Source organism: Mytilus galloprovincialis, chromosome 8 (assembly GCF_965363235.1).
Source record: "Mytilus galloprovincialis chromosome 8, xbMytGall1.hap1.1, whole genome shotgun sequence".
In the NCBI taxonomy this organism is placed as follows: domain Eukaryota; kingdom Metazoa; phylum Mollusca; class Bivalvia; order Mytilida; family Mytilidae; genus Mytilus; species Mytilus galloprovincialis.
The window spans coordinates 56496739-56562418 of NC_134845.1; the positions used below are offsets into that span (position 1 = coordinate 56496739).

The 65680-nt window shown below is 33.0% G+C and overlaps 4 long non-coding RNA genes across 4 annotated transcripts in view; 2 read left to right on the forward strand and 2 right to left on the reverse strand.

The window, feature by feature from the left end:
• LOC143043402 (uncharacterized) overlaps positions 1-18761 on the reverse strand; it is a 19417-nt gene extending 656 nt beyond the window's left edge. Inside the window, exons 1-3 of the long non-coding RNA XR_012968368.1 lie at positions 18542-18761; positions 1146-1181; positions 1-469 (exon numbers count right to left, since the gene is read on the reverse strand). The exon at positions 1-469 is cut by the window's left edge and continues 656 nt beyond it. This is a non-coding gene — a long non-coding RNA (uncharacterized LOC143043402). The remainder of the gene's footprint in view (positions 470-1145; positions 1182-18541) is intronic.
• A 7144-nt stretch (positions 18762-25905) lies between these two features.
• Positions 25906-29296, reverse strand: LOC143043403 (uncharacterized). The gene is made up of 3 exons (XR_012968369.1): positions 29262-29296; positions 28211-28248; positions 25906-27140 (listed from the first exon to the last, which is right to left on the reverse strand). It is a non-coding gene; the product is annotated as an uncharacterized LOC143043403 (long non-coding RNA).
• A 3597-nt stretch (positions 29297-32893) lies between these two features.
• Positions 32894-53092, forward strand: LOC143042249 (uncharacterized). The gene is made up of 3 exons (XR_012967921.1): positions 32894-33063; positions 49480-49591; positions 51734-53092. It is a non-coding gene; the product is annotated as an uncharacterized LOC143042249 (long non-coding RNA).
• LOC143042248 (uncharacterized) lies at positions 36725-42189 on the forward strand. The gene is made up of 3 exons (XR_012967920.1): positions 36725-36814; positions 38990-39101; positions 40833-42189. It is a non-coding gene; the product is annotated as an uncharacterized LOC143042248 (long non-coding RNA).
• Positions 53093-65680: the final 12588 nt, after the last annotated feature.

The following is a 65680-nucleotide window of genomic DNA, read 5'->3' on the forward strand; positions in this document are numbered from 1 at the left end:
TCTCCATATTGACTAAGACATTTGACATAATCCTTTATAAAAAGGGTAACCCTCTTCCATGGACTATTGTCTCCAATGGCAATCAACTGTCTTTCTTGTTCTAGTCGTCTCGACAGTTCTTCGAGATAGAGGTCCCCGCACATCAAAAAAACATTCTCAGGAATATTGTTATTGCTCAAATGTACCTTTGTTAGAAACTTCATTAATTTTTTTTTCCCCGGTTCAGTGGAAACTCTTTCAAGCTTTGTCAAAAGATAACCGCAGACCGTCTTCGCATAGTGTTGTCCTTCTAAAACTACCTGTCTTGGATTTAAAGGATTGTTGCTGTGTGCAAGTAAGGCTGAGGAAATATTCGCCTGTGGACACATATCTATCACCACAATCGTTTTCTCAGGGTTTAGTTCTGCATACCCAGCTGATAGTTGGAATGTAAGAGTTGTTTTGCCTGTTCCTCCCTTGTTGTTCCATACTAAAATAAAAATTGATTTAACTTTTATGTTAGTAATTTAACTGCTAAGACTTTTTAGCCTCCAATCATCGTTAAATTGTTGTTATCCGTTCGTTTGATGTGTTTAAGTTTTTAATTTGAAACTCTTCGTTTTGAATTTTCCTCTTGAGTTCGGTACTGTTTTGTTTACTTTTAAGCATTGCATGTGTGTAATTGTCATATATCAAATATTTTCCTTCTGAAAATGTACAGGCAAATATAACATAATTCCAAATGGATATTTTCCTTTTTCTTTAAAGATTTTGTTAAACCATAGGTAGGGTCTTATATAAAGGATAATAAGTTTCCTGGTACATTATGGAATTTATCGAGTGAACGTAGTGCAGCAATGTTAAAATCATTGCTTTGTGATGTTTCCAGAAATATATGACCGGATTCTTACTGCTTATCAAGACGACCAATAAAGAGGTTGTGCTGGACTCACACCCTTTCAAAGCATCGTTTATCTATAATGATATGTGTTTAGATTATATGTATGCGTGTCTAGTTTTTGATTTTCTCTTGACGCTTCCCTTTTCTAGCTTTTTTCAAATTAATGATCCAGGAAAAATTAGCACATCTCACTGAAATCAATGAAAATCGTATCACAACCTTGCACAACTTTGCATAGTGTACAGGCGAATTGAAATGTACTTACCAACATAACTTGCATACGGCATTGTTGTTCTTCTTACTAAAAATTAAAAAAAAAGATATTATTAGTTACATAGTATGCTAGTGACCTAATACGGTATATATGGGGTCAGTAAATTCCATATGGGGTGAGAGCGAAGCTCGAATCCCCATATGGAATTTACTGACCCCATATATACCGTATTACGTCACTAGCACACTATGTACCGACTATCTGAACGTGTGAAATTAAGACTAGTGATTCTCAAAATGAGCAAGTCTTCAATACTGTTAGCATTAAGAAAAAACTTCCATTGATCCAACAAAAACAGATGCCAACAATAACGACTTGTAAGGTTTAAATGTGTTTTATGAATTTATTTCAATCTTAATCATCAATTTCTTTGTCTCACTCTGTTGGAACTTTTAAGATTTTTTCTCAGTACCGTTTTGTTTTCATAAAGGGACATAACACCATTACTAACCGTGTATGAAATAAGCCCCGCCCCCTTCTTACCTTATATGGAATATAAAGGGACGTAACTCCACTACTAACCGTGTATGAGATAAGCCCCGCCACCCTACTAACCTAATATCAAATATACACGGTTTGCATGCGGACGCTTTTAACCAATCATATTCCTGGAAATGTATAGGAGGTAAGATAAATGCATATATATGGCTTTTCAAAATAGATATAAAAACCAATGTAAGGGTTCGTTCTGTAACTATTTCCTTTCAATTTGTTTTTATGTTACCAGTATTAACTTGATGCGGAATTTCTAAAGTGTCTACAAACATTTTACGGAACAGACTTTTAATCTTTGGTGAGAACATTTGAAAAAAAAATTAGGTAACTTTTAATGATAATCTTTGGGCTCGTTTGATTAAGTTAATTGTTTATGTTTTTTGCACTAATCATTTTCGAATGACACATTCAACGAATTATTGAAGAAAACGGTGTGTACAGAAATAGCCAAATTCCAACTTTGGATAACTTAATATCTTTAAAATTCCCTTGTGTCATATAAAATGTGCCTTCCGAAATATCTGACCTATCAATCAACAATCTAAACCACTTCAGAAAAAAAAGAAACAGGATAGCGTGAACGATTATGTTGACGAAAACAATATTGTTACTGTTGCACTTTGTAGATGGAATGTCTATTTTCCAGCTAGACAAAAAACAATGGCAGCAATGTTCAATATCACTAGGAGAGTCATGTGGCGTGGAAAGTGTCCAGAATAAGGTGTCAGATTGGAAATGCGCGTATGCAATGAATGTTTTGAAAATTGACGTCCGCACACAGAACGTGCAGAAAATAAATGGTTTCAATTTTCCTTGTTCGCATTGTAGAAGATTTTCGTAACAACATTCTGCAATTGATGCGACAATAACCACATAACCAACAACACATATTTATAATTGTTTAGTATTTAATGTTATGTATGGTCAGTTTTAACCGCATAAAAGCAAAGTCAACCATTTCTCAGGATGGCCGGTAGAACAGACATGGTGTTGCGATGTTTGCAGCTAGTCAGAAGAATAGAAACTGCCTGAATATATCAAGTGAAGTTTAATTAATAAAAAAGATAATTTCCTACTTTAGAACTCCCACGCTCTTTTCTTGATGTACCTTTATCGCATACGCACAAAAACAAACATTTTGAAAGCTAGGAATGCACAAATAGTTTTAGTTGATTAAAATAGACAAAAAGGCTGCATGTATCTATGAACACTCCTGCTACACCAAGCTTAAAAGACCCATATGATGCTAAGTTCTTTTCCTTTCTCCGTAACAAATACGATGTTGTTCAACAGATAAATTCGGTAAACAATGTTTGTGTGTGTAAATCACATCACATTAGCTGCTTGATTACGGAACTGAATTAGACAATGACAATTTACTTCAGAATACCAATCACTTACTCGAACGACAGTAATAAAGAGAACATCCAGAACAATCGAAAATTGGATTTAAATTCCTTTGGAAGATCAACCAAAAACGAAAAGTTGGATCTCCCGTTTCTGTACCGGATACAAAAATGAAACACGCATTCTTACTGGCAAGGTTCTATTACTGGGTAGTTCAAGTTTTCCACGAAAGCATTTTAAATTATTGACATCAATTTTATCAGCAATCAACAAAACCAATAATCAAAGCCAGGTTTCGGAGTAACTGTGAAACAACATATTGTAAGGGTGTGTGAATGAAATACGGGTTCTACATATTTTGTAACTTTCAATGTTGTAATATTCAGATTGATTTATTTAATTGATTGTTGTTTTCTTTATGCTGCCTTAGCGCAAAAAGGCTATATCACAGCGACGGCTGATTAGAATATTTCTACAATTTATGCAATATTCAGACAGCCCCTGCATGAACAGTATAGATGTTCAGAGCTTGCGTTTCCTATAATGATTTTGGTGATGCTGACGAGAAGGCCATCGAACCAAGGGTTCTAAGAATTAAGTTAAACATCCAATCGGAAGTAACACGGACCTCAGCACAACCCGGTCAACTGGTCAACTGGTAAAGAATAGCTTTACTACGAATTCTTTTTCTTAATTGGGAAATCACTGAATAATATATACTTATCACTGAATGTATACTAATAAGACTGCAGCTAGCGTTGTGGATAATATTTTCGATATCAAAAGAGTTGCTAGTCCACAGTTTGGTATCTGTATCATTCCGAAATTAAAGGGTAATTCCGTGTCAAGTTTTATACTAGCTTTTTCTTTTATATGTTGTCAATGTGGATAGAAGACGTTATTCTATGCCAATAGGAAATATTATAACAACACTTTTTTTATTGTGTCTTTATCATGTTTATTTCAATGTTTATATATAAAAGGCCACCAATGATACAGAAGATTACCACTCTTTTTTCTTTGGATAGGGTTCGTGTTGCTCAGTCTTTCGTTTTCATTCAGCAGTTTTGTATAAAATAGAATAAGGAAATAAAATTGTTAAATTCTATCAATAAATAAAGGTTTAAAATCTAATAAGATTAGTTATAAAAATCTCTCAGATAAAACATTCTATTATTGCTAATATAGTGGAGCGACGAAATATGGGAAGACGCCTAAAAATGAAGTTTAATACACCATAAAAACACACCCACGGACATATTTTGAAATTAAAGCATAAATATTTAACATAGAAAGAAACTGGAATGATCTATTTTACGCAAAAACGACCCTTTTTGAGCGTTATTCAGATTAAAAAACACTCAAATACTTAAATTAATAGGGTTTTTTTCTTCTCTATACGAATTATGAAATCCCTACTATATTTGAACATGCACATGTACGTATTATATATAAGTAATAAAAAGTTACCTCGATTTGGTTTTCAGATCTTAGTAATGAAAGATTACGAATCCGTTCAGGCAGCTAGTACTATACCTTCTAGCAGGAGTCTAGAAATTAATTTGCCAGGAAAAAAGAATATCCGGATTGCTCACTATTAAAGAGTTCGTATGCGCATTTGACAAATATAAGCGCGTCAACTAGTAACAAATCCCGTTATCGAAAATTCTACTATCAATGTTAACTAATAACGTGATTATTTGCAAACACATCCGGATACAATTTTGTTAATTGACTTTGTAGTTGGATAAACGAGAAGTTTGACACTATGATTAAATGTACTGATATACCGACACTTGAATGTAAGAACTTTTCAGCTCGCTCTCAACCTTTATCCGTGCGAGAGCTTATTGACAAAGAATGTGAAAAAGGTTTCTTGTTAGGTCCGAATAAAATTCTACCGTTTAACTATTATCGCGTGAGCCCTTTTGGACTTGCTGTGGGGAAGTACCCCGGGAAAAAAAGCGGCTTATATTGAATTTATCAGCCCCAGATGACGATGATGATAATTGTGGTATTAATGACTTGATCAGTAAAGAAGATTGTTCAATGGCATATGTCAGAATAGACGATGCGATCAAAGTTAGAAATTTAGGTCGTTATACATTGTGCTCAAAATTCGATATTGAGTCAACTTTCAAGCAATTAGGTATAAGTAAAGACCAGTGTCATTTATTTTGCATTAAATGGTGTAAAGACTATCGTTTGGTTGTAGGAGCTCGCCAATTATTTTGGTAACTTATCCAGAGCAATTTGTTGGATTGCTACTAATAGTTATCAAAATTACCAGGATTATAATTTTATACGCCAGACGCGCGTTTCGTCTACATAAGACTCATCAGTGACGCTCAGATCAAAATAGTTAAAAAGCCAAATAAATACAAAGTTGAAGAGCATTGAGGATCCAAAATTCCAAAAAGTTGTGCCAAATACGGCTAAGGTAATCTACTCCTGGGGTAAGAAAATCCTTAGTTTTCGAAAAATTCAAAGTTTAGTTTACTAATATCTACAAAATTGAAAATATATTTAAACTATAGATAAACCCGATTTTTGCGCAGAGAGAACTATGGCATTAATAACTACTCTTGGTAAAAGACTTAATATTCCACTGGCTAAACAGAAGGTTGTTGGCCCTTGTACAGTTATTGAATATTTGGGTATTATACTTGATACGGAAAAGATGGAGACTCGCTTGCCTTTAGATAAACAAGTCGCATCAGTGAATTTATCAAGAAGTTTTTAAACAGACAATCTTGTACTAAACGTGTCTCTAAATTTTGCCATGCGGGTTATAATTCCGGGTCGTTCATTTGTCTCATACTAATATCTTTATCAACAACTGTCAAGGATTTGCGCTTGTGGTACTCGTTTTTGGTATGGCATTAACCTGTTTTAAGATTCTGACTATACTAGTATTTGGGATATCGAATTATATACAGATACAGATTATATACAATATGGTAATTAATATGCGCCGTCAAACGTATATAAGGAAAGCATAATCCAAAACCACGTTTTCCTATTACTTTTGAGGTACTTGGGAGAATTTGCAATTCTCTTAGAGCAGGTGTTTTCTCTACCTTTACTGATTGTATGTTAGAAACGGCCTGTACAGTAGCCTTTTTTGGATTTCTTAGATGTGGTGAATTTATAGTTTCAAAACATTTTGATTCTACTGTAAAATCTAAGTGTAACGGATGTTGAGATTCTCGATTCTTCAGCTATTCTACACCTTTAAAAACCTCAAAAGTAGATCCTTTTCGTAAGAGTGTCGGTATACAGCTTCACAAATCTGATCATATCATTTGTCCTATCTCGGCTGTCCAAAAGTATTTCGCAATCAGGAATGGTAGAGAAGCATTTTTTTTTGTTTTTCAGATCCATTGTTTGTCAAAGAAAACGGTAGCGCTTTAGACAGGGACTTTTTCATCAAAAGCCTTAGACAAGTACTAGTTATTGGTGGGTACAACTCAAGCTTATACAATGGTCATTCCTTTAGAATTGGTGCCTGTACATCTGCAGGATCTGTTAATATTCAAGATCATCTTATCAAACACTTAGTCGGTGGATATCATACAGTTATTGTCGTTATATTCGTATTTCCAGGAACACGATTTGAAAAGCACAGAAGTCTTTGGCATTGTCTAAAAATATCTGAGTCATTTTTGAAATGTGGACATTATCGAACTTGAATGGATGTTATTTTACCAAAGAACAAATATTCTTTACTGTGAACTTGTTGACCATAGTTGAACTTTTATGTAAATTAACTTTACTTGTTATGAAGTATTAAGTCATTCGAAAAGTTGCTGTTTTTTCTCGATACCCTAGGACATATCTTTTTTAAAATATCGTTTAGCAGAAGAAACAATGTATTTTAACTTTAAGCCTTATCTTTAGTTACAATTATTTAAGGTTGAATTTACCGAATTCAACCGTTCGAAGAGTTGCCATTTTTCACTGATACATGTGGACTTATATTTTACTTTAATTTTCGGAACTTGTCATTGAATTTTTGCCGAAAAACGCGTACTTCAATTTATAGCCTTCTTGAAACGTGTGCACCTTATAATTTTCTGAATATTCAGCCATGTGACGAGTTCCTGTTTTATTTTTCTAGATACATTTAAACTTTACAGTTATGTTTTGTGCATCATATTTGTATATATTCATTTTGTTTTTCTCTCTGTCTCTAATACTCACCACATGCGACTTGAAGGCTCTCTTTATACCCCCTTTTGAATTCCACCTCACTTAATATCTTACAACTTGGGGGTTTATCAGCTCATACATATATTTTTTTTCATATATAATCTGAGCTAGTTCTATCATCTTACAACTCACATTTCATTAGTTATACTACAGTTGATAGGACAGGTCACGTCAAATTTCCTGTCAGCCACTGTTTCGCAAGCATCAATAGTTCGCGCAAACTACGGTTTAACTACGTCTAAGTCCTTCATGGCTTCTATGAACATTCCATTGAACAACAAATCGGAGGACTTACCTTGTTTGTATTGGATACCTAAACTTCACAAAATTCCGTACAAACAACGGTACATTGCTGGCTCATCTGCTTGTTCTACTAAAGAATTGTCCATTAGATTGACTAAAATTCTGTCCGCAGTTAAAGAGGGTCTTCAGATATACTGTGAAATTGTTTACTCACGTAGTGGTTTTAATCATATGTGTATTCTTAAAAACTCTAAAGAACTTCTGGATAATTTCAAATCTCGATCTTTTTCTGAAATTAGTTCTATTAAAACTTTTGATTTTTCAACCTTGTATACAACCATTCCCCATGTGAAATTGAAAACCCGTCTAAAAGAAATAATCCACAATGCTTTTCATCATAAAAATGGTAGCATACGCTATAAATTTATCACGTTGGGATACTATAAGGCATATTTTGTTAATAAGGAACAAAAGGGTAAAACATACTATACAGAGGAACAAGCGATCAGTATGCTAGAGTTTCTGATTGACAATATATTTGTTGAATTTGGAGGTAGACTTTTTCAACAAATTGTCGGCATTCCTATGGGAACGAACTGTGCGCCTCTCCTTGCCGACCTCTTCTTATTTTCATATGAATCGGAGTTCCGTCAGACACTTGTTAAAAACAAGAAGACCAAAGAAGCCAGGTTATTTAATTTCACTTTCAGATACATTGATGATGTTCTTTCCATTAACAATCCGAACTTTTCTGATTGGGTTCCATTAATATACCCACCAGAACTAGAAATTAAAGAGAACACAGACACAGCTTCCTCCGCCTCATTTTTAGACTCATACCTCGAATTTGACATACACAGTCATCTCAGTACCAGAATCTATGACAAACGAGACGACTTTAATTTTGAAATTATCAATTTCCCCCACCTTAGTAGTAATATACCAACTTCACCTGCATATGGAATATACATTTCCCAACTTATTAGGTATTCAAGAGCTTGCAGCTCCTATTCAGACTTTGTAAAACGTCACCAGTGTCTGAGCAGAAAGTTGATGAACCAGGGGTATGTCAAAGAACGTCTCGTCCTTTTTCTAAAAAAGTTCATCGGAAGATACCCAGAACTCGTTGATAAATATTCCGTATCAACTTCACAAATAATACAAGATGGTCTTGAAGTATAGATTTTGCGTACTGACGTTGGTTATCATCTTAATAACATGTTATAGTATTCTTTTATTAGTCTTTATTAATATTACTTGTACTGTAAAGTCAATTTTTGTTATATAAAAACATCATACTTTGAACGACAAAATTAATTCATTTACTACAATTACTCTTACTTATGGATCTTGACATACTATGAATGACAAAATTATTTTATTCAATAATAATACTTTTTCTGTTAAGTCTGTTTTTTATGTTATACATTTGACGTGAAACTGTACGTATGTATCCCGTCATAACTTGAACCATACGATCTTATTTATTTTTAAGTCCATGAAACAAAACAGAAATATCCAGATAACATTAAGACTGGTCATAGTAATCAGCTGGTAATTAAATTGAGGGTAATGAAATCATTTTTAGAAAATGTTAAACGAAACAAGGTTTTCCCGATGTACTCCGGGTTTTACATCAGAGTTGTTTGCAACGCCGTATCCTTCAATTTCATTAAAGACATCAAGTTGAACATAAACTTGAACGGTGCATTGCAAAAATGAGAAAACAAAGCACATAAACGCCAACGTGTATATATAGAGGTCATAGAGATTTTCATTAAAAAGTTTTACTCCGGAAGGATTCCGCTTTTGGTTCCCTTTTATATATTTTTATTTGAGCTCTCTACGTTTGAGGTAGCAAAGGTACATACATGAATACAAAAACGAAAAAAAGTTCCTTTTTGTCTCTCTTTTGAAATAGTATTATACGCTGTTAAAATAAACAGGCAGATATTTAGTACCTATTGCAAGATTGTAATATTTAAAAAAAATGTTACATAAAAGTGTAAGCAAATTCAGTTCTTGAATTAATAAATTGAATTAAACTACAGTGACTTCGGCTTGTCAAACTAAAATCACCACCGACCTGCTAGAGCACTAGATTTTTCATTACAGAAAACCTGTAAGAACTGTATCGGTTCTCTATAGAGCTAAGTATTTAATGGCAATCTATTTCCGTCTTGGATTATGTATCTGGTCCACAGGCACTTGTTATACAGGTCAGAAATAACCACCAATTGGTGGATTATACCTCAATGTACGTATAATCCACCAATTGAGGTATATTGGTATAGACCAATTGACGTATAATGCAATTTTTTGTAATAAAATGTTAGTGTGAGATAGGAGCATGATTTTGCAACTTGCAACCTATTTTATGACCCTTATTGAGTCCCCCTGTGGAGTTGTAATCATGATCACATGACTGCAGACAGTAATGATATCCATGGTGACAGGTAATTACAGGTAAATTTTTCAATGAAGAATTGACAAGATAACAATAAAAGAAACTGCAAATACAATTATGTATTAAATGCAATATGTCATGTCACTATACTAAACTAGGAATGTTTGACAAGTTTTCATTCCATAATATGTTTTTTAGAAAACAATGCTCCATTTTGGTAGAATAATTTGTTTTGAAAAACAAAGAATTATACACCAATTGGTCTATACCATTATATGTCAATTTGTGGATTATATGTCAATTGAGGTATAATCCACCAATTGGTGGTTATTCCTGACCTGTTATATATCCATGGGAAGATCCACTATCAACGTATATTTACGTAAACATACGTTGATAGTAGGTCTTCCCATGCTAGAAACAAGTGCTGTGATCTGGTCTATAAAATAATATTTTGCCACAATTTTACATTTAGTGACAATCTATTCATGTATTAGATAATGTGTCTGGTGTGAACTTTTTTTACCATTTTTGGAATTTGAAAAAAATAATATCTGGAACCGGAAACAAAAGACAGAATGAATAGATAAATATAATTATATCTTTTTTATACACAGCAGGAACATATATATTGGCGGGACTAGACACTACCTAATTGTAGCTGATAATCAGTGATTTTATTGTCGTACCATAGGTAATAAAGATACAATACGGTACCAGACATGTGTTAAAAAAACATACTCTCTATTATCCTAATAATTTCCAATAATATCAATAAAATGTCATTCAAACTAATGATGCCAGCGTATCAAACTTATATTTTGTCACTTTAAATTTGTTTTAATCACATTCAATTCACCACAGAATGCAAAAAGGGTGATTAAAAAAAAAGCGCTGATTGCAGTCCAAATTCAAAAACATTATAAAACACTTTTATAAATCACACTTATTTTGGACATTTTATATGACAAAATATATAGATCTACTTTATGATAAAACTTTAGAATTATGTGGTCAATGTATAGCCTCAGCAGTTCCAACATTTTTTTTTCTGTAAGACGCCACCAAAATCCATTTATCTCTTGGAAGTCTAGTGAGGTCCAAGATTTTGTCAATATTATACTGAAGAGCCTATTAGATTCATTTCCTGTATACATGTATTGTTCCCAGACCACTGCTAGTAAAAGTGGTCATTAACTTTTACTGTTGTCACATGAACATGCAATTTTTTCACCCAATTTAAAGTTTAACCAGGGCCATGAATACAACATATTTTGCATTTTGCACATTTTTTTTGTGATAATCTACTTTTCTCTAGATTAAGAGTTCACTAATGGGTAATAGAATTTGAATGGAGCCCAGAAACACAAATATCAAAACATGAAAGCTGTCAGATAGAAAGTCAGCATGCCTCTTACACAAAAACATGGAAACTGCTTTAAAATGCTTATTTAGCTGTAAAATGACAGAATTTCTATCAAACAAAGATTTAAATCCTTTACTTTTATTGAGTTTGACAAATTGAAACCAGTAAATCATTCAGGGAAGTTGCCATAGTACAGAATCTACATTTACTGATTTCATCTCTTAGGCCCTAGAAGAGTTATTTCGTAGTGCATTTCTTTTAGACAAAACATTCAAATTAAAAAAAAATTGCACAATTCTGTGTTAAGGGTGGTGTCTAAAATTCAGTTTGACAGCTTCAGACATACTTATTTTTGACCTTTTTTATCAACGTATTTTTACGTAAATATACGTTGATAGTGGATCTTCCCATGGATATATAACAGGCTAGGAATAACCACCAATTGGTGGATTATACCTCAATTAGTTTAAAGTTTAAACATATTTATTTAGAGTGGATTCGGAAACAAGTTTTGCAACTTATATAAATCGGGTGCGAGTGCTGCCTTGTAGCGGCATTAGCCTACTCTTTTTCGAAATCTACAAGGGTGTCTTTAACGTGCAAGAGATGTGGCTCTCTCTTAACACGGGTCAGCCATTTATCGTCCCCTTCCGACGGACTATCATCGTTTACTTAAGACCATACTCGCAAATGGTGTCAAGAGAGAGCCGAAAATTGAGTTCCTGAAATTTTCATCCCAACGGGAATCGAACCAGGAACCTTTGTGTTAGCAGTCCTCAATTGACGTATAATCCACAAATTGACATATAATGTAGCATTCGAATCTGTTGCAATAAAAAATCATAATATCTAATAAAATTTGTAGATTTAGCTAACGAAGTCCTTATATTTGAATAAAGTAACATTCGTTTATGGCGGAAAATTGTTTTAACGCTGAAAAAGCTACAATTAAATATTCCTCGCCGGTTCCTCTCTGTGATTACCATTAGATAACGCTGGTTCATTTCCCAATCAATCTATCATCAAGAGAAGATAAATTTATCGATTTCCGTTCATAGTTTTTTTCAGAAATGATGAACGGTTCTTTATATAGGTATGTAATCATTTTAAACGTTTCAAATTTATGAAATTATATTCGTATATCAATATTTTTGATATACCAATAACAAAAACTGAAATATATTGAATTGATACATTCTATATCAGAAACGTAAACTTTATTATAAACTAATGAACCTGTTAAGGGGAGAGAATACTCGCATAACTTTTTCGAATTGTCACATAATACAACGGAATGTCACTCTCGCATACAAATGGCACACCAATAGAATTAATTAACTGTGCAATCGTGCTCCACCTTCAATGATGATTCTAAATTATAATATATAACAAAAAGTTGTTAATCTATAGAGAGTGAAGACTAATGAAAGCTAACCCACTGTAAAAATATTTCTTTGCAATTTTTTAAAACTTACTCAGAAAAATGCTCGAGCCACTTGACTTTCAAAGCTCAAAATCAACGTTTTTACACAATATTTGAATAAAGTAGTTAAAGATTATTCGCCTTTCAAAGTGTAAGACGCAATAAAAATCGTATGCTTGCACCATCCTACCGACATACGGATTTAATTAAGTCCTGAACATTTCGACATTTCTTCGTATATTTAGAACAAAACCGGTTTTACAAAATCACAAGTACGTGTTAATATCCGACTAAATACCTATTTCCCGATATGGTCAGGTAAAGTTGCTATATAATGGTATAGACCAATTGGTGTATAATTCTTTGTTTTTCAAAACAAATCATTCTACCAAAATGGAGCATTGTTTTCTTAAAACCATGTTATGGAATGAAAACTTGTCAAACATTCCTAGTTTAGTATAGTGACATAACATAATGCATTTCATAAATAATTGTATTTGCAGTTTCTTTTATTGTTATCTTGTCAATTCTTCGTTGAAAAATTTACCTGTAATTACCTGTCAATGGATATCATTACTGTCTGCAGTCATGTGATCATGATTACAACTCCACAGAGGGACTCAATAAGGGTCATAAAATAGGTTGCAAGTTGCAAAATCATGCTCCTATCTCACACTAACATTTTATTACAAAAAATTGCATTATACGTCAATTGGTCTATACCAATATACCTCAATTGGTGGATTATACGTACATTGAGGTATAATCCACCAATTGGTGGTTATTTCTGACCTGTATAACAAGTGCCTGTGGACCAGATACATAATCCAAGACGGAAATAGATTGCCACTAAATACTTAGCTCTATAGAGAACCGATACAGTTCTTACAGGTCTTCTGTAATGAAAAATCTAGTGCTCTAGCAGGTCCGTGGTGATTTTAGTTTGACAAGCCGAAGTCCCTGTAGTTTAATTTAATTCATTAATTCAAGAACTGAATTTGCTTACACTTTTATGTAACATTTTTTTTAAATATTACAATCTTGCAATAGGTACTAAATATCTGCCTGTTTATTTTAACAGCGTATAATACTATTTCAAAAGAGAGACAAAAATAAACTTTTTTTCGTTTTTGTATTCATGTATGTACCTTTGCTACCTCAAACGTAGAGAGCTCAAATAAAAATATAAAATGGAACCAAAGGCGGAATCCTTCCGGAGTAAACCTTTTCAATGAAAATCTCTATGACCTCTATATATACACGTTGGCGTTTATGTACTTTGTTTTCTCATTTTTGCACATCATACACCGTTCAAGTTTATGTTCAACTTGTTGTCTTTAATGAAATTGAAGGATACGGCGTTGCAAACAACTCTGATGTAAAACCCGGAGACCATCGGGAAAACCTTGTGTCGTTTAACATTTTCTAAAAATGATTTCATTACCCTCAATATAATTACCAGCTGATTACTATGACCAGTCTGAAAGTCATCTGGATATTTCTGTTTTGTTTCATGGACTTATAAAAATAAATAAGATCTTTGAAAGTAACTTTCTGTAACAAAAATGGCGAAGATAGAAATGATGTCAGGAGGATCAATATCAGCGATTGGTTTATTTTTTTAATTTTTTTATCAGTACTAAAAGATTTTGTTATACCGTATTTGCTAGACTTCAAAGCACTATGGAAGTATATGTTAACGTTAGCGATTGGTTGATCGCACTGTTAAGTTTTTGTTAACGTTATTATCAGAAATTTGTTAGACCGCACGGTCTCACGGTCTTACTTTGTTAGTTATATAAGACTAAAAAACCTAATATATTTCTTATTTAAAAAGATAAAAAGTATAGGATGGGGTGGCCACAGAGATTTGACTTTTGTTTTTGGCTAGTAACCGATCGAATAAATAGGCGAACATTTCTTAGTGCAAAATAACAATCCGTATCTTTTCGATATTTATACATTTAGACCATTCAGTGCTGTTTATTTGGTAATTTTATTGACCTAATCGTTCTCGTACCATCATAACAGGCGTTCCTGTTAAAGCCTTAGAAATGACTTCACAAAGGAAGAATATGAAACAACGCTACCCATTTAGACCGTTATAAATGTGGTCATTTTAATTTAATTTGTTAAAAGACCCATAGAATTTATTAAAAAAAAATGATGATAATAAAAAATTCATTTAAACTTTGAATCGAAGAATTATATTATCACAATTTGTTCAATTGTTCTTTTCTGTCAACTTTATATTTCATTTTGATTTTTCATACTTGTATATTGATTTCAGAAACAGACTATAAGGCCGTACGGTGAAATATAGTTGTTAATTTCTGTGTCATTTTGGTCTCTAGTGGACGGTTGTCTCATTGACAATCATTCCACATCTTCTTTTTTATATATAGTTTATTTCAATCAAATTTTTTTACAGTAAGTAATAAAAAAAATTAGAGTCATCTCTCTTTATAATTGTTTTGGGAAATAAATATCATTCAATAACATCCTTAAAATAGCATCCAATCAAAATGTGTAATATTTACAATTTTAAGTGAAAGTCTCCGGCAAGTGATGAATCTATGAAGAAAAGCAGACTTTAGTGAAATTGATTTTATTCCCCCTGAATTAAGTAAGTAGAAATGTTAGTTTATGTTATTATATATTTAAAATTGCATGTTAGTAACGTAAGCCGGCAACTTTTTTTGATATCCTGTTGTATTTGTCGTTGACGTTATATGTTCGTTGATCTTCTGTGGTTTGTATGTTATGTTGACTATTATAATATTTGTTTGTGTGCTTCACAGTTTTGAATGTTTTAAGGTGTGTTTGTGCTATATTATGTCACGTAGTTTTTAGTGATATTTTAAACATTAGCATAATGCAGGCGTTTGGCATACCATGAAACCAGGTCCAACCCCGAATTCTTTCTTAAAATTTCTATACCAAGTCATGAATGTGGTAGTTGTTATCAAGTGCTTTATCATATGATCGGTGTTCCTGTTGTTCATTTGATTTCATGTTGTAGTTGATATGCTTCCCTCGGTTTTAATTTGTAACTCGGATTTGATTAATGAATTTTTAACACCGGTCTACTACTGTCTCCTTTATTCGTTAGTAAGATTATGTCCTTATATGTCGAATTTAACACTTCATGGAAATCAATATAACTGGACATCTTTTGCATCACCTACACATAGGATGGAAGCGAATAGAATCGAATATGAAAAACAAATGTTGGCTGCTCATATTTCTTATTCGTTTTTTCATATTTTACACCATCTTACATTAAACTTTACCCATTTTCCTATCTGACTTGACATCTTTCTTTATCTTACCTCCTATACATTTCTAGAATGTGATTGGTTAAAAGCGTTCTCGTGGAAACCGTGTATATTTGATATTAGGTTAGACTTTTGGTAGGGAAGCGGGGCTTATTTCATACACGGTAAGTGGTGGAGTTACGTCCCTTTAAATTCTATATAAGGTAGTAGGGAGGCGGGGCTGATTTCATACACGGTTAGTAGTGGTCTTACGTCCCTTTAGAAAATCAAAACAGTACTGAGAAAAAAAATCTTAAAAGTTTCAACAGACGAAGAAATTGATGATTAAGATTGAAATAAATTCGTAAAACACATTTAAATCTAACAAGTTGACATTGTTGTCATCTGTTTTTCAATGGAGTAGTTTCTTAACCATGTTAATGCTGACTGTATTGAAGACTTGCTCATTTTGATATGTCACTGGTCTAAATGTTTCACGTTAAGAAAGTCGGTAAGATAAATTCGTTACATAGTGTGCTTATGACGTAATACGGTATATATGGGGTCAGTAAATATCATATGGGGATTCCAGCTTCGCTCTCACCCCATATATATGGAATTTACTGACCCCATATATACCGTATTAGGTCACTAGCACACTATGTAACTAATAATATCCTTATATAATAAGATATCACAATTTGAAATTCATGTTAATTTCATACAGTTTAACAATGCTTAACTTAATTTATTCGTAAAAACTATGATTATGTTTAAAATTGCCGATGCATTTGGTTCAAAATTAATAATCAGAACTCCTGTAATTTGGTAATATTTTTTATAATTTAACTTCTGATTGGTTTTAATCGAATTCAACGTAGTTAGCTGTTATTAGAAAATAAAGTGTTATAAGCTAAGCCAAACACAAGAATAAAGAACAGTTCAGAATGTAATAGTATAATATCCTTCCAGTTGTCGATGCATTTATGCATTTACACAATGAATGCACGATGCAATTGAAACAACCAAGATGATTTCTTTTTTAAAAGAATGGAATTGCTTTTATTATAATATTATGCAATAATTATATACTTTGTATGAGGCTTAAACGAGGCTATATCGACCTCAGAGAAGCATCGTATTGACTTTAAACAAAGGCTAAAAATGTTATATTATTAATTAACAACTATAGCATGACCAATGTGAAATCGAGTAAATCTAGAATGTATACCCTTGGCAATATTACATTGTTAAATGCTAAACACATCAGTATTGGCGTGAAAACTGAGTAAATAATATAAATGAACATACATGTATGACCACGTTTTAACGAATCACACATCAATATTGGATCAATGATATTATAAGTGACCATGTTTTAAATGTCAACGAAACTATAGATTGAATCAAGGGCTGTATGCAACATTAGTTTTGTTATTATTATATGAATGTTTAAGATCAATTGTGGTGTTTTCATATTAAATTTCATATAAGTTATTAGATTTACTCAATTAAATTGTAAACAAAAAAGAGAAGTGAAACAATATCCTTTGAATAATAAAATCGGGAATATTTTTTTTTAAAAATGCACTGATAAAACTACGTATTTGATGTAAATTAAATCTGTACACTCTGTTTAATCAATTCGTATGTAGAAAAAACTAATTTTTTAAATAAGGCATCAGTTTTGAAAATCGAATAAACTAAACTTTAAACTAAAATGAGTAAGACCAGGGTTTTCGACAGGGTTATATAGCCTTGTATGCATGCATCCCCCGTCTTAAGAATCCACATTCAGTCAAAATGTCACAATCAGGAGGTACATTCCGACGAAGTAAGCATGAAGATTGTGTAACCCAGAAAGTACAATAAAGATGTTCATAAGTTTTATACGAGGTCTCTTCTCAAGTATCTCAACACTCAGAAATACCAGTATTGACTGACACGACTATTTGTTAACCTATAGAACGATGTACACAGTTCAAAAATATTTAGACGTTTATAACATGAAAACAAGATGAATGTTCCATTATATGTATAAGACAATAACAACCAAAATTTAGAAGTAAACAAAGACTCACAAAACCAAGGGAGATTTACATTAACAGTTATAAATAATAAATAAGAAACAACACGAACTCCATTAAAAACCGGGAGTGAAATCAGGTGCTCCGGAAGGGTAAGCATTTCCTGCCCCGTATACGGCACCCGTCGTGTTATTTCTTGTCCAGTTGGGTAATGATGGAAGGTTATTATGACTGAGGAAGAATATCATGTATGATTTCCACCACACTTTTGTCATAATGGCCAATCAGCTCATGATGGCGATCGTAAAATTTCTTGAGTAATGAACTTAATTCGATTGATACCTAACTTTTGAGAAAGCAGTATTCCTCGTTCAACAAAACCAATGTACTTTGAGCTAGCTCTAGAGTAACGTATCAATGGAGACACATATACCCCATATGCTAGTGCCACTGGGATGTTTATATTATGTTAACTTATGAATTGAAAGAAGTCTTAAAAGTTTGATTTACCGGTAAACAGAGGGATCTTAATGTAATGGTCGTAAATCAGCGGAACAGCTATAACGGATTTTATATTTATACTTGTTAAAAGAAATAGAAATATACATACCTTAAATATTAGATAGAAACTTTCTGTAACTTAGTTCAATGTCGCCGAAATCGCTGTCGAGTTCAGTAGATATTAGCACTCATATGTCTGCTCCAAGAATAAAGCACAAGTATGTGTTACAAACTCCTGCTGAAATGTCTACATTGAAAAGAACCGATATTATTATTGAATGTGCAATGTAGCTTGCAAAAGCTCCAATATAACATCATTTTTACCTGCAATCTATTAAATCAGTCATGCATATTTTCTATAGAACTACATTCTGATCGATAGTTTAATTTAATTGTATTTGAATCAATATTATCGCCATGGTTTCTTTGTCAACAAGATATTTATGTTACAGTGGAAAACTGTTCACCTAATAACGTTTTTATGTTTCAATATACATTGTAAATGAAATCATGTGAACTATTTTATCAGAGTATCTATACTTTCATGGCTATCTTTTTCTATCATTTGAGCTTTCTCGATGACGATAAAAGCCGTCAGGAAGCTTGAAAGTACATAAGATGTTTGATGCCAGATACGATTCTAAAAGAAAGGCAGAAGATACCAAAGCGATATCATATAATAATTACATTAGATGTATGTTTCATTATATTACGTTATTCTGATTGGCTAATTGCAAATCACATGTTATTCCGTAAGCAGTTGCATGAGACAATAACATTTCATTCATGATGACACGAGGTCCCACAATAAAGTGCACAGGTGAATTTAAAAACTTAACTTCATGAAAATCGTGTTTTTATAATCCTAGCTAAAAAAATGTAATTATAAGTATTGAATGCTTCTTTTTGGAACTTTATAGGGTTGTAAAAGCGTTGACCGTGCGTACATTTTTAGAATGAAGCGCTTCCGCGCTTCATACAAAATGTACTTCGGTCAACGCTTTTACACCCCAATAAATTTACAAAAAGAAGCATTCAATTCTTAAAATGATAGAATATTAAATTTACAAGAGAATAGCAAACTTCAACTTTAAAAAAATTAAAAAAATTAAAAAAGCTATAGCTTTGAACCATACCTACTTTCTCAAAACTTTGAACATAGACAACTAATTTGTAAACTTCGTATAAGTGACCACTGTTTATTTTAAAATAGAAACTGGTAGATACAGGAAAATTCCCAGAGATTATAGACTATGTACACATTGTGATGAACTAGATGAAGAGTTTCATTTATTTTTTAAATGTAAAATAAATGAACAATTAAGAAAAGAATTTTTAAATGAAAATAAATATAATTAAAAAACAGATGTTCAGATAACAATTGAAGGTCTTTCCACCTCGATAATAATAGTACGGTGACCAGACCCACTATTTTTTTATATTTGATCGTCAAACATACTATATGGCTATATTATATATCATTGGATTCGGAAAAATGAGTACTTTTATATTATCGATGTCGTCAAAAAGAAATGTGGTAACAGTTTTGCATGAAATAAGGTCAAAGATAAAATTTTGTGTTTTCCTTTTTTTCTTCCATACTTTTAAAATTTGAAGATATATACACCAATTTAGGTTAAATTTCAGAAACAGACATGTTTTCAAATTAATTAACAATGAATTTTCTCGAAAATGTAAAAAAAAAATGAATTAGGAAATCGATTTATTCTTATAATTGGCGTTTTTCAAACACTTGATCTATTCTACACAATTTCTGTTAAAGTTACAGTTGTTACCTTGCAGACTGACATTCAACCTCAACAATAAAAGATAAATATTATTATTTTACCGGAAGAAGCCTTTTATAATAAAGGCATATTTTGTCTAAGCTCATTCATATAATTCATTAAAACCAAAAAGCACTCAATACCTCGAAAACAGTTACAATTCAAAAATCTAATCAAAGAGATCCACACAACAGAATTATACCAGGAGTATCTTCTGGTTCATCTGTCAAGGAACATGATTTAAAATTTCTACATAATGCTGACCCTTTACAGTAGCAAAGCTCCGGACTTGTAGGGTTTGTTGTGAACAAACACATGACTTTTTTACATAGATATTTTCCCTTTAATGAAAACACAAGATCCTGCAGGAATTCTGCTGACATATGTTCTTTAAAATACACGGAGTGTAATGAATCATATAACTTTCACCAACCGTATTGTAAAAATGACGGAATAGAGATTTAGCAATGTGTAATGCGGTCCAAATTTTTAGTTTAGAACGTAGTACGTGAAACAAGCTGTTTCACTGCCGCCTAACAGGGAGATGATCCGAATAAACTTACATCTTTACTAGTGGCAAGTTTTAAAGAGATTTTTCTGATCATAAAACTTTGAAATTAACGTTCGTGCCCAAGCAGGGGGTTTATCTTTGTCAATATTACCGAAACTCTAAAAACCACTGAAAAAGTCGTGCGTGTCCATCAAAATCTTGTAAACAGTTTGTTTACCTACTCCAAACAGAGACAAAGTTGTGTCTCATCCGGTAACTGCATGTGCAGCAGCTCATAGTTATCAAATTGTTGGGAAAAACAGACATAGTTAGTGAATAGGTGAAAATCTCCGCCCATCCTTCACACAGCTAATATTCCCCATCTGCAATCACAACGCAATCACAACTCGCTTGAATGTGTCATTTACTTAAAGTTGTGAACACACAGACCAATCACATTTGTATTAGAGGTATTATGATTGTTCTTCCGCTCTTTCGCATTTCTATAATCGTCGTGTCAAAGTTTAAGGCAGTGAGTATCGACCTAGATCTATTGAGTGTTAAGCAAGTTACGCCAGCCATTAACAGTGTTTATATATATGCCTTTGACAATTTCACATCAGGATGACTCATAGGGGATATTTCAAAGTTTTGCAGTCAGGAATACTTCTCCCCTCAATAATCTGATACACTTTGGTGGATTCTTAATATCAATACATTGAACCAATGTCATACCATCTATAATTTAAGTTGAGAGAGATGGTACAAAGGAAGGTAACATGGTATGGACCGTGCACAAGAGACTTCAGATTCAAATTGCTTCACCAAATAAGACTTGCATGATTTTTTATGGTGCCGTCATCTTGAGAAAAAAAAGGAAATTTGAATGGGACCTAAAGGGTGCGACAGAACATGTTCTATGGTAACATCATCTCAACATTTTTCCAAAATCAGTGCATGTCCAAATACAAGTTATGGATTTACGTGACCTAAAAGTATTTCCCCCGATTTATATTTAAGGTATGTTTTAGTGGTCATGTGTTCAAACGTTTTTAGTTTTGACTTTGATATCGGACTATAAAAACTCCTTGACTGGATTTAAAGAAAAAGCACTAACGATACAATGTTTAGACATGTTCAAGCTTTCATCTACAGATGTGAGCAAAGGAATCGAATATCTCTTGTAGCATGCATTCTAGAAGAGATATTAATAAGACATGGAGAAGATATCAAACGGATCATTCATGGATTATTCAACTAGTTCATAATGGTAATAACATGTTCTTCATCTCTTTTCGTTGCTATTGGTTTTGTTTCCTCTTGTGAATTCGCATTATTTGCAACAATTCCAGCCTTTTTTTTTAGCGTTACACGACTAGGGATTCTTAGAAATCTCTAGTAAGGGTCAATCTAATAAGCGCGGACTTTTGATTTGTTATACCTACAGTGCCACCTGATCACCTTGGGCTTTTATAACGGCCCATGTACCGTTAAAATGTCAAGGAGTCTGTCTTAAAGCAAAGTAGCCATCTATAAAATTCTCAGAAAGTTGAAGGATATTGAGTATGTAAACTGGCATCCACCTTCATTAATTGGTACGTTTGGTTACACAAATAATAAGGATACATTTGGGATGACGATCTGAAGGAATTGATCATTTCCTTCTCATTCTGCACTAACATTTGAAAGCAAAATGTATACTGCTTCAAGGAAAACATCCTAGTATTTGAATGTAAGTGATACATCACATCCCCATTGCTTTAAATATCTATAAGAGGCTGCATATGAGCTTCAAATAGCTCTGTCATATGAGCATTAGGACATGTGTCTGGCTTAAGTTGCTGAAATAATGCTTCTCGGATAAATGAATGTAATATTATTGATTAATAAAGGTATGAAATATCATATAAATGTTAATTATTTTACATTTTGCGTTAGAAAAAAAAATAAAAAAATAAATAGAAACATACTCTATTAGATGCAAAATATTCGCGTTGGTTATCTTTTACATAAACTCTTTAATAACGGATTAATTTTGCTAAACTTATTTGAAATCGTTAAAATAAGGTGTAACAACAATGTATATAACAACAGAAATCATAACACGGATGTTCTTTTACAATGTAGACCTCAAAACTTTTCTAAGTCGAATTTTTGTTTAAGTAAACTAACGTACTTCAAAGTCCATTTTACGAAAATTGCACCGTACGATTTTTTGACGACAAGTCAAAATGTTAACTTTAACCTTTGATCTACCAATACTGTGATTTATAGCCGTATAGTCCGAATGACAATTAAACTCCTTAAATAAGCGACTTTTCCTTACTCGGTCACCGTACTATAAGAATCGATTGAAAAAATGGGTTTGGAAAATGTCACTCCTGGTTCATGTAATTTATTACTTTAAACTGATATAAAAAAAAAACAATTTAAATAGGCACTTCTTCATAGGAATAGTCTGAAATAGGCTACTTCCAGTAAAAATACGGTCGTTTCCGGTTGAAGTGGTACTTGATAAAATGTCTACAACCAAATACAGAAACCGAATTATTTTATAATAAACCAGTAAGAATTTTTAGCAAAGGTCAAAATCTAGAACGTCAAATTGACCTTTGGCCTTGACCTCAATATCAAGGTCAAAGATCTCAAATCAAAAGACCCCAGGACAATCACTAGTTTAGTTTTGGAGTAATACTTATTTCAAATACATAATGAGAGAAAACTCCTATAAGGGTTGACCAAAACACTTCGACTTAAACTTATGTTGTTAACAAAAGAGGATCTCAGACGGCAGAAGAAGAAAAAATAATCAGAAGAAAAACAACGGTTTCTTAACGCATTATACACCATTATCATAGGTTAAGGATAGAGTTCTAAAACATGCGCCCCATTGTGTATGTGTCTGTACATTGTCGTGAGTCTGTGGTAATCGATGTTATCAATCTGCCATATCAATATTTGTCTTGTCATAAGCACAGATCAGACTATAACCTTTCTTGTTTGAATTATTTTTACTCTTTTTCATCGGGGGCCTTTCATAGATTTAAGTTATGGTTTGTCCTCATTGTTAAAGTCCTTACATCGACGTAAAGTTGCTTGCATTTTCGCCATTAGGATAGGTTTATAATTATTGGTAGTAATACCAAATCTCCGTATGTTAAAGTCATATGGAGCCTCAAATTAAAATAAATAATTATGCATCCATTTTTTTTTTTAACTAAATGATAGTTTTCATTATGAAACTTTACATATACTTTTTTCTGAAGAAAACTCTTTAATTTGTCAACATTTGGAAGAATTTTTTTTTTTTTAATTGCTTGCTTCGAAGAAGCAATTCGTCGGCATATTTTCGGTATGCATGTGACCTCAGCGTGACCCTTCTCGTAAAAATTCGATCGCAATACTTGACTGAGGATGAACTCCATTTTTTTTTATTAGAATGTCCTCTATATGTTACTTCAAAAACAATTTTACTTGATGATTTATTTATTAAATATCCCAAACTAAAAATGCTTAATTCACAAAACTTTTTTATATGGATTATGAGAAATGATAGGGATAATTTTATTAAAAACTTATGTAAATAGTTGATTTCAATCTTAGAGACGAGAAATAATACAAGTAAAAAATAATACAGGTTTTAATAATAACATTTGGTGAAGAGCTCCAATTGGAACCAATTGTGCCCCTCTTCTTGCCGACTTGTTTCTTTGTTTTTATGAAGCTTACTTCATACAGGATCTTCTTATGAAAAAGGATAAGAAGTTAGCAATATCCTTTAACTCTACTTTCCGCTATATAGATGATGGTCTTTCAATTAATAATTCAAAATTTGGTGACTATGTTGAACGCATCTATCCCATCGAACTAGAGATAAAGGATACAACAGATACAGTTAAGTCGGCCTTATATCTTGACTTACATCTAGAAATTGACAATGAGGTTCCTTTGAAAACAAAACTTTACGACAAAAGAGATGATTTCAACTTTCCAATTGTGAATTTCTATTTCTAAGTAGCAACATTCCAGCAGCACCTGCGTACGGGGTATATATCTCCAAAATGATACGATATTCCCGGGCTTGCATTTCCTAACATGGTTGTCTTGATAGAGAGTTGCTGCTCACAAGGAAGCTATTAAACCCAAATTTCCAAATGGAAGAGTTGAAATCATTCATTCGTAAATTTTACTGACGCCATCACGGGTTGGTTGACCGTTATGGAATATCCGTTTCACAAATGATATCGGATATGTTCCTTATAATGTCGTAACTACAATTCCCTTCCCTTTTATGAATGTGACCTACCGAGTTAGACAATTTACCTGATTTGTTATAACATGAGCAACACGACGTGTGCCACATGTGGAGCAGGATCTGCTTAACCGTCCGAAGCATCTGCGATCACCCCTAGTTTTTGGTGTATTTCGTGCGGCTTATTCTTTAGTTTTCTGTGTTGTGTCATGTGTACTATTGTTTTTCTGTTTGTCGTTTTCAGTTTTAGTCATTGTGTTGTAAGTTAATTTTTGATTTATGAGTTTGACTGTCACTCAGGTGTCTTTCGTCCCTCTTCTATCTTTCTTTTGTCGAACTGACGATGTCTTATTTATAAACTATCATATTATAATGTTTAATTTCATATTATTTCTAAACATGTTTTAATGATATGTTTTGTCTATGATTTATTTGTTTTTAATTGATATGCCTATATGGGCTCTTTGATAAGGAAATAAACATATTTAATTTGATGATTTGATTTGAATACGCATTGATATGTCATTTTTTTTTATCTGATTGCACAAGTTATACACTTGCTTAATAGCCATGCTTCTTTGTTGATTGTTATACGGTTAACTACGATTTTAAAACACGACAATTGAGTAGCTGCCATATTTGCATACAATAACAGAGAGAGACAGAGAGAGAAAATTACAATTAAACGAAATGCTTGCCAAAAAATTTATAAAATCTTGCACAGAAGACTAAGTTTATAATATATACATGCATTGGTGCAAGAATTGGATAAACATTATTTTTCACCAGTCACACGTTTCATATGACTTTGCATAATTATTATCAATTCAATTTTTTAAATGTATTTTTAAAAGTGTTCCATGACGAAAAAAATAAGATATCAGAATCATTAGAATAACATTCTTTAAAAACAGGTAACTTCTTCCCCAAAAAAATCGAAAATGTAATTTTAAAACATTTTATTGTGTCATTTTTTCCTAATTACAGAGAGCAGATATAATACAGCTTACAAAATGTATCGTTAAAAATAGTAACATATATTAAAACTGGAAATTGTTACATGTACCACTGTGTTGTTTTGGTATACGTTAATTGAATAAAAACTACTCATTATTATAGATGTTTTACAATAATTTGAGGATCGATGACTTCATTACTCTTTTCTATACATGACAAGAGCTACAGAAAATAATAGAGGTGCTATTTTCCAAACTCCTTTAAAGACTTTTACATATGTTGCAGATATCACTGCTGTATAACAAACTTGATTTGTCAGAAATTGTAACTGTAAAACCAAACCCCATATTATAAGTACCTACAACTTTTGTAATAGGACACCCACGATTACAAGAGATAATTCCCGTTGAGTGAAAGTCGTGTACATTGAAAATGGCAAATCCTATCATTGGGTCAGAGAAATAATCTTTCAACTTGTTTATGATCACTTGTCTAATGACTTCAAATGCAGCGACAGGACTTTCTTTATAAAACATAACTTTATTGAAAACAAACAAAGGGTATGGTACAACCTTTGCACACTTATAGGTCATACCTAGCGAACTAATAACAGCAGATACACAAAATTTGTCAGCCGTGAAAGGTACAATCAGACGGTCTGCAGCTGCTAATGCCATTTCTGTGAAAATTGACATGGAGGATTCCGTATCGATGAAAAACACATAATTCTTGGAAGGATTAGTCTCGCTCAAAACTTCAATGAAATCTTTTATGAAATTAGTAACTCTTGTCTTTGGATCTTTGTCGTAGGGAGTGCCAAGTAATTGTCGTTCCTGGTGAAGTCTTTTTGAAAGTTCTTCCAGACAGACACCACCACGAAAAAGATGAAGATTTGTCGGTATATGTGGGTTGGGTTCATGTACCTGTGTTAAAAATCGCTCGACTCCAAAACTCTTCACATCATGTCTATCAAGCCTTGCCATAAGATACCCAGATACCGTCTTGTTGTATATATATCCATTCACTGTAATTAAATTACGTGAAGCTTTAGAATTCCCATATATAAGTTTAGGTAGATCAAGTAAAGTATCAGAAACATCAGCTCGTGGGCACATATCTATCACAACTACATGTGTATTGTTCTCCTGGTGTTTGTCTGCATACGCAGCTGATAGTTGAAATGTCAGAGTTGTTTTGCCTGTGCCTCCTTTGTTGATCCAGACTGATGAAAAGAAGTAAATGATTGAGATTAAGAGAAAAGCCATAACGAAAGACACATTACAGTGAGTTTATCAATCGAAAACGTATCTTGTATTTCATGTTTTCTAAATAAGAATGCAGAATGCTTTTAAATTAACATTTTGCTAAAATAATGATAACATTTTCAAGTTTGTTACATACTCCATTTGTTGACATTAACAACTAAAGAGTTACTTATAAAACTAGGTTTACATGATCAATGTGTATAAAATTATTATTATTTGACTTTGTTTACTAAAAACTTTAAGAAACACTTTTTTTTATTTTATAAAGGGGCATTAGGTGTCAAATTCATGTTCATCGATTTGACTCAAATTCGTGTATTTAATTTATAACATACTGAAACAGTTCTCTGAATAATAAAATTTCTAAAATAAACAATTTATGGTGCATAGACTCGATGTACTTTTGCGTCATACAACATACATGTGCGTTATAACATACACCTTAATTCTAATAATTTGTGAAATAACGCAAACTTTTCGGAAATAACGCAAACCTTAGCGTTATAAAATTAATACTTTTTTCATCTTGTTTCTTATCTAAGTCACAAGAGAATCAGCTGTTATAGATTGAGAAGGCTCAGGTGCGGATCCAGAGGGGGGGGGTGTTCCAGGGGTTAGAACCCCTTTTTGAACGACCAATGCATTTGAATGGGGACGTGTAATTGGAACCCCCCTCCCCATTTTGTCCTGGGTTAGGACCCCCCCTTTAAAATGGCTGGATCCGCCCCTAAGGCTGCACGTATTAAAAAATGTACCATTCGTTGAACTCAATATTGCAAAGAATAATGCATTTCAAAGACGAAAGATCGTTTTCTTTATTTGACTTTTTATTTTTTCCCTTCTTTCTACCAAGCAAATTTCCCTAAATCAAATTGCCATATTCCATATCAATTTTTATGTTAAAATTAGATGATTGACTGTTACATTTTTTTTCATTAATTTGCGTATACGTACATGTATAACTGCAGTAAAAGAGTTCTATTATTCCAATGTATATCTATTAAAATAATGACAGGAGTGTACTTACCAACATATTAACTTTGAGAAGGCATCTTGTGCTAATTACTGAAAAATAAAATAATATTCATGTATAAATGTATATAAAAGAAAAATGAAAATCATGTAACATTTATAGCTTGATTGGTTACTTTCTGAGTGTTTGACAATTTTTTAACTGTTTGTAATGATGGGGATGTTTGATGTAATTAGCGGTACCAATTTTCTTGCACCAGATGCGCATTTCGACAATACATCATGTCTCTTCAGTGATGCTCGTGGCCAAAATATTTGAAATCCAAAGCTTATATAAAAGATGAAGAGCTATAATTCAAAAGGTTCAAAAAGTATAGCCAAATTCGTGAAAGAAATCAGAGCTTTGCACGAGGGAGATACATTCCTTAATTTATAATAATTTCTAATATTTTGTAACAGCAAATTTTAATAACACATAAAAATCCGTATTTTCCTGCTAGTACCGAAATACTGGCTACCCTCGGGGACTAATAGTTCACCAGCAGAGGCATCGACCCAGTGGTAGTAATAAAATTAACGGTACTAATGTTCTTGCACCAGATGCGCATTTCGACAATACATGTCTCTTCAGTGATGCTCGTGGCCAAAATATTTGAAATCCAAAGCTAATATAAAAGATGAAGAGCTATAATCCAAAAGGTCCAAAAAGTATAGCCAAATCCGTGAAAATAATAAGAGCTTTGCACGAGGGAGATACATGTACCTTCACGAAATAAAACGCTAATGCTCAGTGGAAATTGTTTTCATGTAGACTTTTGATTTGACCCTTAAAATAGCTGTGTAGTCAACCAATACAATAACAAAACCCTGTTGATCTCATGGGGGGTCCAAGATTTAAGAAAATGGGGAGCGCAAAGTCGACTTCTCGTTAAACAAAGCGAGGCGAAAATATTTTTGAAGTAAAGTTATCGAAAAATTGTTTATGAAGCTGATGAGAACCATTTAGGACGTGCATATCCGCCACGACCCCGCCTCAGACGGCCATTGGAATATGATATAATATTTTACATTTAAGACAATTAATGCATGAAGAATAGAATACTTACAGATACACCATTCATATAAAATATTTAATAATGCGTATCAATATCAAAAGTATTTTTATAGTTAATAATCATAGATAACTTAATTATCAGTGTCAGAGTCCGTTGTTTTCGTGTCTATCACATTTATAATGACCGAACAATTATTATCGCGTTAAACAAAATTATCTATTGTTTAAACTAACTTTCACTTAATTATAAAACTTTTAAGTACATTCGTATCAATGCACTATTTTAAAATATATTTTATTCACTCAGATCGCGAATGTTCATTTTATTACGTAATCTCTGACTCACATTTCCCGCCAAAAAAGGGGTGTCGTATGAAGAAGTACTAGAAAAAGGAGAGACAACAATCGTGTTACTCTGTTCTGGTTAGTCATGATCATTTAAACTCGTGCGGGAAAACATAAATAAAATTTATTTTATCATGTTCGCAAAAACCGACACATTCAAAAGCTTAAGAATAAATCAAACCCGAACACATTAAAAACTCTATAGCATTGGCACATAAACTAGGCATGCAACAACCGCTAGGGGAAAATACCGAGAGATAATAAATATGGCCAATATTCTTGGTCATATTAAATTTGTCTTGAGTCCGATCGCCATAACAGGGCATAGACAAGGCTTTGTTCTGGAAGGTAAGATTGTATTCCAATTAACACAGGCCCTATCAAAGTAAAATAATTGGTGCAAGAGGAAAACGAAATTGGATAGAAAGATAAAATCTTTGGCATTTCTAATTCAAAATATTGAAGACAAAAACAGGAAAACTCCATAAAAAGAATAGTCGTAAAGTATTTTTAGTTTTCTCAGAGACGCAAAAAGGAAATATAGCAACTATATTGCTAAACACAGCTTCAATTTCTGCATATGAAAAACATAAATATATGAAAAACACAAAGTGGGAATGTTGATTTGAACAGTTTATGTTGTGTGGAGATCTATTAATGAAAAGATTATCATGTCATTGAACTTTAATGACTTAAAACATAAGAAAGTACACAAAGGAGCTCTTCCATAAACCAAATTCCCCTCAAATGGACGAGTCTAAATTGATTTCAATGTATTATGATAGTTAAACAGGTCGAGAACTCTGGATTTCCTGACGTCAGAATATATTTGCATAGTAATTTCCCAAACACAAGGCCTTGAAAAACTGACCAATCGACTCAATGAGCTACAATGCAGTGTGGGCTACTACGAGTTTACTATCACTTGAAAACACGTGGAAGTAGTAAAAAAAGTGAAAACTAATATAGACTAAGTGTCTGGGATTCTCAAAAGAAATGTTTTTGTTCTACGAATATGTTTATTAAAATATATTTAACATAACCTTAAATTTGCATGCTCAGATTAAAAATGTATTCTTTACGGGCTTCACAATTCGACTTTCTTTTTCGCCTTGAATTAATTTCAATCTAATTCAGTTCCTTCAAACGGTTGAAATTACATATTTCAAGGGGGGGAATCTACGTCATCACGCAGGGTGTCGGCGATTGAAATTGGACCACCATCTTGTCGCTTCAAGGTAAGAATTTTACCTATTATGCCAGTTATATGAGGGTTATGATTATACAAAATAGTCCACCAAAGACTATATAAAGTAGGAAAATAAATGAGCCATCGCTCAATATTATTGGTTATCTCAATTTTGCAAACACTTCGATACCAGTTTTAGGAATTAGGTCAAACATGCAGGATATCGGCAAAATTTTTCATAACAACATCTTGATTATCAAGAACCGCGTACTTTATCAACAAATGAACACGTCCAAATTCTTTATTGTACTCGGGAAAATACTTGTTATTCACAAATATCCGTCGTTATGGCCGAGAAACGTCTTATTTTAAAAAAAATGGAAAAAGGATGTCGGCAACACATCGAATTTCGAAGGATGTCGGGAACACACTAATAAATTATTGATGTAATTGTCCTTTGATTTTATCAACCATTATGAGGATACAATAAAAAATAATAGGATTAGTGTTCCTTGCTTGCTTCAATTTCATGCACTCAATTTCAGGATCAATTTTTGTAAATTTTCGAGAAAAAAAAATAGTTTTAGAAGGTGAAAATCTGATTTCGTTTCAGTTAAGCCAGGGGTTTCACAGGGGTCATTTATTGGACCAAGTCTTTTTGATACTATATGTGACATTTCATCTGGCCCTACATCTACCGGGTGTTTAATAAAGGCAACAGTAGTATACCGCTGTTCGAAATTCATAAATCGAGAAATAAAAACAAATCCGGGTTACAAACTAAGACTGAGGGAAAAGCATCAAATATAAGAGGAAAACTACGACACAACAGAAATACAACATTAAAATGTAACAAACACAGAAACGAACTATTATATAACAATGACAATTTTCCTGACTTGGTACAGGACACATTAAGAACAAAAATGGTGGATTGAACAATCGTATACATGGCCATGTTGGTCCTTTATCGTGACTTTTGCTCAAGTCTACTGGTGGTTTTGTTGAAATTTCTTCAGTAATTGACAATGGGTGAAACTTAATGTTTTTGGCAGGCGTTTTTATTTTGATGACAAATGAGGATTTGCATGGTTTTGATTTTTTTACGGATGGCGGTTTAGTGGGAGATCTGGTCGGCTGGTCAACATCAGGTTGTATTCGCGATCGTTTCCGCCTGCACAAGTTTAAGTTTGATTTGCGTCTTGTCATGGACATTAGTTTTATCTGAAAAAAGCAGAAGTTAGATCTAGTCACTTGTTGAATAACATATATGTTAAAAATAGTATATGATGTGTCCCCGACATCCTTCGATATTCGATGTGTTGCCGACATCCTTTTTCCATTTTTTAAAAATAAGACGTTTTTCGGCCGTAATGACGGATATTTGTGAGTAACAAGTATTTTCCCGAGTACAATAAAGAATTCGGACGTGTTCATTTGTTGATAAAGTAGGCGGTTCTTGATAATCAAGATGTTGTTATGAACAATTTTGCCGATATCCTGCATGTTTGACCTAATTCCTAAAACTGGTATCGAAGTGTTTGCAAAATTGAGATAACCAATAATATTGAGCGATAGCTCATTTATTTTCCTACTGTATATAGTCTTTGGTGGACTATTTTGTATAATCATAACCCTCATATAACTGACTTAATAAGTGAAATTCTTACCTTGAAGCGACAAGACGGTGGTCCAATTTCAATCGCCGACACCCTGCGTGATGACGTAGATCCCCCCCCCCCCCCCCTTGTATTTAGTGGATTGGTCAAAAACCCAGGTAAAAATAAATTGCGTCACACGTAAATAAACAATTACATGTGCGAGAACATAAATATGCTTATTTATGCATTGCCATATAAGGCAGTGTTCCCGACCTGTTTAACTGTTAAACAATACTCAGAGTGAGTGATATATATTCTCAAATTGCATCGAAAACCTACCTATTAAAGTTAAATGACAGTAAAAAAAATATTATACATTTTGTATCTGTAATTTAACACCATATGATAATTTTATAAATAAAGAGGGTAAATTTATATTTTTGAATTTCAAATTTTCAAAATGATTTTTAATTTTATTAAAAAGAGTCATTTGGAACCCAATATAGACCTCATTTACAACTGACCAATGATCATGAATGTCCTTAACAATAGCTTGTTGATGTTTTTAAAGTCTGTTCGGAATCCTGAAATATATTGGTATGGACTAGGCATTTATAAATAAGAAAACTGCAAGTATTTTTCGTTAACAATGCGTTATTTCAACAGCTTCATACAAAACTTGTAATCGAACAGATGCATGTGGTCCTTCTGAAATTCAGGTAAATGTTCATTTTGGTTTAAGTACATTGCAGTGGCGGATTCAAGGGGTGTATAAACTGATAAATGGCGAACTAAGACCCCAAACCCTCCCCCCACCCCTCAACTTATCAAGCAAGCATTTACTTTTTCATAATGACCGAGTACTAGTGCTATAAACGAAAATTATACTTGTAATCATTGTACAAGATCTTGTCTTTGTGTACTGTTGAGGTAGAACAATTTATAAAATCGATTGATTATTGTTTGCTTATCGTTCAGTGGCAAATAGTACATGCATGTTTATGACCAGAACACAATAGAAGGTCGACTGTGAGGTTGGAGGATGGTAACTTGGAATGCCAATGGAAAATGAAGATATGTTGTATGCGGACATAAATTCTGCCTCGGGCAAGCTGGACAAAATAGGGACAACTACACTAATTGTTGCTAACGTTTTTAAAGCGCAGAGGGTGTTGATACCAGACTTCTACTCTGAAGTCGGTTGTCGATATAGAAGTGTTGTTTCCAATGGTAAAATTAGTTTGATACTTTTAGCTCGCTTTAGAAGCTGTGAGAATTATATGCATGCGAAAGTGTTTACAATTGGTATTTTCTGTTTCAACGCAACGTACGTGGCATTAAGGAGCGAGAGCGCGAAGACTGGTCGGCTTTGAGTAGGGAAAGTCTGTCCGAGTACGGTGACATATTTTCTTGCAGACTGCCAAGTTAATGTATGATAAAAAAAAATTTACTGTATGTTGATTATAAATGTTTTGATTTGTCTGTGTTGTTGGGTTGTTTTCCATTTAATGCAATTTAAAACATATATCTCCTTTTATTGAGTTCCACAGATTTGGCTTTATTATATTGTTATCTCCTGGCTTATCCTGACGTATTGTAAACCCTTGCTCAGAGATGTTGTAAATCTGATGACTCGTATTTATATATATAACGAAAGATTTACGCCCTCTACAAGTTAAAGATCTATTTAGATATCACTTTGAGGTGGAACTCAGACACATGAACTTTCGACCTTTTGAAATGAAGATTTTACGCTTCCGAGTTATATGCTTTGATTTATCAAAAAAAGGGGGGCTTCCAGTTTTCGAACAATAACTCAAAAACTGATACAGGAGTTTTAATGAAACTTTTGTGACTGGTTTATATCTTTTGAGATAAGCTCTCGATAATATTTTTTTATAAAAAGATTTATTGCTCCAATGAGTTTTGGAAGTTTTTTCGTTGAAAAAGCGACGGGCGTTCAAAGCGCAACTCTTTGATATAGATACATTTGTAAGATCAAAGTTAAGATTAGATCTCAACATTGACCTCAAACTACGTGCATTGATTTGGATGTTTTAGATAGACTACGGTGTATAATCCAGGGTGGTCGTAGAGAGCGTACGCCCCTCCTCATTGATCCCTCACAAATTATTTTAAATATCGATTTTTCTCAAACGAATGTTCTAAATGTATATCATTTTTAAGTATAAAATTGTTTTAAAAAATGACCTGCTCCACTTGGCACTGTATATTCAAATATCGGGAATTGCATACCTGCTTTCAAAAATCATGAAGGGGGCTAGGATGAAAAATGGCAGGATGGGACATTTCATTTTTTCGTATTTATTTTACTGATTAAAGGTCTTAGCTATTATACAGTTACAATGTAAATAGTAGATATAGTCTGGGGTTAACGATTATTATTACAAATCTATCAATTCTTTTGTCAAACCTTCATAGAGTTTTTTTCTTTACTTTTTGTAGAAAATTTCAATCGGAAGACCAAGATTTTCAAAAAATTGGTTTACGGAAAATGGCAAAGAAGGCGAAAAAAAAAAAACAACGCTTAGAAAGTCAAATGGTCAAAATGATCAGTCGGCTTTAAAAATGAATCATTAAAAAAAACGAAAAGAATTTTGATGTAAGAAATCGTTTTTTGAAACCTAAGAAGATGATAAAGATGCCGGTTTTGTTAAAAAAAATATTTGGAGTTTTAAATTTCCGTAAGGAATTGTGGATTTATTTTTTCTAAAATTCTTTAATTTATGGGTTAATCTAATATGTTTTTATAATTAATATATACATTGAATTGATCAAATTAAATTTTGTTTGATTAAAATCTTATTTTACATGACCTGATCGGATCGATTACGCCATTAAGCTTAATCTTTTTTACAAATAGTAATACGTTAAGTTGATTTTAGCTATATACAGAAGCGAATGTCTAATTGACCTTACTTCTTCAACTTTCAATTGAACAAAAAATCGCCAGGTCGGCATGTCAACATTACAAGATCAATGTGTATTGCAATAAATATTTAAATTTCTCTATTGGCAACCTATTAGACAGGTTACGAAATGGAATTTACTCGTCCTGGGGTTAATTAGTAGGACTTTAAACGTATTAGGTATCGTATCAAAACATAAAAGTGATTCAAAAATTTAAAAATCCTTTGTAATTGATTCTATTCATGTTTAAAGTCCATACAACTATTTTTTTTTATGAATTTTGCTCCTTTTCTCAATTAATATTTTGGCACTCTGTTATTATTTATTTTTAATTAAGTTAGCCTCTTTTTCTATATCCTTAAATATTTTTTTTGGGTAATTTTTCATTCTAAAAAATCTACGCACGGTCAACGCTTTTACAACCCTATAAAATTACTATAAAAAGCATTCAAAATAGCGTATCATAATGAAACATACATCTAATGTAATGATATGAGATTGTTTTTCAATTTTAGCAGCCGTTCAAACATGCAGAGAGTTCCCGTTTGAATGGTTTTACATTACTAATTTTAGGGGTCCTTTATAGCTTGCTGTTCGGTATAAGCGAAGGCTCCGTGTTGAAGGCCGTACCTTAACCTATGATGGTTTACTTTTAAAAATTGTTATTTGGATGGAGAGTTGTCTCATTGGCACTCATACCACACATTCCTATATCTAAAGAACTTGTCCTGTACATGCTTGAAATATTCACCACTGGACATTACGCAATCAACTATCAAACAATCAGACTCAAAATGTTTACCTTTAATTTTATATACAATCCAAAGCATGCATTTGTATTGTTTATTTACTCGAAACTTCACCTCATCTTCAAATTCCCTTATACGAGTTGTAGGCAAAGTGTGCCTCGTTTTTAATTGCTTTGACATTAAATTTATAAATTTTCTTGCAAAGTTAATAAAAATCAAGTTCATTGTTGTTTCGATGAATGAAATATACCCATATGGTTCATTAAATACGGACCAAGAGGGCCCATACTCCCTAATGTAGTTTTATATATGATAATTGCATGAACCTTAGTTAAGCTTTTTACAAGAAACGCTAAAAATGTTAGCAACCCAGACTCCCCTCCCCCTATTTTTTTAGCGCCACATTGAATATTTTCAACCATGTTGTAATACACTATCACTCCCTTTTTTTACCCATGGAAACGTATTTCACACATTGTCAGTACCATAATGAAGAGCAATGCAAACATTTTTTTAAATAAATAACTAATTGATTTATTTTAAATGAAAGATCTGTGTATGATTAATATCTAAAATATGATTTAAATTTATCGGTTTAATTTGAGAATCAGTGTTTTGACACTTTCCCCGCATTCAAACTCTAATACGTAAATCACAGCATTGAGAATATTTTTTCACCTTAACACGCCCACTATAATATGTCACGGTCTATGGTCAAATGATTCGGACATTATACCGGTCTTTTAAATCATAATGTTATAGTGGATCAAACGTGGAAAATTGTCTAAAAGTAAGTTAGCCAAATATTGTGTTTTATATAAAAAAAAAAATGTTTATGAGGGTTTAATTTCTCTGTTCTTAAAATTTTACTGTTATTTTTCATTATCTGTAAAAAAAAAAAAAAAAAAATGCTAATTCTGTAAAATTCTATTGAATATTATTCTACTATATTTTTATCCAAAAATTGAGTTTCCATAATAAAGTATGATCGTTTGTTTCTGTAAGCAGGTTTTTCTAATAGTTTTTTTTTAATAGCTTTTTTTTTCACAGTTATTCTTTAAATCTTTCAACACATTATTGTCATTTCTTTATTTTGTGGGCTTATTTTTCTCTATAATTATTTTTTTTGTCAATCCGTGTGCTCTATTAAAAAAAAAACTCATCCTCTTTAATACGTTCATATGAAAACATATTTAAAACAAGTTTACCGGTTTTGTTATCTAATTAATAAGAAGGTGACCATTTGATATACCGTAAAAGGGGGGAGGGGTGTTGTCGACGGATTATGATGCTTTTTTTACTTGTTACAATGTCGGCGTATTTATTCCATGGAACAGTTGCAAATGACATTCATTGGGCTGATTACTCGTCTTGTCTTGCGCAAGGTTTTTTATTGTCAGTTACTAGTAGTACCAGATTAGAATATCAGTTTATTTGCCAAATGGGGCCGCCATAAAGAGCTGCAAAATTGATTAAAACTGTTAGGTTAGGTGTTGTGTTATGAAGTTTCATGTTCCATCTTATCAGTTAGTTGGTTTTTTTAGACGAGGAAATACTCTTTTTTAACATCATAGATGTATACAGGCACTAATCCATTTATTTTTTTATAAAAAAAAGAGGGATTACAGTATGCAGGTCATTTAAAACATGGATCAGGGTTAACCAAACAAAAGCAGTGTGGTTAAGAAAGGAGGAGGTTCTAACCCCTAATACCGTGAATCCGCCACTTATTTATAAGGCAGCAACCATTTGATTTTCCGGGGGGGGGGGGGGCTATGTTTTTTTTTTTGGAAAAAAAAGTTTGTTTCCAGTTTTTGGAGAAAAAAATAATTTGTTTTGAATTCTGAAAAAAATAAATTGTTTGTTACACCCTCAGCTGCCACTATATGTAATGCTAAAATTGAAAGAAAATAATTGTTTTCGACTTGTCGCGAAAAAAAATAGTTTGTTTTTCGCCTCAGGCGAAAAAAAAAAGTTTGTACAGAAAAAAAAAACATAGCCCCCCCCGGGCCCCCCCCCCAGAAAATCAAATGGTTGCTGCCTAAGAAAGAGCGAACACGGGGTAATGTGTATCTCTTCTATATATATATATTTTAGCACCCATTACTCTCTTTTCTTCATGTATTGTCTCATTTTGTCTATTTTTGTTGTTGTCTATTTGCTATATTTTTCTAATATTGTTTTGCCCATTTTTTCTGCAGTATCTGTGGACTTTCGAATATTTTGGATGCGAGCATCACTGAAAAGACAAGTAATTGTCAAAAGCGCATTTGGTGCAATGAAATTGATATTGATATTGAGCACCTGAGATAACCGGAAGTTTTTGGTGGGGTTCCTGTTGTTTATTCTTTAGTTTTCTATGTTGTGTCATGTGTACTATTGTTTGTCTGTTTGTCCTTTTCATTTCTAGCTATGGTGTTGTCAGTTTACTTTCTATTTATGAGTTTGACTGTCCCTCTGGTATCTTTCGTCTCTCTTTTATAATAACGTGTTTTCATTGCAAAATCCAGCCAACAAACCAACAATTTCGCATAATATGATGTTCGGAGTGTTTTTAGTCATTGACGTGTTCTTGTCTCTGTATATTTCGGCCTCGGTGACCGAGTGTTCTAAGTAGTCGAACTAATGCACCACTGGCATGTCAACCCTGAAGTTGTGAGTTCGAATCCAGCAGATGGCAGGTGCGTTCCACTCTTAATCTTAAATAACTAGGATTTTCTTCCCGAAAATCGGTGGTTTTCTCTAGGCAATCCGGTTTCCTTCACCCATGTAAACTGACTGCCACGTAATATCACAATAATACTGGAAATTGCGTTAAACACCAACCAATCAAACTCGGACCGGTCACTAGTTGAATGAGAGAAACCAAAGTGGTAATATACCGTTGCTAAGTGTTACTAAGAAGAAATTTTGACATTGTTTCTAGTCAATATCAATAATAAGAATATATTTATTATTTTTCCAGGACCAAAGATACAAGTGTGATTACAGCATGGGCTCCCTAATGAAACGGACCCTTCTCCGTCTGGTGACTGGTTCCCGATCGAGGTATCAATCAACCGCTACTGTTATGAAAGGTAATAACGTTAAACATATATCTTATTATTGTATAGCAATATAATATTTCCCACAGAAAGTAACCAAAAGTAAGCATGCAATAAATTCCAATATTGCACTAATGCAATAAATCTTCAAAATTAATGACGTCATCAACGTCAAAATCTTAGTTTAAACCAATTTTTACTTTCAAATATTATATTGCTATACAATAAAAGGGTTATTGCATGCATATTGGGCAATATTGTCCCCCGTAGAACATATTGCTCGTGCAATATAAAATTCTACTCGGGACAATATTCCCAAATATTCATGCAATAACCCTATAATATTATCCCCTCTATGTTCAAAAAAAAGAAGTCGCGATATGATTGTCGATGAGACAAATATCTACCAAAGTTCGAATGAAGTAGATGTAAGGAATAACAGGCAACACTACGCCTTCAACAATGAGAAAATCATACCGTATAGTTGGCTTTATAAGAATTCCAATATAACATACGTGAAACAATTAAATTGACAAAAAGACGGCCTGATTTAAATAACAAAACTATTTACGAAAAACAAATATAACATATGAACAAACGGCAATCACTGAATTACAGGCTCCTGACTCGGGACATATTCATAAAGAATTTGTCGGGACCGTTTACCCATCAAATTGAGACAGGAAATGGGGAATGTGTCAAAGCGAGAACAACCCAAAAACAGATCAGACAACACCATGTTTAATTATGTTTGTCTATTCATAAAAAAAACAATAGACTATTAATCTTCAATCTTTTAAAAGTCTCTAATATTGAAAAATAAAATAGCAAATAAAGGGGGGGGGGGCTAAAATATAAAGAATAACTACAAAATTTAAAGAATTTGGTAAACATATCATGTTGATTACAGAAAAGAACAATATCCAGAATACATCTATCAAGTATACAGTATTTACAGAATAGCAATTACCTTTAAAGATAAAAGATTAATGAGCGAAACAAATAAAGAATACATAAATTATAGACCCGCCTTACATACCCGATCTCGCGACGTGATCCGATACGTTATTACGTATCTGTTTAGAACAGTATTCGGGACCCGTTACTTACCCGATCTCGACTTGATTCGATACGTTATTACGTGTCTGTTTATAATGTTCAGTAATCGAGACCCGTTACTTTCTATGCAGTATTAATGTTTCATTTTTTCTCAATTCTTTATTTAACCTAGTCAAGACGCTCTTTAATATTTGTATTCATTGTAAAAGGGTTAGTTTGCACTAAGGATTAAATACACCTCGGACTTTTGAAGTGGTCAGGATAATCTTTGGGGTAAACAAGTAAAATGTGTATACTGCTAACAGATGCTCGGACTGACGATCGGACAAATCGATAACTTTATGGTCCCAAGATTTTTTTTCGGGGAGCATAAGCATTTTACTTATGAGCTGCATCAGATAGTAATCGACCTTATAATGCTAATGAATGTCAATACATCTGTAAGCTTATTCGGGTTGAAAAAATCTCTACGGAACGTCATTTCGGGGCCTTTTATAGCTAACTATGCGGTATGGGCGTTGCTCATTGTTGAAGGCCGTACCGGTGACATATAGATGTTAATTTCTGTGTCATTTTGGTTTCTTGTGGACGGTTGTCTCATTGGCAATCATACCACATCTTCTTTTTTATATTTAACTATTTTTTTGTAGAAATTGGTTGTGATATTACGTGTACATGTATCTCTCATTTATGAATATATTTTAGAAATGAATGAAGAGTATCAACGCCAAGTGTTAACACAAGAGGAAGTAATGTCGTTTAACAATGATGGATACTTAGTGCTGAGAAATTTCTTGACCGAAGAAGAAAAGCAAAACGTCAAAAAGTGGGGAGACGAAATTCAAGCATGGCCAGAAACTGCAAACAAGTGGTTTTCTTATTTTGAAACTGTAAATGGAGAGAAAACATTGTGTCGCACAGAAAATTTTATTCCATACCATGAAGGTATGAGAAACCTTATTGAAAATAAAATCACATCCTGTATATCGGATTGTTTTGATGAACCTTCATGCTTGTTTAAAGAAAAAGTAAATTACAAATTACCGAACGGTGGAGCGTTTCCGCCACACCAAGACGCGCCTGCGTATGTCACATTTGACCAAAAACTACACATTACCGCTATGGTTGCCATTGATGAAATGACAGTAGAAAATGGTTGTCTCGAACTAGTTTCCGGTCGTCATAAAGAAGGTGTACTTCGTCAGGAGGAAAGTGGTAATATACACCCTGACGTCGTAGAGACAATGGACTGGAAGTCGGCTCCTTGCGAAGCAGGATCTATAATGATTTTTAATGCTTTTGTACCACACAGGTCTGCAAAAAATATGACGAATAAATCTCGCCGGGTATTTTATTTAACTTTTAATGCCGTCAGCGATGGAGGCTACCTTAGAAATGCGTATTACGGTCATAAAAGGAAAATGTTTCCACCGGAAGCGGAAAGAATAAGTGGTGTTGACTATAGTGAAGGTGCTAAAATTTATAATCTTGCAACGCCAATAACAAACAAGAAAGATTAATCTTACAACTGAGATAACAACCTAGAAAGACTAAGGTTGCAATGCAAAAATTGAGTTGTGAGGAATTCGGACGACTAACATTCTTGATGATTTTATTAATAGTTGAAAGAAGTCTTTATTGAAGAATGAAAGAAAAAGATGACGTTGTTTCTTCCCTGACGCGGCTACCGACAAAACAGGTAAACGGGTGGACTCGCTGAATATCTGCTTTGTATGGGACAGCTGCTTGAAGCATTCAGACAGGAAGCTCCAGAAACCTGTTGGATGTAATCTGGTCAGGTACTGCTGACACCTGTTTGGTGCAATCGAACTTGGAGCTGTTCACACTTTCATAATAACCTTCTTACTGATGTCTATTATGTTATGCTCTTATCAGTAATCGAATGACGCTAGTTGTTCGACAAAATAAAAGATGGCATGCTGAAAAAAAAGTATTAAATACGCCCTTCTGAAGGTAGTATTGCTCAAATGTGTGTTTAGCTTATATCTGTAAAATGAATGCATTTAGAGCAAAACTGATGGAATAAACGTGTTAATCAGGCCATCTTTGCTTTGTAATTGTTGTGTTGCTGTTTCTGATTTGTTCAATATAAAGGAAATTATGAGTTCTTTGTTATTATCTTAAAAGTTGTCATAGAAAGAAGTTACTTGTTAACAACAACAACTGATTTTCAAGATTTGATCCGGCGGCCCAGGCGTTAGATCACTTCTTAAAAGCTTTTTTTATTTAGAAGTGGAAAACCTGGATGCTTCATACTTTGTATATAGATGCCTTATGTTACGAAATGTACATTGTCCTTGGCCTCATTTTCATAATTCAGTGACCACTTCAATAGGTCAACTATATTTGGTGTATGGAAATATTTCATGATGTTCATGTCAGTCTCGCAGGTATTATTTGACCTTGACCTCATTTTCTCAGTTCATCGCTCAGAGATAGGTTTTTGTGATTTTGACTGTTTCACTTAAACTATAAGCAATGGGTGACCTATGTTTAGTGTATGGGATGATTGTAAGGTGTATGTCTGTCTGGAAGGTATCATCTGACCTTGTCCCCATTCTCATGCTTCATTGGTCAATGTTGAGTATTCATTAGTATATTGTTTCTTAGATACATGTACCATCATCAAAAGGTCAACTATATTTGGTGTATTGTATGATTGTAAGGTTACATGTCTCCATTTGTGAAAGAAAATATATAGAGCAGAGCATTTTGGGTTTTTTTGTAGCTCTATTTTAGAACATGTGATTTAAACTTGTTGAAATGAAGTAAGTTTAAAATTTGCCAAAGTAAGCTTTAAGATTCCCTCTTTTATTTGAGATTTATTATGCATGACTCTATACATAGTATGCGACGCGTAACAGTTTAGAACTAAGTGTTTTGATATATGAATATGATACGGTGCATTTGTGATGGATATATTTCAGAATCCATTTATGAATTAAAATCTATAGAGCAGAGAATTTAGATTTCTTTTGTGTATCAATTTAAAATGTAGATTCAAATATTTTTCCCTTCAAACGATAAAGTAAAACTTCTTCAAAACTTATATATGATGTATAGTTCGGCGTCCGCGAAAAAGAAGCCTTACGCATTTCATTGAATCTCGATATTTATTATGTTTATATTTTTTCTAACAATGACGTTCTACCTCCATAAGCCTGGAAATGTCATGGCGGGTCACAATTTTAATATATAAATATAGGTACTATATATAAGTTAATATTATATAAAAATGGGTACATTGTTTTAGACAAACATAGCACACCCCTACCAAAAAAAATCGAAGTTAACCCCTCCATCCAGATTATAATTGATAATTCCAAGATTAAAGTTGGAAATCGCAAGATTAAAGTTGATAATTCCAAGATTAAAGTCGACAATTTGAAAAAAATAAATAAAAAAGGATGTCTTTTTTTACCCTAATACGCTTTCGTAATAAATGGAATTACATAAGTAAATGCCAAGAAAAATCGTCAAAAACTTAACATGAACTTTGTTGATATAACAACATAAGTTGTTGGCCCTAAATATTCAGCTTTGAGCGTTCCCTAAGACGGTCGATCAAGAAAAGCGCTTCGGTCGTAACTTTTAACGTTATGTTTTCATTTTTATCGGTTGTATGACGATCATAATTATATTGACTTGTATCAATGATTTTAGTTAATATTTTTTTTTGGTACGGTAGGAATACTGTATGCATGGTGTCCCAATTAAGGTTGTGCTAGTCTACAATGTGGGATGTTTTTAATATATATATTATCTTATTTACGCTGAAATTATGAGTACTAAGATCAAATATTAGTAGAATGGAGCCAAGATATTGTTACAAGGTATCTACGAAAACTCATCACGTATACCATAAACATTATTTTCGTGAGCATTTATATTTATGTAATAGTTGCCGCTGTACTACATTAAGCGCCCATCTAGCATTCATATTTTTGTAATAGTTGCCGCTGAACTACATTAAGCGCCCATCTAATCATTTTTAGGTGTCCCATTGTCCCGTTGAAAATTGAAAATTCTTTTCAAAAGTTTATATCGGTGATAAATGGTAATTTTTTGGGGAATCCAATATATAAATAGTCACCTTTTTTTTACTTTGATACTACCACGAGGGGCTTCGATAATGGTACATTAAAATATTCTGATCTCTAATTTGATTAAAAAATAATATTCTGTGCCAGCAGAGGACAAAATAAAAATTCTGAATCCAAATTTTCTCCATGCCTTATAGTCCGAGACCACAATTGTCGTCCCTTGATTTTCGTTGTTCCTTGATTTTCGTTGTTCACAAATATAGTCCCCAGTGTTGACAGTGGGTTACTTGTCATTAATTTTTATACCTCTTCCAAATTTATTTCTCCATGTTTAATGAATGCCTCATATTGCAAGAAGGGGGGTGAAATTACACTGTAAAAAATTTGGGTTCAGAAAAGGAAAGTAGTGATTTGGTCCAGCTGAAAAGGTTCAAAATTAGCACTTCGGAGGCTGTCAAAAGATTCCAAGACGCCCTAAACATAAAATTGTCCATATTTTGAGTTAGAGACGATAAAGTTTTCTATAATTTTGATATAATTTGTCCCAAAAGTAGTACAACACACTGTAAACATTTCATTGAGAAAGCGCAGGTGGGATTTTTTTAATTTTCATTTATCTTCTAAAAGAAATGCACTACGAAATAATTGTGGTCTCGGATATCGTGAGCCTAAATCCATCAATTGGAAATACAACTTTAAAATTTTGATGGATTCAGTCGAGGATTATGCCAGGCAATGGGCTAAGCGCGAGAAGGAAGACGTAGACACTCTTTCCGAATGGATTAAGGCAGTGAGGTCGTTGATACAAATCAGAATTAAGAAACTGAATGGGTCCATCAATGCCCATGCTACGTCAATCTTTAAAGACCCAAATGTTGCAAAACACCTATCCGACCTCCATGACAAATATGTTGTTGTCCCCGCAGATAAAGCCCCAAATAACATCGTTTTTGTGTGTAAAAGTCACTACATCAACTGCTTGATAAACGAATTAGGTATTGACAATTCACTTGGAAACTCAACATATACCCTCACGACACTTACCAAAGAGGAAATCCTGGATAATCATAGGTCTGTTCTATGTTCCTTTGGAATTTCAACCAAAGATGAAGAACTGGATCTTCCATCACTGTATTGGATACCTAAACTACATAAGTGTCCTTACAAACAACGGTATATTGCTGGGTCTTCCAAGTGCTCCACGAAACCTCTTTCTAAATTATTAACATCTATTTTATCAGCAATCAAAGACGGGCTTCAAAGTTATTGTGAAACTGCCTATTCTAGAGGTGGCGTGAATCAGATGTGGATACTTAAAAATTCAAAAGATCTTTTAGAGTACATACAATCAAACTCTCTTTCATCTTGTAACAGTATTAAAACATTTGACTTTTCTACTCTGTACACAAGTATTCCACATTCCAAACTAAAAGACAAATTGAAAGAGTTGGTATTACTTTGCTTCATAAAAAAGAATGGCCAACGTAGATACAAGTATCTTGTCTTAGGAAGGGATAAATCCTACTTTGTAAAGAATCACTCTGATTCAAACAAAAAATTCTCTGAAACTGATATTATCAAGATGCTTGATTTCTTGATTGACAACATATTTGTTACGTTCGGAGGACGTGTTTTTCAACAGACTCGGCATTCCAATGGGAACAAACTGTGCCCCTCTACTCGCCGACTTGTTTCTTTATTATTATGAGGCTGACTTCATGCAGGAACTTCTTAGGAAGAAAGACAAGAAGTTAGCAATATCCTTTAACTCTACTTTCCGCTATATAGATGATGTTCTTTCACTGAACAATTCAAAATTTGGTGACTATGTGGAACGCATCTATCCAATCGAACTAGAGATAAAGGATACTACAGATACAATTAAGTCGGCTTCATATCTTGACTTACATCTAGAAATTGACAATGAGGGTCGGTTGAAAACAAAACTTTACGACAAAAGAGATGATTTCAGCTTTCCAATTGTGAACTTTCCATTTCTAAGTAGCAACATTCCAGCAGCACCTGCATACGGGGTATATATCTCCCAATTGATACGATATTCCCGTGCTTGCATTTCCTATCATGATTTTCTTGATAGAGGTTTGCTGCTCACAAGGAAGCTATTAAACCAAGAGTTCCAAATAGTGAAGTTGAAATCATCCCTTCGTAAATTTTACGGACGCCATCACGAGTTGGTTGACCGTTATGGAATAACCGTTTCACAAATGATATCGGATATGTTCCTTACGTCGTAACTACAATCCCCTTCCCTTTCATGAATATGACCTACCGAATTAGACTATTTACCGGATTTGTAATCACATAAGCAACACGACGGGTGCCACATGTGGAGCAGGATCTGCTTACCCTTCCGGAGCACCTGAGATCACCCCTAGTTTTTGGTGGGGTTCGTGTTGTTTATTCTTTAGTTTTCTATGTTGTGTCGTGTGTACTATTGTTTTTCTGTTTGTCTTTTTCATTTTTAGCCATGGAGTTGTCAGTTTGTTTTAGATTTATGAGTTTGACTGTCCCTTTGGTATCTTTCGTCCCTCTTTTATAGTGTTAAATTTTGAACCAGACAAGTTGATTGATAGCGATGAAAAACTTAATATTAAAATTGTTAGCGTTTCAACAAAACAACCACACCCCACTTTTAAAGTTAAATGGTTGCTCCCCTATAGACAACGTTTGGACTGGTTATCATATACGTAACTCCATTAAGGGTCTTAAATCAACCACTGTTTTTAAATAGTAAATAAAAGGAAAGGGATTTTTTTGTATTAAGGGATATTATTGTACCGTATTTGCATTTTGTTATTTGAGCATTTTTAAGTTATCGTACGACAATCGACTCTGAACAAACTAAAAGAACACATGTACATCCAGTCATAATGGGGCGTGTCCAGAGAAGCCACACTGTCAGCTGCATGATAGATTTTTCCATTTTTTGGCCGCACATCAATGTTGCTCTCGAAAAAACAGTACAATGTAAAACGCTGAATTTTAAGTACTAAAGAACTCACCTACGGAACTCTGAAACTGAAATTTGAAAGTCAAGAAAAATAAGAACCGAAACAATTGAAGAGGTGTTTGGCCAAAGTAAAGTTAAAACACATCAAAATCCATCTATAAGGGCTACTTTGTCCGAGGGAGTTGAATCCTACGTTTCTTCGTAATTTATACGTAAACAACCTATTTTAAATTATTGATTTTTTGTTGCCAGTGACAAATTTTTGATATTTTCTTCAAAAATTAAAAAAATCAAACTTTCAAAAACTGAAATAATCAAAATTGCTCGTTAGGTTTAGTGTTTTAAAAGTTTGATCAAATTCCTATACTATCAATTTTATAAACGATATTTAGAATTTTAATATTTTAATAATTTGGTTAAAATTTCAAAATTTCAAAACTTTTACACAATTTGAAATTTTGATATTTAAAACTTTGATCAAAATTCCAAAAATCTAAAATTTCAAACTTTTTGAAACTTTGAATTGATAAGTGTTACACGGACCTTATCCCCCTGTAGTGTTATATACCACATTAAAAGAATTATGAATAATCAAATACTACATGCAGTGCAGACAAATTAACTTCCTTTTCAAAATGAACCAGTCGTCCATTATCTATCAGCTTATGCATTGTATGACATATATGAAAAAAATGATACAGAGAACGATCCAGATGAAACCCAATGAAAGACAATTATAAAAAAGTAAGTTAGCCAAATACTGTGTTTTATAAAAAAAAAAAAAATTAAAAAAAATGTTTTTGAGGGTTTAATTTCTCTGTTCTTTAAATTTTACGGTATTTTTTTCTTTATCTGTAAACATAACGCGCATTCTGTAAAATTCTATTGAAAATGATTCTACTATATTTTTTTTAATGAAAGGTTCCTTAATAAAGTATCGTTTGTTTCTGTAAGCAGTATTTTCAACAGTTTTATTTTTTGTTTTTTTTCACATTTAATCTTTAAATTTTACAACTCATTATTGTCATTTCTTTATTTTGTGGGCTTAATTTTCTCTATAATTTTTTTTTTGTCAGTACGTATGCTCTATTTGAAAAAAAAGATCCACACCCTCTTTAATTTATTCATATAAAAACATATTTAAAACAATTTTACCGCTTTTGTTATCTAATAATAAGAGGGCGACCATGTAATATACTATAAAGGGGAGGGGGGGGGGGGCTTTGACGACGGATTGTGATGCTTTTTTACTTGTAACTATGTCGGCGTATTTATTTCATAGAACAGTTGCAAATGCATTTCATTGGGCTGATTTCTCGTGCTCGTCTTTTCTTGCGCAAGGTTTTTTATTGTCAGTTACTAGTATAACTAGATTAGGATATCAGTTTGTTTGCCAAATGGGGCCGCCATAAAGAGCAAACAAAAGCATTTTGGTTAAAAAAAGGAGAAGGTCATAACCCCTAATACCGTGAATCCGCCACTTATTTATAAGAAAGAACGAACACGGGGTAATGTGTATCTCTTCTTTATATATTTTACCACCCATTACTCTCATTTTCTTCATGTATTGTCCTATTTTTGTCTATTTTTGTCTATTTTTGTTGTTGTCTATTTGCCTTTTTTTCTAATATTGTTTTTCCCATTAGTCTGCAGTATTGGCCTATTATCCTCTATTATGTAAACGCCATCCAGAACCTCTTTGTTTTTGTTCAGATAATGTTTAACTTTTGAATCATTTGTATTGAATCAACGAATATTTTGGATGCGGGCATCACTGAAAAGACAAGTTATTGTCAAAAGGCGCATTTGGTGCATTGAAATTGATATTGTTAATGTTATAATTACGTCTTTTCATTGCAAAATCCAGCCAACAAATCAACAATTTCGCATATGATGTTCGGAGTGTTTTTAGTCATTGACGTGTAATTGTTTCTGTATATTTCGGCCTCGGTGACCGAGTGCTCCTAGTAGTCGAACTAATGCATCACTGGCAAGTCAACCCTGAAGTTGTCAGTTCGAATCCACCAGTTGTCAGGTGCGTGCCACTCTTATCTTAATTGACTTGGATTTTCTTCCCGAAAATTGGTGGTTTCTCCAGGCAATCCGGTTATCTTTACCCATGTAAACTGACTGCCACGTAATATCACAATAATGCTGAAAATTGCGTTAAACACCAACCAATCAAACTCGGACCGGTCACTAGTTGAATGAGAGAAACCAAAGTGGTGATATACCGTTGCTAAGTGTTACTAAGAAGAAATTTTGACATTATTTCTAGACAATATCAATAATAAGAATATATTTATTATTTTTCCAGGACCAAAGACACAAGTGTGATTACAGAATGGGCTCCCTAATGAAACGGACCCTTCTCCGTTTGGTGACTGGTTTCCGATCGAGGTATCAATCAACCGCTACTGTTATGAAAGGTAATAACGTTAAAAATAAATCTTAATGTCCCCATATGTTCAAAAAAAGAGAAGACGCGATATGATTGCCGATGAGACAAATATCTACCAAAGTTCGAATGAAGTAGATGTAAGCAATAATAGGCAGTCATACGCTTTCAACAATGAGAAAATCATATCGTATAGTTGGCTTTATAAGAACTCCAATATGACATACGTGAAACAATTAAATTGACAAAAAGACGACCTGATTTATTATAACAAAACAATTTATGAAAAACAAATATAACAGATATAACAAAAATGGCAATCACTGAATTCCAGGCTCCTGACTCGGGACATATTCCTAAGGAATTTGTCAGGACCGTTTACCCATCAAATTGAGAAACGAAATGGGGAATGTGTCAAAGCGACAACAACCCGAACACAGAGCAGACAACAGCATGTTTATTTATTTTTGTCTAGTATTCATAAAAAAAAACCCCAGTAGACTGTTAATCTCTAATCTTAAGACCCCGTTTACACTGGCAACGAAATTGACTCGATCTTTATTTGAATCGATCTTAAAAAGACCAGTTCGCATTTATATTGCACAAGCAAGATCGATCGAGATCGATCTTATTTAATCCAGTGCGTTTACACTACAACATAAAAAGAACCGGTCTGACATGTATTTTCCTATCTAAATATAACAAACACCCGAACAAAGATCGATCGCGATCGATATAAGCGTTTACACAAAAAAAAGGTCGATTCAAATAAGATCGATCTTTTTAAAACCACCTCTAGAGGTAGACTTTTTAAGTCCGATTAAAGATCGATCTTATTCGTTTACACTGGACCAAAGATCGCTCTTTTTTTTGTCACTGTAAACGGGGTCTTATTAGTCTCTAACGGGTCTGTGAATTATTTTTCACAAATGCGATAACCGAGAATAAGAATAGAGACGGAGATTAAAATGTAAACAAATAAGAATATCGAAAAATGGACAAAAAAAAAAACAAATAGAAAATAAAGGGGGGGGGGCGCTAAACTATAAAGAATAACTACAAAAATTAAAGAATTGGGTAAACATAACATGTTGATTACAGAAGAAAACAATATTCAGAATACATCTATCAAGTATATAGTATTAGGGAGCTACCATTTGATTTGTATTGGGGGGGGTCTAGGATGAAATTTGAAAAAATAGGCAGGACAGGAGTTTTGAGTAAAAAAAAAAAGGCAGGATGAGACACTTGCAAAAAAAAAAGTCAGGATGACAATTTATGTAAAAAAAAAGTCAGGATAAACTAAAAAAATAAAAGCAGGACCGAATAGAGTGAAAAATAAAAAGGCAGGACAGAGATTTCAACTAAAAAAAATGCAGGACAAAATTTTTCATCCTAGCCCCCCCCCCCCCCCCCCCCCCCTAAAAATCTAATGGTAGCTCCCTTACAGAATAGCAATTACTTTTAAAGATAAAGAATAATGAGCGAAACAAATAAAGAATACACAAATGATAGACCCGCCTTACATACCCGATCAGAACTTGATTCCATACGTTATTACGTATCTGTTTAGAAAAGTATTCGGGACCCGTTACTTTCTATTCAGTATTATGTTTCATTTTTTCTCAATTCTCTATTTAACCTAGTCAAGACGCTCTTTGATATGTGTATTCATTGTAAAGGGGTTAGTTTGCACTAAGGATTAAATACACCTCGGACTTTTGAAGTGGTCAGGATAATCTTTGGGGTAAACAAGTAAAATGTGTATACTGCTAACAGATGCTCGGACTGACGATCGGACAAATCGATAACTTTATGGTCCCAAGATTTTTTTCGGGGAGCATAAGCATTTTACTTATGAGCTGCGTCGGATAGTAATCGACCTTATAATGCAAATGAATGTCAATAAATCTGTAAGCTTATTCGGGTTGAAAAAATCTCTACGGAACGTAATTTCGGGGCCTTTTTTAGCAGACTATGCCGTATGGGCGTTGCTCATTGTTGAAGGCCGTACGGTGACCTATAGATGTTAATTTCTGTGTCATTTTGGTCTCTTGTGGACGGTTGTCTCATTGGCAATCATACCACATCTTATTTTTTATATTTAACTATTTTTTGTAGAAATTGGTTGTTGTGATATTACGTGTATCTCTCATTTATGAACATATTTTAGAAATGAATGAAGAGTATCAACGCCAAGTGTTAACACAAGAGGAAGTAATGTCGTTTAACAATGATGGATACTTAGTGCTGAAAAATTTCTTGACCGAAGAAGAAAAACAAAACGTCAAAAAGTGGGGAGACGAAATTCAAGCATGGCCAGAAACTGCAAACAAGTGGTTTTCTTATTTTGAAACTGTAAATGGAGAGAAAACATTGTGTCGCACAGAAAATTTTATTCCATACCATGAAGGTATGAGAAACCTTATCGAAAATAAAATCACATCCTGTATATCGGATTGTTTTGATGAACCGTCATGCTTGTTTAAAGAAAAAGTTAATTACAAATTACCGAACGGTGGAGCGTTTCCGCCGCACCAAGACGCGCCTGCGTATGTAACATTCGAGCAAAAGCTACATATTACCGCTATGGTTGCCATTGATGAAATGACAGTAGAAAATGGTTGTCTCGAACTAGTTTCCGGTCGTCATAAAGAAGGTGTACTTCGTCAGGAGGAAAGTGGTAATATACACCCTGACGTCGTAGAGACAATGGACTGGAAGTCAGCTCCTTGCGAAGCAGGATCTATAATGATTTTTAATGCTTTTGTACCACATAGGTCTGCAAAAAATATGACGAATAAATCTCGCCGGGTATTTTATTTAACTTTTAATGCCGTCAGCGATGGAGGCTACCTAAGAAATGCGTATTATGGTCACAAAAGGAAAATGTTCCCACCGGAAGCGGAAAGAATAAGTGGTGTTGACTATAGTGAAGGTGCTAAAATTTATAATCTTGCAACGCCAATAACAAACAAGAAAGATTAATCTTACAACTGAGATAACAACCTAGAAAGAGTAAGTTTGCAATGCAAAAAATTGAGTTGTGAGGAATTCGGACGACTAACATTCTTGATGATTTTATTAATATTTAAAAGAAGTCTTTATTGAAAAATGAAAGAAAAAGATGACGTTGTTTCTTCCCTGACGCGGCTACCGACAAAACAGGGAAACGGATGGACTCGCTGAATATCTGCTTTGTATGGAACAGCTGTTTGAAGCATTCAGACAGGAAGCTCCAGAAACCTGTTGGATGTAATCTGGTCAGGTACTGCTGACACCTGTTTGGTGCAATCGAACTTGGAGCTGTTCACACTTTCATAATAACCTTCATACTGATGTCTATTCTGTTATGCTCTTATCAGTAATCGAATGACGTTAGTTTTTCGACAAAATAAAAGATGGCATGCTGAAAAAAAAAGTATTAAATACGCCCTTCTGAAGGTACTATTGCTCAAATGTGTGTTTAGCTTATATCTGTAAAATGAATGCATTTAGAGCAAAACTGAAAGAATAAACGTGTTAAACAGGCCATCTTTGCTTTCTTAATTGTTGTGTTGCTGTTTCTGAATTGTTCAATATAAGGGAGATTATGAGTTCTTTGTTATTATCTTAAAAGTTGTCATAGAAAGAAGTTACAACAACTGCTTTTCAAGATTTGATCCGGCGGCCCAGGCGTTAGATCACTTTTTAAAAGCTTTTTTATTTAGAAGTGGAAAACCTGGATGCTTCATACTCTTCATACTTTGTATATAGATGCCTTATGTTACGAAATACCCATTGTCCTTGGCCTCATTTTCATAATTCAGTGACCACTTGCAATAGGTCAACTATATTTGGTGTATGGAAATATTTCATGATGTTCATGTCAATCTCGCAGGTATTATTTGACCTTGACCTCATTTTCTCAGTTCATTGCTCAGAGATAGGTTTTTGTGATTTTGACTGTTTCACTTAAACTATAAGCAATGGGTGACCTATGTTTATTGTATGGGATGATTGTAAGGTGTATGTCTGTCTGGAAGGTATCATCTGACCTTGTCCCCATTCTCATGCTTCATTGGTCAATGTTGAGTATTCATTAGTATATTGTTTCTTAGATACATGTACCATCATCAAAAGGTCAACTATATTTGGTGTATTGTATGATTGTAAGGTTACATGTCTACATTTGTGAAAGAAAATATATAGAGCAGAGCATTTTGGTTTTTTTTGTAGCTCTATTTTAGAACATGTGATTTAAACTTGTTGAAATGAAGTAAGTTTAAAATTTGCCAAAGTAAGCTTTAAGATTCCCTCTTTTATTTGAGATTTATTATGCATGACTCTATACATAGTATGCGACGCGTAACAGTTTAGAACTAAGTGTTTTGATATATGAATTTGATACGGTGCATTTGTGATTGATATATTTCAGACTCCATTTATGAATTAAAATCTATAGAGCAGAGAATTTAGATTTCTTTTGTGTATCAATTTAAGATGTAGATTCAAATATTTTTCCCTTCAAACGATAAAGTAAAACTTCTTCAAAACTTATATATGATGTATAGTTCGGCGTCCGCGAAAAAGAAGCCTTACGTATTTCATTGAATCTCGATATTTATTATGTTTATATATTTTCTAACAATGACGTTCTACCTCCATAAGCCTGGAAATGTCATGGCGGGTCACAATTTTAATATATAAATATAGGGTACTACAGTACTATATATTAGTTAATATTATATAAAAATTGGTACATTGTTTTAGACAAACATAGCACACCCCTACCAAAAAAAAAATCGAAGTTAACCCCTCCATCCAGATTAAAATTGATAATTCCAAGATTAAAGTTGGAAATTGCAAGATTAAAGTTGATAATTCCAAGATTAAAGTCGACAATTTGAAAAAAATAAATAAAAAAGGATGACTCTAATACACTTTCATAATAAATGGAATTACATAAGTAAATGCCAAGAAAAATCGTCAAAAACTTAACATGAACTTTGTTGATATAACAACATTAAATTATCAGAATTTGATAAACGATGCACAAAATCTGTCTTTTGTATATACATATTTTAATAACTAGATTCTTCCGTTGGAAAACTAGGTTATTGTAAGAGACTTGTTGTTGTTTGCTTAACCTCCAGTGGTAAATATTTCATGCATATTTAAACTTTACGAAAAAGCGATGATTTCAATTTTTCTATTGTGAACGTTCCATTTCAGTGAAGCGACTTACCAGCTGTAGTAGTATAGGGCTAGGGTTTTCTTTCCTATTTTCTTGATAGAGGGTTGCTACTTGCAAGGATGCTGTGTTACCAAGGGTTTCAAATGGTAAAGTTGGATGTATTCCTATGCAGGTGTAACGGACTCTTTGCCTTGTTTCAATGGGTTCGTGTTCTTAACAAACTTTCTAACATAACTTTCAGTAGTATATTAAAGTCTAAAGTGCGATCTTTTTTTGACTTTCGGAAGCGCGGGGAATCATGATAGATTAATGTAGGATTTTTGAGTTTTGAATTTTGAGTTTTGAATTTTGAATTTTGTGAATTTTGAATTTTGAATTTTGAATTTTGAATTTTGAATTTTGACTTTTGAATGATCCTTCTCGGCTTTCGTACAAAACTACGAAAGCCGAGAAGAATCATTCAAAATTCAAAATTCAAAATTCAAAATTCAAAATTCAAAATTCAAAAAATTCAAAATTCAAAATTCAAAATTCAAAAAATTCAAAATTCAAAATTCAATATTCAAAATTCAAAATTCAAAATTCAAAAAATTCAAAAACCTAGTTTTCCAACGGAAGAATCTAGTTATTAAAATATGTATATACAAAAGACAGATTTTGTGCATCGTTTATCAAATTCTGATAATTTTATGTTGTTATATTAACAAAATTCGTGTTAAGTTTTTGACGATTTTTCTTAGCATTTACTTATGTAATTCCATTTATTACGAAAGCGTATTAGGGTCATCCTTTTTTATTTATTGTTTTCCAATTTTCGACTTTAATCTAGGAATTATCAACTTTAATCTTGTAATTTCCAACTTTAATCTTGGAATTATCAATTTTAATCTGGGTGGAGGGGTTAACTTCGATTTTTTTTTTGGTAGGGGTGTGCTACGTTTGTCTAAAACAATGTACCCATTTTTATATAATATTAACTAATATATAGTACCTATATTTATATATTAAAATTGTAACCCGCCATGACATTTCCAGGCTTATGGAGATAGAACGTCATTGTTAGAAAAAATATAAACATAATAAATATCGAGATTCAATGAAATACGTAAGGCTTCTTTTTCGCGGACGCCGAACTATACATCATATATAAGTTTTGAAGAAGTTTTACTTTATCGTTTGAAGGGGAAAATATTTGAATCTACATTTTAAATTGATACACAAAAAAATCAAAATTCTCTGCTCTATAGATTTTAATTCATAAATGGAGTCTGAAATATATCCATCACAAATGCACCGTATCAAATTCATATATCAAAACACTTAGTTCTAAACTGTTACGCGTCGCATACTATATATACATGTAGAGTCATGCATAATAAATCTCAAATAAAAGAGGGAATCTTAAAGCTTACTTTGGTAAATTTTAAACTAACTTCATTTCAACAAGTTTAAATCACATGTTCTAAAATAGAGCTACAAAAAAACCCAAAATGCTCTGCTCTATATATTTTCTTTCACAAATGGAGTCTGAAATATATCCATAATAAATGGAGCGTATCAAATGCATATATGAGACCACCTAGACTTATAAACTGTTACGCCGCGCATACTTTGTTTAGAGACATGCATGATAAATCTAATTTAAAAGACAAATTGAAAAAAAAGGAATTCTTGAAGCTTATAATTTTACAAATTTTAAACTAACTTCGTTTCAACAAGTTTAAATCACATATTCTTAAATAGAGCTAAGAATTGTTTGAATTGTAGTAAATTTAATTCTTTGAAATTTTATTTAACTACGCTATTGACCATTACTAAGAGCCAATAAATACAATAATTTTGTATTTAATAAATTAGTGCCTTCAATAAATAAAAGTCGTCATAGAACAGTCTCATTTTTATATCGGTATTCGAAATGACACGTTTCATTGCTATTACAAAATATATATCATAATAACAGTGTACGTATAGGAGCCAAGGGCAAAAAGGGGACAAAACTATACCCTCCCATTTTAAGACAAAAATTGAAACTAAAAAATGAAAATGAAAGAGAACAATCACTAAATTTAAGATTATTACACTACATAGAAAATAGTATTTTTTTCTTGTCACTTTCAGAAGTTTGTCTCCCACCTTTTCCACACACAAACTTTTTTCAAACTTATCAACTCTTATAAATGGCATATTTCTATACGAAGGTATACACAGACAGACGTGCCGCCGGAATAATCTCAGCTACAGCGGAGGGGACATTAATATTAACGCTTGTCCGTCTGTACGTCCGTACGTATTCATGGGAAAATTTACAACTTGGAAGTTTCCGCAATTTAACTTTATTTTGCCTCAAACAAATACTATGAAACTTATACACAATGCTAATTAACACCAAACTGAGATCAAGTTAAAATTTGGCTGGCATCACATTCACCGTTCAAGCCCATTTATAAATGGAAAAAATGTTAAATTTGTCGTCTACGCGCTCTAACTTTATTAGCCTCAACCAAATGTTATGAAAGTTACATACAATGGTTATTACCACTTCAACAATGAGCAAACCCCATACCACAGAGCAAATCATATAAAACCCCAATGTCATTATATGAAAAAGAGGACTGCTTCAAATGCCATCAGCACCACTGAACCAAAATGTACATATGATACATATGCGGATAATAAGCATGTTCCAGAGAGGTATATACAGCCAGTAAAAACATAAATTAAAGCTTGTACTCCAGGAATATATTCGCATAGGAGTATATATTTACCTAATTTGACACAAAGCTTCTTCTTTTTATCTTTATTATACACAAAGTTTCTGTAGCCTGTTGTACTCGTCGTTTAATTGCTATTTTAGGAGGGAAATGATAACTTTATTTGGAAATGTTATTTTTTAGTGCAAATCTTTTTTTATTGTTACTACCAAACAGTTTTCTTGTGAATTTTTAACTTATAGTGTCTTTGCTAAAACAGAGCCAACATTGAAAGATCAAGTGTTCAGTGTTTACTTAGAAGGTAATATTTTGACACTAGATTTCCCAATGACAGCAATGAAAAAATCCGAAAACCCTTGGTAAAATTGATATCCAGGAACATTGCAAAACATTTTCACCAGTTTCAAAGGCGGTTCGGGTTAAAGAAATAACAGAAATAAATTAATAAATGATCATTAAAAAAAAACCAGTTGAAATTTTATATAACAATCAAATATAGTATGTCAAAACTACGGTAAGCATCCTCTACAACGAAAGAAAATTTGTCTTTTCAGACACAATGCGAAATGCTTAATTTCTTACAGCATAAAACTCTCAATGTGTTCTCTGTGTGGATAAAAAAAAAACAACGCTACGATCTCCATTCTTCGCCTGCCTATTCTTTAATTTTACACCTAATAATTCTCATTCACTACACCGAAAAGTGGACGACATATATTTTTTGTGTTGTAAAAATGAGGATGGTGCACATTCTGTATGTGCCTGTCCAAAGTGAGGAGCCTGTAATTCGGTGGTTGTCGGTTTTTTGTCGAGCCTGCAACTTTTGTTGCAGAAAGCTCGACATAGGGATAGTGATCCGGCGGCGGCGGCTACGGCGGCGGCGTTAGCTAACTTCTTAAAAGGTTTATATTTTAGAAGGTGAAAGACCTGGATGCTTCATACTTTGTATATAGATGCCTCATGTTACGAAGTTTCCGTCAGTCACATGTCCAATGTCCTTGACCTCATTTTCATGGTTCAGTGACCACTTGAAAAAAAAGTTCAGAATTTTTGTATTGTTGAATTCTCTCTTATTATAAGTAATAGGATAACTATATTTGGTATGTGCGTACCTTGCAAGGTCCTCATGCCCGTCAGACAGTTTTCACTTGACCTCGACCTCATTTCATGGATCAGTGAACAAGGTTAAGTTTTGGTGGGCAAGTCCATATCTCAGATACTATAAGCAATAGGGCTAGTATATTTGGTGTATGGAAGGACTGGAAGGTGTACATGTCCAACTGGCAGGTGTCATCTGACCTTGACCTCATTTTCATGGTTCAGTTGTTATAGTTAAGTTTTTGTGTTTTGGTCTGTTTTTCTCATACTTTATGCAATAGGTCTACTTTATTTGTTGTATGGAATGATTGTAAGGTGTGCATGTCTAGTGGGCAGATGTCATGTGACCTTGACCTCATTTTCATGGTTCAGTGGTCAAAGTTAAGTTTTTAAGTTTTGGTCTTTTTATCTAATATTATATGCCAAAGGTCAGCTATATTTGGTGTATGGAAATATATTATGATCTATATGTCAGTCCCGCAGGTTTATTTGACCATGACCTCAATTGCACGGTTCATTGCACAGTGTTAAGTTTTTGTGTTTTGGTCTATTTTTCTTAAACTATAAGTAATAGGTCAACTATATTTGTTGTATGGAAGCTTTGTTAGCTGTACATGTCTGTCTGGCATGGTTCATCTGACCTTGACCTCATTTTCATGGTTCATTGGTCTTTGTTTAGCTATCTTGGTTAATGTTAAGTTTATGTGACAGTTGTAATAAAGCTTTATACTTAGGACTTTCAACATAATATCAATGATTAGTAAAGAAGGCGAGACATTTCAGTGTGTGCACTCTTGTGTTGTATATCAAATTTGTTTTTTCGTCTGAATTGTTTTACATTTGTCATTTCGGGGCCTTTTATAGCTGACTATGTGATATGGGTTTTTATTGTGTTTGGATTGCAACTGCAATAAAACAGGATTATCTCTCTTGATTTGCGAGTTTTGAATTCTGAATTATGAATGATCCTTCTCGGCTTTCGTAGTTTTGCTCTACGACTTCTTACTTTCTGCAATCATGTTGGCTAAAAAATATATCTTGTCCATTCGTTTTTGATGCATTTTGTTATTTGATTTTGCCATGTGATTATGGACTTTCCGAATTGATTTTCCTCTAAGTTCAGTATTTTTGTGATTTTACTTTTCATTTCATGTACATTATGAACGATCATCTTTAACGTTTTAATCTGTTCTTTGTAAGTTGTTGGCCCTAAATATTCAATTGTATCAATGATTTTAGTTAATATTTTTTTTGGTACGGTAGGAATAATGTATGCATGATGTCCCAATTAAGGTTGTGCTAGTCTACAATGTGGGAGGTTTTTAATATATATATATTATCTTATTTACGCTGAAATTATGAGTACTAAGATCAAATATTAGTAGAATGGAGCCAAGATATTGTTACAAGGTATCTACAAAAACTCATCATAGATGGATACCAGGATATAAATTTTGCCGTTTTATTTTAGCCAGACGCGTGTTTCGTTTACAAAAGACTTATCAGTGACGCTCAAATCAAATTAAGTTAAAAGGTAAATAAAGTCAAATACAATTAAAAAAAAAGGCCAAATAAAGTAAACGTTTAAATCTAACTTATAGCTCTGGTTTTGTAAAAGTTGAAATATAAACGTATACCATAAACATTATTTTCACGAGCATTCATATTTATGTAATAGTTGCCGCTGTACCACATTAAGCGCCAATCTAGCATTCATATTTTTGTAATAGTTGCCGCTGAACTACATTAAGCGCCCATCTATCCATTTTTAGGTGTCCCATTGTCCCGTTGAAAATTGAAAATTCTTTTCAAAAGTTTATATCGGTGATAAATGGTAATTTTTTGGGGAATCCAATATATAGATAGTCACTTTTTTTTTACTTTGATACTACCACGAGGAGCTTCGATAATGGTACATGCAGGTGTATTGCATGACTGTAAGGTTACATGTATTTCTTGTTTTGGTATTTATCTGACCTTTGCCTCATTTTCTTAGATTATGTTCAGTTTATATCATACTTGTGTTAAAGCTTTGTATGTACGACTATAAATATAAAACCAAAGGTAAGTATAGAAGGCGAGACATTTCATCGTGTTCACCACAGGCACTTGTCTCAGAAAAAAAATCCTATATACCTTAATATAACACAAAGTACTTAACTCGCATTTTTGAACAATGTGAAACGGTCGCGAAATTCCGTCATATACCGATTTCTCGGTTGTCAACCCTACTAAAACTTGTTATGTCGTAAATCTAAATTGATTTACCTACACATTGTGTATAACACGCCTACTGTTGTTCTCGAAATCATCCGTAGCTGTACCACATTAAGCGCCCATCTAACATTCATATTTTTGTAATAGTTGCCGCTGAATTACATTAAGCGCCCATCTATCCATTTTTAGGTGTCCCATTGTCCCGTTGAAAATTGAAAATTCTTTTCAAAAGTTTATATCGGTAATAAATGGTAATTTTTTGGGGAATCCAATATAGAGATAGTCACTTTTTTTTTACTTTGATACTACCACGAGGGGCGTCGATAATGGTACATTAAAATATTCTGATCTCTAATTTGATGAAAAAAAATAATATTCTGTGCCAGCAGAGGACAAAAGAAAAATTCTGAATCCAAATTTTCTCCATGCCTTATGGTCCGAGACCACAATTGTCGTCCCTTGATTTTCGTTGTTCCTTGATTTTCGTTGTTCACAAATATAGTCCCTAGTGTTGACAGTGGGTTACTTGCCATTAATTTTTATACCTCTTCCAAATTTATTTCTCCATGTTTAATGCCTCATATTGCAAGAAGGGGGGTGAAATTACACTGTAAAAAAATTTGGGTTCAGAAAAGGAAAGTAGTGATTTGGTCCAGCTGAAAAAGGTTCAAAATTAGCACTTCGGAGGCTGTCAAAAGATTCCAAGACGCCCTAAACATAAAATTGTCCATATTTTGAGTTAGAGACGATAAAGTTTTCTATAATTTTGATATAATTTGTCCCAAAAGTAGTACAACACACTGTAAACATTTCATTGAGAAAGCGCAGGTGGGATTTTTTTAATTTTCATTTATCTTCTAAAAGAAATGCACTACGAAATAATTGTGGTCTCGGACCTTATAGTGTTAAATTTTGAACCAGACAAGTTGATTGATAGCGATGAAAAACTTAATATTAAAATTGTTAGCGTTTCGACAAAACAACCACACCCCACTTTTAAAGTTAAATGGTTGCTCCCCTATAGACAAAGTTTGGACTGGTTATCATATACTACGTACGTAACTCCATTAAGGGTCTTAAATCAACCACTATTTTTAAATAGTAAATTAAAGGAAAGGGATTTTTTTGTATTAAGGGATATTATTGTTCCGTATTTGCATTTTGTTATTTGAGCATTTTAAAGTTATCGTACGACAATCGACTCTGAACAAACTAAAAGAACACATGTACATCCAGTCATAATGGGGCGTGTCAAGAGAAGCCACACTGTCAGCTGCATGAAAGATTTTTCCATTTTTTGGCCGCACATCAATGTTGCTCTCGAAAAACCAGTACAATGTAAAACGCTGAATTTTAAGTACTAAAGAACTCACCTACGGAACTCTGAAACTGAAATTTGAAAGTCAAGAAAAATAAGAACCGAAACAATTGAAGAGGTGTTTGGCCAAAGTAAAGTTAAAACACATCAAAATCCATCTATAAGGGCTACTTTGTCCGAGGGAGTTGAATCCTACGTTTCTTCGTAATTTATACGTAAACAACCTATTTTAAATTATTGATTTTTTTGTTGCCAGTGACAAATTTTTGATATTTTATTCAAAAATTTAAAAAATCAAACTTTCAAAAACTGAAATAATCAAAATTGCACGTCAGGTTTAGTGTTTTAAAATTTTGATCAAATTCCTAAACTATCAATTTTATAAACGATATTTAGAATTTTAATATTTTAATAATTTGGTTAAAATTTCAAAATTTCAAAACTTTTACACAATTTGAAATTTTGATATTTAAAACTTTGATCAAAATTCCAAAAATCTAAAATTTCAAAACTTTTTGAAACTTTGAATTGATAAGTGTTACACGGACCTTATCCCCCTGTAGTGTTACATACCACATTAAAAGAATTATGAATAATCAAATACTACATGCAGTGCAGACAAATTAACTTCCTTTTCAAAATGAACCAGTCGTCCATTATCTATCAGCCTATGCATTGTATAACATATATGAAAAAAATGATACAGAGAACGATCCAGATGAAACCCAATGAAAGACAATTTTAAAAAAGTAAGTTAGCCAAATACTGTGTTTTTATAAAAAAAAAGAACAAAAAAAATGTTTTTGAGGGTTTAATTTCTTTAAGTTTTACGATATTTTTTTCTTTATCTGTAAACATAACGCGCATTCTGTAAAATTCTATTGAAAATGATTCTACTATATATTTCTTTTAAAATGAAAGGTTCCTTAATAAGTAAGTATCGTTTGTTTCTGTAAGCAGTATTTTTTAACAGTTTTTTTTTCTTTTTTTTCACATTTAATCTTTAAATTTTACAACTCATTATTGTCATTTCTTTATTTTATGGGCTTAATTTTCTCTATAATTTTTTTTTGTCAGTACGTATGCTCTATTTTGAAAAAAAGATCCACATCCTCTTTAATTTATTCATATAAAAACATATTTAAAACAATTTTACCGCTTTTGTTATCTAATAATAAGAGGGCGACCATTTGATATACTGTAGTAAGGGGGGGGGGGGGGGCTTTGACGACGGATTGTAATGCTTTTTTACTTGTTACTATGTCAGCGTATTTATTTCATGGAACAGTACAAATGCATTTCATTGGGCTGATTTCTCGTGCTCGAATACTCTTTTTAACATCATATACAGGCACTAATCCATTTATTTTTTTATAAAAAAAAAAGAGGGGATTACAGTATGCAGGTCATTTTAAAAAACATGGATCAGGGTTAACCAAACAAAAGCAGTGTGGTTAAGAAAGGAGGAGGTCCTAACCCCTAATACCGTGAATCCGCCATTTATTTATAAGAAAGAGCGAACCCGGGGTAATGTGTATCTCTTCTATGTATGTTTTACCACCCATTACTCTCTTTTCTTCATGTATTGTCCTATTTTTGTCTATTTTTGTTCTTGTCTGTTTGCTGTATTTTTCTATTATTGTTTTGCCCATTTTTCAGCATTAATTTGGCCTATTATCCTCTATTCTGTAAACTCCATCAAGAACCTCTTTGTTTTTGTTCAGATAATGCTTAACTGCCGGAGTTTTGAATCATTTGTATTGAATCAACTTTTGGTGTATTTTTGACTTTCGAATATTTTGGATGCGAGCATCACTGAAAAGACAAGTAATTGTCAAAAGCGCATTTGGTGCAGTGCAATTGATATTGGTAATGGTACGGGTGCCACATGTGGAGCAGGATCTGCTTACCCTTCCGGAGCACCTGAGATCACCCCTTGTTTTTGGTGGGGTTCGTGTTGTTTATTCTTTAGTTTTCTATGTTGTGTCATGTGTTCTATTGTTTTTCTGTTTGTCTTTTTTTTCATTTTTAGCCATGGCGTTGTCAGTTTGTTTTAGATTTATGAGTTTGACTGTCCCTTTGGTATCTTTCGTCCCTCTTTTACATGTATAATAACGTGTTTTCATTGCAAAATCCAGCAAACAAACCAACAATTTCGCATAATATGATGTTCGGAGTGTTTTTAGTTATTAACGTGTAATTGTCTCTGTATATTTCGGCCTCGGTGACCGAGTGTTGTAAGTAGTCGAACTAATGCATCACTGGCATGTCAACCCTGAAGTTGTCAGTACGAATCCAGCAGATGGCAGGTGCGTTCCACACTTATATTAATTGACTTGGATTTTCTTCCCCGTTTTCTCCAGGCAATCCGGTTTTCTTCACCAATGTAAACTGACTGCAACAAAATATCACAATAATACTGGAAATTACGTTAAACACCAACCAATCAAACTCTGACCGGTCACTAGTTGAATTAGAGAAACCAAAGTGGTAATATACCGTTGCTAAGTGTTACTTAGAAGAAATTTTGACATTATTTTTAGACAGTGTCAAATATAAGAATATATTTATTATTTTTCCAGGACAAAAGACACAAGTGTGATTACAGCATGGGCTCCCTAATGAAACGGACTCTTCTCCGTCTGGTGACTGGTTCCCGATTGAGGTATCAATCAACCGCTACTGTTATGAAAGGTAATAACGTTAAACATATAACTTATTATTGTATAGCAATATAATATTTCCCACAAAAAGTAACCAAAAGTAAGCATGCAATAAATTCCAATATTGCACTAGTGCAATAAATCTTCACAATTAATGACGTCATCAACGTCAAAATCTTAGTTTAAACTAATTTTTACTTTCAAATATTATATTGCTATACAATAAAAGGGTTATTGCATGAATATTGGGGATTATTCAATATTGATAAAACTTTAGTAGGTTTTTCTATATGAATGGGATTTTGAATAATTAAGCATATTCACCTGCGGAAAAGGGATATTCACCGCGCATAACGTCGCGTGCTTTTACCTGCACTATTTTGGTAAAAAAAAAACGATCGATGTACAATTGGGTTTGGTTAATAATTGCCATTACATACATTTCTCTCGGAATATGGAATAAAACAATTACTGTCTTTTGTTTCGGTAAATATGTGGTTTAATTGACTTTTGAAAAACTGATATTCACTTCAGCCGTTGGCCTCAGTGAATATCAGTTTTTCAAAAGTCAATAAAACTACACATTTACCTCATCAAAAGACAGTAATTGTATACTATTGTCCCCCGTAGAACATATATTGCCTCGCAAGCTCGTACAATATAAAATTCTACTCGGGACAATATTCCCCAATATTCATGCAATAACCCTATAATATTATCCCCTTATGTTCAAAAATAAGGAGACGCGATATGATTGTCGATGAGACAAATATCTACCAAAGTTCGAATGAAGTAGATGTAAGCAATAATAGGCAACCATACGCCTTCAACAATGAGAAAATCATACCGTATAGTTTGCTTTATAAGAACTCCAATATGACATACGTGAAACAATTAAACTGACAAAAAGACGGCCTAATTTAATATAACAAAACAA